The sequence below is a fragment of the Anomalospiza imberbis genome, chromosome 6, assembly GCF_031753505.1.
Source record: "Anomalospiza imberbis isolate Cuckoo-Finch-1a 21T00152 chromosome 6, ASM3175350v1, whole genome shotgun sequence".
Classification (NCBI taxonomy): domain Eukaryota; kingdom Metazoa; phylum Chordata; class Aves; order Passeriformes; family Viduidae; genus Anomalospiza; species Anomalospiza imberbis.
The window spans coordinates 46,133,371-46,188,711 of record NC_089686.1 but is presented as its reverse complement, the minus strand read 5'-3'; the positions used below and the strand labels follow the sequence as shown (position 1 = coordinate 46,188,711).

Sequence of the window (55,341 nt, the reverse complement as noted above, 5' to 3'; positions counted from 1 at the left end):
GCTGATAAACCTTGCATTACATCTGACTTTGATTTGAAGAGGGAGGGCTGGACAGACTTCAGAACAGTAAGGGTACAAGTAGCTCCACTGATAGTAAGAGGGAAAAAAACTGTTTGAAATAAAACCAGCAGTAGACAACAAATCTGCACTTTCCTTGTAGATCCTTTCCCTTTGGGGACCCTTGGCCACAAACTGCAGAAAGTCCTCTCAGTGTGAGAGTTGATATACATATCAATGCAGATTGTCTAACACAGCTGAAGTATCTGAGTCACATCCCAGATGACACAGAACCTTTTGGGAGAAAGGAACAAAATAACTTCTTGCTTCATGCAAAACACTCCGTTTGCTATTGTGTTTTATAGAAGCTTGAGGCTGACAAGATAGAGCAATGATCTTCTATGCAACTGCTCAATGAATCAAATGCACAGCTATGAAACTTCCTATGTAATTCTGAAAGCAGCTCTTTGTATTTCCTGGAGAGTAATATCGAAAATTCTTCAGAAAAGTGAAAGCCTATGAATTTAATTTAAAATATAAACACACACTCTGATTTAAAAAAATGTTTAAAATATGTATTTCACAACTTTAAAAAGTTGTATGTCAGTAATCAGAATTAAAGTCAGTAGCTTGCATCATTTAACAGAAGCAAGGCAATATAATCACAAGCACAAATACGCATTAAGATACATGATACAATGGATATTAAGAATGAAACAAAGAATAAATAACAAGACAGACATAGCCTCAAGGAATGCAAGCAGGGATAGAAGTATTCTTACAGTAAGGTGGAAAACAGGCTGTCCTTGTGTATGTTTTGTCATTTCCTTGTAAGCGACATGTTTGATCTTGACAGTTATTACTTTAGCAGCCAGGATACCTGAGTGCATTGGTATGACACATCAGAGTCTCAGCAGTGCCAGAACAGTTTGGCACTGTGGGGAGGAATACGTACAGCTTTGAGCCTTCCCTGTATTGTCCTGACTCAGCCTGTCATCTAAACTAACAGAATCCTCAGGTTTGCCTGAAGATCTTATGAACAGAGCAGGGACATGCTCCCAGCAGAGACCATGACAGCATCTGCAAGGACACAAGGGACCGTAAAAGCAGTCCCAATGCAACCTGGCAACCAGGGTACACCAGCAAAACTTGCTGATAAAAACAAAGGGGCTGGAAAAAGGACACACTTTCAAAAACCAGCTGGATACATTTTTCTCTTTCTTCTCTTTTAACCTTGTAAGAAGATAAGCCAGTACCAAATCCCAGTGACGTTAGAAACTTGACTTTATGGAGAATGGTGGAGCAGTTTGCTTTGTTCACTGTGTATAAATGCTATGTGTATAGCAGCTGTATAAATACTGTGTGGAGTGTGCTTTGCCACAGGGGATATAGGATGGAACAAGGGCATTGCTGTGCCCTGTCTGCAGGGGCTGAGAGGGGATGACCCCAGGGCTGCAGCAGGGCCAGGGCACCCCACCTGGGGCCTCAGGGGTGTTGGGGACCAGTTTGCCAGCAGCACTTTTCAACCATTTAACATGTAATGTAACCATTTCAACATGTAATCTTGAGCAGGAGTCAACAGGTTACTTCACTGAGGCAGATTAACCTGTACTTCACTAAATTATTTTGAGGTGGAAAACTTGTGATTTCATTTGCAGCGCCTGTTTGCAGTAGGGGATGGGCTTTTTCTAATCCAAATTCCTGTCTGGAAAAAAGAAGGAAGTAACTATTAAAAGAAAGGTAAAAACAAAGTCCCAGCCCTTTCAGGCACAAACTTGGTTGCTGTCCCAGTAGCAGAAAAGCAGCAGAGCTGCCAAGTCCTCTCAGAAGGGGTTTCCCAAAGAGTACCATGCTGCAGGTCCATACCTTGGTGTCCTTCCCCTGGTGGAGTGGGGATGCTAGTGAATTGCCATCCCTGGAGCAGCAGGTGCCCTGTGTGTGTGGCACAGGGTGGTGGCAGTCGCCCTCTGCACGGAGGGAAATCACACTTGGCAGCGCCTTTCTTTGGGAGCAAGACAACACCTCACATTGGAATTGACTCCATTATCCTTAGGGGCTTTGCCAGGAGCAAGGCTTCTCCTGCTACTGGTGCCCACATCCAGCAGGGCCCTGAGGGGTTAATAGGCTGTACCTGAAGGTCCCCTGGTGAAAGGGGTCCTCCTCCTTATGTATTTCTCAACATTTCTTGGGAGGACACTCCTGGAGCTTGGGCAGTTTTGGGTTAGGCCCTGGGAAGTCCTCCTCCTTCCTGGTCTCTCACAGCGCCTGTACTGCCAACGTTTTTCAGCATCTTCAACAGTTTGTCATAGCCACGGAAAAGCTCTCAGAAGAGTGGTTGTTCTCTTTCTTCCCTCCCAAAAAGCTCTTACAGCATGGATGAACTGGTTGTGGCACATTCAGATAAATTTGTTTCATCCTGTACTGATTACTCTGAGTCTTTGTAAAAGGAGCTTTCAAAGAGTTGTGTGGGGCACAATGTAGTTAGATTATTTATTATTTAATAGTATTTGTGAATAAACTGTGTATGAGAGATTATTTGTAATGTATTACATTAATTATATCTTTGATATAAGTTTTTAAAAACCATAGTTGACAGGATTGAAGCAATTTCCTACTGGGTGACTTTATTATGAGCATATTATTTCTGAATCCTTAGCTTGGCCACATCAACAGGTCAGATTAATCTCAATTAGCCTAAAGTGAATTGACAACTAAGAGAAATAAATAAACTTGACTTTAGAAAAATGGCTCCATCTTTATCTTCACTATCAAAAATGCAAGAAGAATTGTGGTTCTCGTTCTTTGTGTGTCATTTCCAGCATACAAAGGCGTGGTGATCTTGTCACATGTGCTGGAAAAATAATGTAAGAACACCAGCATGATCCTACCAGAATGAATGAAGCAAGGTAGGGTAAATTCTCTTTGTCTCTGGTAATTTTTAGCCATTGTATGTTCCTCAGGTGTGCTTCCTTAGTTGGGTAAGTGAGGTGTCCTTACTGGGATGCTCAGGGATCTTTTCAGCTGAGTGGATGAACTGTAAAAAAGAGTCTCTAAGCCATTTTTGTGGTTTCCTGAAAGTCTCAGAGATTAGTCACTGTGCATATTTATATTCATCTGTGAGGTAAATTGAGATCCTGCTAGTGTCATGTCCACTGTAGTTACCTCAGTGTAATGCTGGCAAGTTTTTCTGTGTGTCTTGGAGTGCCAGCCAGCCTTGATGGCCTTGTGGCTGTTTCTTGTGAAATTCTGCTTCAGAAGTGCTTCTTTGGTTCTAGAAAATGCTTCTTTGGTACTGAGGCAGAAGAGCTCATGAGCTTTGTGAAGTTTGCAGGAGTTGAGTGGACTCAAACTGCTCTTTGCCCTATCTCTGCAGTTTATTCTGAGCCTGGAGAGATAAGAAGTGGCAGAGGAGAACAGATCACGCAATCTTTTAATCAGCTGAAGCCTTCCTTGTGATGATTTAAATCTATTTTATACTGCAGTTATGTCACAGGAGAATACACCCCATACTGATTACTATGAAAAAACTCAATTCTAACCCAGCCAAAACCAGCACACCGTGACTAACAAACTTTATTTTACTTTGTAAAAATGCAAATAATACTGGAAATCTAAAAATTATTTAGGCTGAGAATTTACTTATGATGGAATCTCAGTTGGGATTGAAATACTGTTTATTGAAATACAGTTCAGTAAAATCCTGTGCAGTATTACTGAGGGACGGATAACATTGTTCTCATAGCTTCCTTGCTGAATGTAAAAATTAGATCAAGTGTACTGCGACAACTTCTTTATTATGAATGCTGTAAAACTACTCACCATGAAGTATGTGAGGTAATGTTTTGCATTATCTTCAGCTGACCAAATTTAGTGCAATTGCAATACTAATTTCCTGTAAAATAGCAGATATCTGAATAATGGACCTTAATTACCATTAAAATGAGGTCATAAAGCACAAAAGCATTGATAGTAGAGCAAATTAGAAAACTACATCAGGTAGAATAATCTCATTCTCCAGAATACAGAGCAACCAGCAATTCATGTGATTAATAAATTCAGTTCCGTTGTGGCAGGAGGTCATTTCATGAAGGTGTTTATGATGTCTTTTCTGCATATTTTCATGTTATAGCCGTGTTGCAGTTGGCAGCTGTGTGCTTCAGTAGCTGTGACACTGAGTAATGACAGAAAGCTCAGTTTTGGCCCCACACCTCTCTAGAGGCCACTTAAACTGGAATGAGAGTTTTTGACTGACTTCTCATTGAGTGAGGGAACAGATGCAGAGTGCACATCTGACATTCTCTGAAACAAAAGCCAGTTTCAAATTTGCCTTGGAATCACACTCCTCTCATGTAATTCTGGCTTTTTTTTCTTTTTTCTTGTTTTTTTTTTTTCTTTTTTTAAAGTCAGTGAATCCTTGTAACTAGACTGGAATACAGAAACAATGGTTTCGTTTCAGGACTGGCTACTAAGAATTTACACATTTTCATTTTGTGAGACTGTGTGTGTGACATATCCACAATTACTCTATTTAAGAGTTCCATTTTTGACTACCTGGACAGCCTTTGCTTTCTTAAAACAGAAGGAGGCATAAGTGGGATTTTATTTTTCTATGCATGGTCATAATAGGAGGAGAGTAGTTAGAGGCAGGCAGAATAGGTTTCTGTCTATTTAAGAAAACCCAAACCCAATTATTTTAATGGTGGAAACATTTGTTGGTTACTCATAATCAAATTGTAGTTATAAATAGGAGTTATACTGAATGCCAAAAGAAATCAGAGGCTCAAGAAGGAAGGTAATTTTTGAAGCTGTAAGGAGCAAAGGAAAATTTGACAGTCACGACCACTGCATCCTCTGCAAAAATGTACTTCCTGTGCATTTATAATTGTTTTCTTATTAAATTAATAATATTTGAATAGAACTAGTTTCCTGTTCTATTATAAAACTCTGTCTTAATTGGGCTTGTTACCAGAAAGTGGCTTTTTTTTTTTTTTTTTCAAAGGTTAGAACAAAACCTACCGAAGAGGGCTCCCATTTGCTCTTTCCCAGCATTGGGACTGCATCTGTGATAGAAATCCTTCCTTCTCCAAGGCAGGGTCTCCAGTACTTCCTCAGCCACAGCCTTGGTGTGCCTCCATGATTTACCTTGGCTTATGTTCCCCTTGTTCCTGTTTCCCTATGCCAGTACTGAAGCCTGTCACTGCCCTTGCTTCTATTTCTGTTTTTTTCTTTTCTTTTTATGCCACCAAACTGTGCTGTCCCTGCCATTATCACCTGTCAGTCCTCCCATGTGCCACGTCTCCCCTCATTCTCTTCCTCATTGTATTACTTTTTTCTCTTTCAGTGTATGAAATGGCTGGTGGTACAGACCTATTACACACAACGACCTGCAGGAAACAGGATATATTCTGGGATGCTGAAAGACAGGCTTTGTATGGGAAAACAACTCATGATCTTGAAACAACATACAGGCAATCTGCCATTTCAGTAGGTTAATGCTGGGCAAGGAGCTGTTGTGGACCAACAAAGCACATAATAATTAATTTTCTATTATAGACATTATTTCCCTTTTGCAGAATGAACAGGAGAATAATAATTTCCTAGCCTGTCTGGCAAGGCCAGAAGATCTGTAACACACCGAACGGTCAGGAATCCAGTAGTGGTGCTGCATGGGGAAGCCTGCAGGGTTCGCCGAGAAGGGAGGAACAGAGCAGTGTGCCACCTGCGGACCTCGCTGGGCAGCAGAAGAGCCCAAGGCATGGAAAAACTAACAAATGTCAACAGGAAGCTGGGACGGAGCTCGGGATTTCTGCCAGCAGGAAGTATGGTGGTGTTAGTGTTTCTCACGGAAATATCAGTGCTCGCCTCTGAAGGGGGAAGTATAGGGGTGGTTATTGTCCTGTAAATGAAAAACAGGGGTGAGAGCAGCCTAAGCTGCTGCAGGGCACCCTGTTTCTCCCTCTGTTGAGCCATCCAAACTGTAGGGTAGGAGAAAAGTTTAGTAGAAAAACTTCAGCTTTTTACTGTTCCATTTACAAATCCTAGAGCAGTTATACGTAGGATGTTGCTTGGCATTACACAAGGTACAGTCAGAGCTGTGGTGGCTGGCTCAAAGTACTCTGTTACTAAAGCTGAGTAGTTTAAGAAAAAAAAATCACAAATGCCAGAAGTTTATCTCCAAAAAGGAGACCGAGGAGTTCTGCAATTTTATTTGAATAAAGTGAGAAAGTCCCCCAGCGCAGACACCTGTGGCGTTTTCTCTCTCCAAGTTTCAGTGGGGGTTACCCTCCTTTTATCCTAAACTCCCGGCCCCATGTTGCCATCTCCCCTTCCCCAGTGGCTGAGGCACTAGGAAGGTTCAGCCTTCCCGAACTGCCTATCACATATCCCACTTTGAACCTACTATTTTACCCTAAAATGCAGAAACTCGGGCTGTGCAGAGCCTTGTCTGTTTCAGGAGCAGAACTGCTTGGGCTCTGCAGCAAGCCCACTGCCCAAAGTCAGTAGAGACACTGGTACCCATTTCAAAGACCTTAACACCCCACCTTCTCCTAGCAAATTGTAAAGACATGAGCTTTCCTCTCAGCTGCAGCCGCAGAGATTTACAACAGTGCCATTTCAGAGATTTATTTGTGTTGCAGTGGGCTCTAAAACATGAGACAGGCTGGTATGAAATACTTTGGCTAATTTAAACCAGTCAGGTAAAGAACGTTTCAGGGCTACAAAACATGTGCAGACTCAGAGAGGTGCTTAGCGGCTGAGGTGATGTGCTTGGAACACTTCCAAGTATTTGGTTGTGAGTGTTTTTCACTCAAAGCAGTATCAAAGCTCTATAGTGGGTTAGGTACCACAGCCTACATCGATTTTTGATCTGGAGCTATGTTTTATGGACCCAGCAACTCTCACGCAAGGGCTTCACTGAAAAGTCAAAGCAGATGTGCTGTAAAATGCTCAAAATTTATTGATCATAATTGCTTTTTTGTGTCTTAAAGAACAAAAATAAAATAATATTCAAAAACAAAAGAAAATATACCATACCCAGACAACATGACTGAGAGTAAGAAATGGGATATTAACATTAATTCTGAAAGAAATGACCCAATAAATCAGTTTTCAAAAAAAAAAAAAAAAAGTAATAAATAGTAGTGGTCCAACTTCTTGAAGCTTCCTAGGAAAGAATTTACAATTATTATTATTATTATTACTATTATTATACTTTTGTTTAAAAAAATCCTTCATATGCCTCTGTTGGCAAATATATATATATTTCTTCTGTAAACAGTTAACCACATAACAAAACGAAATTAAAAAATCCATATTTTCATACAGCTACTATGCTGATGGTGTTATGTAAACAAAAAGTAGTGTGCAGCAGCTTCTCACAATAGGATTTTTCCTTTTCCTCACAAAAACATGTAGGGAAATATGTCCATCATAAATTGTTCTGAACGTTGAAGTTTATAGTTTTGAAAAGATATGGCTTTCTGCCCTCTAAGTTTTCCTCAGAAAAAAAAAAAAAAAAAAATCAAAAAAACCCCAAACAAAAACCATATAGAAGCAGAGGGGTACAGTTTTCCTTGGGTTTGGTTTGTTTTCTGGATTTGTCTTTGGATTTTTCTTGGTCAACTGGAAAGAAAATGTTATTAAAAGTCCAGCACTTCTCAGAAGACAAATGAACAGAAGATGTCAAGATAAACTTACACCTCTCAAGGTGTAAAAGAAAAGACATAAAAACCAATGGGAGATATATTGATAATGAAAGCTGAAATTCTGAAGACAGACATACTGGGGGTTTATGCAGAAAAAATAATCTGTTCATCCAAAATTTTAGCTGCTCTTGACACTTTTGTATTTTTTGAAGTTTCTTTATTTAGTCTTATGCTCAGCCCTTGTTTGAGGACTCTCTCTAGTTCTAATTTTTGACATTTGCTTGCTCCTGAGAGGTCTTTATCTGCTGTGTCTCCTGTTGGGTGTTGCCTTGGGTAATGCACTCAGCACCCACACAGCTGCATTTCTCCACGTAGGTGTAGGAGTGATCCAGGGAGGTTCCATCACTGCACGTCAGAGTCACCTTTCTCTTGCTGGTCTTGATTTCCTGACAGCATGAGCATTTGTGCACCATTGTGTTTGTCATTTGAGAATATCTGATAGAAAAAACAATGAGAAAGATTCAGAATTTATGTGAGAAATAGTATTGCCTCTCCCACCCATTACAAAACATAACCAGAAGTTTTGTGCTTGCATGTGGGACTATTGCTCAATATTATCATTCTTACAGTATTGTGGTGTAAATTGCTCCTCATTGTAAAAATGTACGACTCTAAGTCTTCATTAAGGCACAGAAAAAGTAAAGAATTATTCCAGATCATGTAGTGAGCCAGTCCAGTGAGAGAATAATGAGAAACAAATAACCTCAGTTTTAAATGGGCAAAATCAAAATTTGGGTCTATTCACTATGATATTGAACAGGCTGGTAAACGCGAGGTAATCAAGCTAGTACAATGCCATGTTAATTAGCACAATGGAAACAGGTGATATCTGGGTGGATGTTGGACACATCAGAAAAACACTTGTGATTTGCTTGATGTAACTGGTGTAAAGAGTAGAAGACAAGAGGCCACAATTATCTTTTATGCCACTTACCGCGAGTAAGCGTCACAGCTGCCTTCACAGTATGTTATCTCAACAGGTGCAGGAGACACACAGCCATTATAGTTGATGACAGTAGTCATATTGTGCTTCATACAAACTGAGGTCATCACAAAGCAAAGGCAAACAGGTTAAAATACACGTGCATATAAATAGATAGCTGTGTATGAGACGAAAGTTTGTAGCTGAAAAGTAAGGTGGATGGAACTGAAATAGGAGACTAAGTCACAATGCATTTTTAATTGCTGAGGGATAAATGAAGACTTGCTGTTTGTGTTATCAGTGGATGAAACTTTCCCTTTTTCTTAGGCAACTTAATTCAGAATTCAGAAATTAAGAGCAGTACTGTGGCAACTGCTTGATGCACACCCATCTCTCAGAACTGGCTTCACTTTCCTCCTTAAAGAAAATGTATCTATGGAAATTGGAGGGTAGTCATAGTCCTCACCTTCCCAAAAAAAAAAAAGCCAGCTTTTAACAGAAGGGGATGGGAAAGTTCAGCATCTGTTTCACTAGGACCTAAAATGCATAGTGGAAATGTCCTGTTCCTTTCTTTTCCACTTGTTTCCTTTCTCACTCCAGTGAAGCAGTGAACCCAAACCTGGTCAGTTCATCTCTTCTGTCTACGCACCCATTGTGCAAAATGGGCTAATATACCTAATCAGGCACATATAATCAATACTTTTAACAAAATTATTATTACTTACGTTTTGGTACTCTTTGGCACACTAAACAGCAGCCATCGTCAGATAACCTGATATCCTCCTTAAGCAGGAAAAGATAAAAAGATAACTCAGGTTTCATATCTGCATACTAAAGCAGACTTTCCCTGCTTCCTAATTTTCTCTGGCTCCAGAACCTGTGTATATTTTTGTATTTTATGTATTGACAGGGAATCTAATTTCAAGCAAGGCTAAGTATTAAGGGCACATCACTACTTTAATATTAATAAGAGTTATTTCCTCCAGAAATGGAGGAAACCCCTCAGTTTAGTAGTATAATTTCAGCAAGCAATGAAGCTCCTAGCACATGTAAGCCAAAATATTGTGACCAAAGTCAGTAAAGGGGAAGGATTATAACAGAGAGGGTAACACAATGAGTGAAATAAGTGACTTGCCAGAGGCTGATTTTTGCTTCTAGGTCCCTTAACAATTTAAGGAATCCAAAATATTATGCTGTATCCTTTTTTTCTAATGTCTGATCCTCACTGAGGATTGAAATACCACTCATTTTAATTTTGAGTTGCTTTTCTGAGATAAAATTTGACTGGGACCAGGTTCAGAGAGGATAAAAAGAGAGTTACTTCCTGCATGATGTTTCTGCTAATTATTTTCATTGGGCACCGTGATCCTTCTATCACTGGTGTTAGGCACTGCAACCTTTCCAAAAATGAGAACAGGTAGAACAGTACTTACTGGATCACACTCATCATAGTTCAAGGCAGGACAGCTTGCCTCTTTGATGACTTGAATGAACTGGTCAGCATGTTTTTCACATGTGTAAACAGTGCAGTTATCACCAGGTGGATTCCAGTTTTCTCCTTCCTGAAAGTAGTCAAAAATGAATGCAAATTAAAATCTTCTTATATAAAAATGAAACAAAAGTCCCCAATGTCTTATTTTTGCTGTGTATAGTAGTTTGATCATTCCTAACAACTTCCTTGAATTTCAGCTGATAATTATTTGCCATATTATCATAATACTATTAAGTGGTTTTCATTAACTAAGTGAAGAGGCTCTATTTTTATCTGGATATAGATGTGCTTTTTGTGTGAGTAGGGTAAGTACATGGACTCATTTGGAAAGAATAATTTGCATTTCAATGGTTTTGTCATTAGAATTTATGGATGTGTCAAAATGCCTCCACAGATAAAATTATCCTTTGAGCAAAATGGGTGCTACAGTTTCAGAACTGGAGGCAAACAAAAGCCCTTTGCTTTCTCCTATGTATTTTCCTATGTAGATTTCTGAAAGCCATTGTTCACTATACAGTTGCTTCCAGAAGTCTGGTGTGGTGAAGTCTATCTGCTTCCACAAAACTGGTGTTTTGTGGTGTAAGGTATTGTTTAGGCTGTGTGGAGATTGTCCAGCCCCTGCCTGAGTAAGCATTTGTCTGAGAAAAGATGGAGGAAATAAATGTGACAAATACAAGGAGAGGAAGGAATGAAAAGACTATCAGAGTTCCCCAAAAGTGAACTAAACCAGAGGTAATTACATGGAGCACGTGTGTGACGTTGTCTCCCAGAGTCACTACACAAGCTGCTGCCTTGCACGTGCCACAGCACTGTCCAGGTTCCACTGTGTATTTATAGCCCTGTTTTGAAAGGAATAGAGAGACAATGGCATTAAGGCAGGTCACTGACCTGGGCTGGTGGTTACTGGAGCTGAGTGGGGTGGGAATTTCTGGCAGCAGAACAGCACTCACCAGTGGGCAGTATGTGTCACACATAACAGGCTGGCACACGACCCTGAGGTGGTGAGGCCTTGAGGGAGAGGATGCCGAGCAGGTGCATTCTTCACAGGGGCCCGATGGAATGGCAGCTCCAGGCTAGGGGAAGTTGGAAAAGCCCATTATTAGTCGGTTGAAACAGGTTGCTCTGTGTATGCACATCACAGAAAATACAAAGATGAACTATGCATAGGCTAAGCTATCCATAAATACAAATTGTTTTATTTCTGCAGAGTTTCTGGTTTGGTAATACTGATTTTGGGATCAAATTCTGCTAATGCAGAAAGGAGAGCAGAACATGATTTTGCTTGTACAGAGGATGTTAACCTCAGTGAAATAATGCATAATGTTTTATCTCAGGCCTTCCTACAAAATATAGACCATGAGAGGTGTCTCAAAAACATTACACTGTGAGCTACGCGAGGGTATATTTTTATAGTGAGTAACTCTGTGTACTTACTGCATAATAGGTTTCGTTAACTACACAGCCCTGTCCTGTAAAGAAAGAAGAAGGAGGTGTAAGTTTTAGGAGGCAGAAATGCATGAAAAAACTTCTGTTTTGTAGCTTTGTAGGCCCATTTCATAAGCCTGTGGCAGCAGCCTTAAAACACTCATTCACAACAAGGCCCAATATGATACCAGAGATAACTTGCATCTTTCTTATAAGGTTTTTGTAACTTAGAAAAATACGGGAGTAAATAGGACATGAGGAGGGTGCACAATACTTACTGCATTCAAAGATAGGACAGCAGTTTCCAGGTGGCATTATTGTGATTATTTCCTGCCCCTCTAAGCACTGGGGTGTGATGTCAGTGCAGAGGCTTGTGTTACAGTCTGTCTCATGTAAGAGAATAAAGAAAATAATCAGCTCAGAATTTTTGAATTAAAGCAATTTTGTTTTACATGAACTTCTGATGACTTCCCATGGGGTAGATACGGTGTTTACGAAAGATAGTTTAATGACTAATTCAGTCTATGTGCCACGGTGTTTTCAACGTGATTGGGCTTTCCCATAATCTTTGTAAAACAAAACACTGAGAAGAACAGAGTAGTAATTGCTGGAAAGAGATAATTTCAAAGAGAAATTTGTACCAATGGGGAAATCTGATGACTCTCTTTGATAACTGGTTCTAGAACTTTCCTGAGTAATTTTTAAATAGTCAGGACTATTTTTAAGTTAATTTTCTTAATGCTTGTCTTTGAAATTGAAAATGTTTTAAATGGATTTTGAATATTTTTTCAGAGAGTGGCAGAATTAAAGGCTTTCAATGTTAAATTATAGAAGATTTTCAGTTACTTTTCTATGTCTAACTATATAAAAATCTTTTATTCTTTACATTTATTATCTTCAGGCATTTACTGTATGCTCTGCAAGAAGGCTCTAAAAAGCGGGATGAGAGAGAAAAGCATTATAACATCAGTGCAAAGTATTAAAAAATGTGAAATGATTGCTGTAGTTCCCTAAAATTAATATAGCATATTGCCCATGATAAAGAACTAAGACAGTACTCACAGCACTCAGTCCTAGTACAGCATGGATCTTCTGGTATCGGAATCTGAACAGGCATGTAACCTGGTCCTTCACAAAATACTTGCTGTGTCAGAGAACATTCGTGCTTTGTACACTTCACCTTAAGAGTATTTTTGTCACAGACACATTCTCGGCAATCTTTTGTCCATTTTTCTCCTGGCTAAATAACAAAGAAAAACACAGACAATGGAAAGAAAAAAAGTAAATATAAAACAAACCAAAATAATTTTATTTGCTTCTAGTTAACATGTTCATATAGGCATGTAGTGATAACTGATTATATCTGCTTTTTCATATTTCAGATTTTATAGAAGACCCTCAAATTGTTTTTTGGGGAAGACATTGGAGGCCACTAAAGATTCTGAGTTTACAAGGCTCTTACTTTCTATTTGTTAATAGTGTTAGTATGAGGGTTACAGGAGTTCTAAAGGAGAAGTGATTGAGCCTTGCATCCATTTTTTAACAAAAAATTATCATATGACATACTTATTTTCACATTAGTTTGCTGATTTCTGTGCAGTTGAGGAACTAATAATGCAAGACATGAACATGATAAGCAACAGGTAAACATTGTTATCCATCTCTCCCTTCATTTCTAGTAATTTTAGCAAGCCAAATTTGTGGAAATAAAATAAGCATATATGTCTAACTTCCACTACTACCATCTCCCTCTTTCTCTCTTTTTTTTTTTAAGTTTTTTTTTTTTCCCTATGTGTGAGGTTATTGAAAGAATATTTTATCACTTATTGTTAAATTTCTTAGGGGTGCTCTAGTACTCATTATTTTTAGACTGAAAGTGAACAAACATTTGTGACAAAGTTTTTGACTAAATATCATCTTGTTTCACTTGTCTGTGCTCATTAAGCCATACTCATTGTGATACTCACCCTTCTGGACATTCCATTTGGTTCTCTGCAGACTAGAAAGAAATAGAAAAAGACAGACAAACAAATGAATGGGCATTTACACCAATGAAAACTGACAAAGGAGTACATACATGCAGTTTCAAATGAAAATACTGTGAAGATAAAGCTAACAAGAAAATTGATATACAGACTAATTTTGCTGAACTGTAAAGTTCTACCATCTTGGTGGGTCTCACATAAGAAAGGATGATGGGAAAAAAGGGTAATATTGACTATGATTCAATTTGTAATTGGGGATACTAAGGGAGGCTGATTTGCAATGATCTGACTGTGTAGAAGATGACTATAGAACTCAGGCCTCCTGACTAATAATTCCCATCTTTATTTATTCTCCAAACTAGCTACAGATGACTTACAACATTCAGAGACACAGATGTTGCTCTCTGCACGCAAGAGTGTCATTCCTTCAGGACAGAAACAGCCTTCAGTTACTCCATAGCCAGGATGCTCATAGCTGGAATGGGAAGAATATATGTGCTTGAGTAGAACACTTTTGTGGTGAGGCACAGGGCAGAGCAGTGTATCATGTCAGATACAAAAAAGACAAAAAATGTACACTTTCTGAAGGGCAACAGGAAGCACGTGTTCCTAGAGCTGATTGGTATTTATAAATCTTGAACAAGTTAGTGAAATTCACAACACATTTCATTGTGAAATAACTCAAATTGCTGATGAAAGTAGATAGATAAGAAAAATATAAGCAGGTGCTTCAGGGTGAGGTTTTTTTTTGTTTTCAAATACCTTTGTTCACAGGTAGCTGGATTAATGGGCCCACAAGGCTTGTATTCCATGCTTGCTGGACAGCTGAATGCTGTATGGAAAAAGACAAAAAAAAAAAAAAAAAAAAAAAAAAAAAAAAAAAAAAAAAATTAAAAATTGACAGCAGATGCATTTTTTCCTCCAGAAAAAAATTACTACAGCTTTGCCTTCTTCATCTGCAGTTTCTGTTATAAAGGACCCCACTGGATTTTTGTAGACAGTAACCAAGTATCAGATGTAAGATGTGTTTAGTGACTAAAACACTAATTTCTACCATTTATCACACACATTTTGAGTCCTGAAATACTTACAACATGTATTGTTGGTCATTCCTCTCCAGTCAATGCAGACACCTCTAGCAGCACACTCTGTAGCATATATCTCCAAACTGGAACACTGCATGGATTCATCGTCTATGCGACATCCATCAAAAACACAGCCTTTGAAAAATGGTTCTGGTGGTATCACTGTGTGACATTCTGCAAAAACCCTGCAGACAGTAAAGAAAGCAACCCCTTTCTATATCAACGAGCCATTATACAAAGTCTGTTCCTGTCAGACAACACTTTCCAGTTAATAGCATGTGACTCTGCTTCAGAAAGGAAGGCATTATGAGAAACAAAACCCTAGGAATGGCTAGTAGGCTGGGAGATAGATTCAGGAAAGATTAAGAAACCTGAAGTGCCATTTTTTTCTAAAGATGTTAACGGTCGTAGTATTTCTGTATGTGTACACAAACTTTTTGCTTTTTGAGACCAGAAATTTAGTGTAGAAGACAACTGCATCAGATTGAGAAAAAAAGAATGAAAAAAGTAGCAATAGAAAATTCACATATAAAGTAGCTCCAAACTTACTAGATACTACAGAAAGCATGTATAAGAGGGCTTTTATAAATAACCTTGTCAGCCTACACAGGTATAGGACACACTTCAGGAAACAAGCCTTTGTGCTTTTGGAGCTCCATATTTTAGGTAAAATGTACAAAGAATGAAGGACATTTCTCAGCTGTTTGCATCTGTTCTCTTCACCTGTATGGTAACTGGGTTCTCTATGATTTGTACTGAAGACCCACTTCAAATTTAGAGTTCAGTCTTTGCTTAATACTTAATGAACAAACTCTGGAAGTATTGCATCAGGGGAGTATTGATTTTAGTGCTTGCTGCATCCCTGATTTTCTGACTTTACCTCTCCTTGCTCAGTTATCTTTGGTATACAAATCATTAAGGCAGACTAGTTTCTTTTGCAAAGGCCTTTTACTATATGTATTCCGTCAGTAAGCTGACATTTTCAGCTATTATCACGTGCTAAAGCTTTAGCTGTTATTCTTATTTGAAGATACTGAGAAAGTTGTGTCTAGAAGAAATGAATTTGTTTTCTTACTCGCTCAAGATAAGCTTGCAGAGCGCAGGCGTTTGACATTGCGGCTTTGGTGGAGGTGTGGTTATAGCTGGTGGTATTGGTACTCCATGGCATGACTTGTTGTTGTCAACAATCCAGTGATGAGCCATTTGGGGACAGGAGGAAATGATCTTACCACTTGGCAAGCGGCATTCATCTTCTTTATTGTTTGTACACGTTCCTGGAAGAGACAAGCTGGGTAAGTCTCATAAGCCATGTCAGAGATGCACAATACATTCCTGGACTGATATGTTTAGGTGTGATGTGCTCATGAAATTCATATTTTGCCTTGCTTCATAGGGAGCACTCTCTCTAGTTATATGAACTTTAGGTTATGAAAAAATAAGCAGATGTAAAACCCCAGCCACAAAGAAATATTGAGCTTTTGACATCCTACAGAAGTTGAAGAGCAGAACTGTACTCATTTCCATTTACTGCTGTTTAAAAATCTCTGTCAATTATAACACTGCATAGCCAGAGTGGGTGAGCATAACCATGGTAGGGATGGGGAAAGAGGACCCCCTCCAATCTGTGCAGACTTCTTACCACATTGTCCTTCAGTGTTGTTGCCAAATTTGCTGTATGGGAGCTTGACAGAGAAAATCAGACCGCTAAAGGTGATGACAGCACCAATTTCTTCTATTTCAACAATCATATTGATGCCAAGAGTGGAGAAAGAAATGCCATCTTTTTTGAAGCCTGGTTCAACAATCTTTTTGTTGAAGTACATCTGTATGCAGGGTTAAAAAAAAACAACAAAACAAAACACCACGTCAGAATAAGCACTGCTTCTGCCTGATTGTTTTAAATAATATATTTGCTAATCTTCATAATTATGCATAACTCCATATTGTTGTTCATCACATCCAGTGCTAATTGGTATCCTAATGACAGCATATAACTGCTTTGATATCTTGTCTTGTATTGCTATATTGTAATCTAAGTGGCCTCTACATACTGTGTTTGTGCTGACTGTATGCTAATACAAAGTATTCTATGCATATAAATCCAAGTATTTTCATTGTATTCCTCATGATTATATGCCTTGGAAACATTTTTCTAATGAAAATGAGTGGTAGTTTTCTTTAGCTACAGAAACATCCCTGCCATTATTATGTAATAACTTTGCCAGATAATCACACCATCTCTATCTTACATAGTAATTGACATTGGAAGAGTTGTCTGAATTAAAAATGAAGTCAGACACCCTTAGTGCCAGTTTTATCTAGTAGTGTTTGTAGTAGTAGTATTTGTATCTAGTAGTAGTATTTGTTACACTTTTCAGTTTGTAGCCAGTATCTTATATGAGTTAATAAAGGTTAACTTATTTGCCTAACAGTTTTTTGTCAGAAGTTATTCTGCAACTCTCTTCTCACTGAATCAGGCTAAAGCATGAGTTAAAATTGTTAGTTACTGTTTTCTTTCACAGGGAACCAATGTATGTTTCTGACTGAGCATTTGACATGGCACTGTAAGGCGAGAGTGCCTATTCAGACAAACTTTTCTCCCTTTCTATAGATTCTCTAATCAACTAATAGATTCTCCAGTGTAAGAGTGGGACTGTATTTTTAGTTTCATTGGTTTGCCAACACTACTTTGGATCATGAAGGTGAGATGACAGTGTAAGTTACCCCTTTCTTTAGCTATACCTCTCTTTGCTGTAGGAAATTGAAGGGGGAATTGTGTCAGGGCTGTTTGGTGCCGGAAATTCCATATGGAGAGAAAGCAGTCATCCAACAGTTACATATCCATCTTTCCCCCGGGAGAAGACTCCTGCTTGCAATTTGCATTTGTATTTCTTCAAAGTGTGCATGTTTACATAAGCATATGGCACAATGTACCAGTTTTCATGAAATATGAATTTTGTTCTTAGCATCCAGTGCAATCCTTTTTTTCTCCCCCTAGTGATACTGTCTGCCCTGATCACCTCCATGATGTGATATTCTAACAGACCGTATCTCAAAAAAGCATCAGTAAGGCTTATGGACACTATTTCTTTTTTGCAAAAATAGAAAAAAAATATTTACCACATTGGTCATCACACCATTCATGAGTTGACGAGTCAGCACCACTTCTGCAGATTTGTAGAAAATAATAATGGATTTAGGGCAGGAGAGTCCATCTTTTGCATCGCAGTAATAATTGTCAATGTAAACACGGAAGTTGTCATATCTAGGGACAATCTGTTTCACCAGGACGTAAGTGCAGTTTTCAAGGAAGGTATAATAGGTTCCATCAAAAGTAATGTAATGAGGATCACCCCATCCACTACACACACCTGGTACAGAGAAAATATTTGGAAGATTAAGATGAGAATTTAGGTAGCAGAAAAATTTAAAACTGGAGATACTGCAATTTGTAGAGCAACCCTAAGAAATCAAAATGCCCATATAATATGTGTAAAGCTCAGTGTTTTTTTGTTGTTTTTTTTTTTTTTTTTTTTCCAAAAAATGTTATTCCTGAATCTATTGATACTTACATTGACACTCATATCGGTAACAGCATCCATTTTCATCAGGTACCAGCATTGGTGGATATTTGTTTGCACAGGTAATTTCCTTTACAGGTGGGCAGTACGTTGGTACTACATCTATACTGTTGTCTCCATTACAGATGACTTCTGTACAGTTGGATAATTTGAATCTTTCTCCAGGCTGCAAAATGAAGAAAAAGCTTTTTTCACAAAACCTTGTAAACGGGTATAAACTTTACTCCTCTTTTTAGATTTATGCTATGATGTTTCCAGTAATGGTGGTGTTAGAAAGGAAATTAGTATGTGTTACTTCTATTCAATTTGTGGTATTAATGATTTTTAATGACAACTAGAGGTATTTAAAACTCTGACCATGTTATGGGGGATAACTTTTCTTTTCTGAAACTAAAACAAAGACTAAAATGAAAATTTTCACTGGGAATAAAAAGTTGTCAATATTCTACAGGATTAACTTTTCTAATGCTGAAAGGAGGTGGAAACCTTAACTACATTTGTTTCTTCTGGAGCTAAGGGGACATGTATTAGATTACAGGAACTGATTTCCTCTCTTCTGTGTATAGCGTACTTCAAGGTCAGCAGAGAACATAACAGTAAAAACAGTTTAAAGGTGCATAGATAAAATGGCAGGAAAATGGAAACAGATACAAGCCTTTACTGTATCTTAAATATTTCCCTTTAGTGAAAAAATAACATACATAAGAAAAGTCCTTATACTATGTCAGTGAGAAGATACTTTACATATGCAATGCACCAAAAAGTTTTACTAAAGATAAAGTAATAAGAAAAAACTATTGTCACTTGCTTTAACAATATAAAAAACTGAAATTCAGAAAAAGGAAAAATTCAAATATTACGTCCTATATATTTCCCATCATTAGCAGAATAATTAAGACAATCAGCACATGTAAGGTATAAAGACTACAACCTCTTCCAATCAGGTACCAAACAGTAAATCATATTATTTCAACAGTCAAAGAATAACACAGAAATTACATACTTGTAATGGAGGGTAAATAGTGGAAACACAACCATGAAAAACAGCACTTGTAGCGGTGGGAGGCAGAGGAACTGCTGTTGTTGTTGTAGACCACTCAGACGAAGAGGTGGCTGGCAGAGTAGTGACAGGACAATGTACAGTATGTCGCTCAATATTACATGTTGGGCTACAGATAGCATAAAATCGACAGCCATCACTATCCACCCTGTTGTAAATCAAGTCACCTGTAGAAAAAGAAACAAATAAATATAAAAAAGAAAACAAAAAAAATTAAAAAATAAAAAGGAAAAAACAGAAAAAAGGTTAATAAACAAAAAAAAAGGGCAAAAAAAAAACATAAAGGGAAAAATTGAAAATAAACAAAACAGACAAAAAAATACTACACACTAACCAGGTGAAAAAATATCATCACCAATCTTGCAGAAACATGGGGTAGTTGAAATGTGAGGAGGAGACGTTGTAAAGAAGGGTTCACTAAGGGTACTAATGGTTGATGTGCTAGTGGTGGGCAAGACGGTGGAGAATGGGCAGTTGTAGTTGGGGGTGCAGCAGAGAACACGGATCTTGTAGTTGAGGCACATCTTGAATTTGCCCTTCTGGTCCTCGTTCTTGCACACCAGTCCAAAGTGGACGTCGCACTGCACGACCTGCCCCAGCTGCTGGATAGGAACCTCAGGGTAGTCCTCCGCCTGGCACTCGATCTGCTTTGGCTGCCGGCAGACTCGCTTGCCGGCGGCGCGGATGTGCTGGTAGGTTTCAAAGTCTCCCTGGTTGGGCCCCGAGGAGGGGAAGTCGACGTCGAACCACTCGCTCCAGGTGCACACTTCGGGTTCACAGGGGGTGGTGGAGGAAGTTGTCGTAGATGGCGTGGGGCTGGTGGTGCTGGTGGTGGTGCTGATTTCTGTGGAGGTGGGACTCGTGGTGGTGGAGATGTAGGGCGTGGAGGTGGAGGTGGTGACTGTGGTGGAGGACGGGATGGTTGTGGTCGTGGTGCTGGTGGTGGGGCTGGTTGTTATCACGGGGATTGGGATTGAGCAGTTGTAGTTGGGGGTGCAGCAGAGCACGCGAACCTTGTAGTTGAGGCACATCTTGAATTTGCCCTTCTGGTCCTCGTTCTTGCACACCAGTCCAAAGTGGACGTCGCACTGCACGACCTGCCCCAGCTGCTGGATAGGAACCTCAGGGTAGTCCTCCGCCTGGCACTCGATCTGCTTTGGCTGCCGGCAGACTCGCTTGCCGGCGGCGCGGATGTGCTGGTAGGTTTCAAAGTCTCCCTGGTTGGGCCCCGAGGAGGGGAAGTCGACGTCGAACCACTCGCTCCAGGTGCACACTTCGGGTTCACAGGGGGTGGTGGAGGAAGTTGTCGTAGACAGCGTGGGGCTGGTGGTGCTGGTGGTGGTGCTGATTTCTGTGGAGGTGGGACTCGTGGTGGTGGAGATGTAGGGCGTGGAGGTGGAGGTGGTGACTGTGGTGGAGGACGGGATGGTTGTGGTCGTGGTGCTGGTGGTGGGGCTGGTTGTTATCACGGGGATTGGGATTGAGCAGTTGTAGTTGGGGGTGCAGCAGAGCACGCGGATCTTGTAGTTGAGGCACATCTTGAATTTGCCCTTCTGGTCCTCGTTCTTGCACACCAGTCCAAAGTGGACGTCGCACTGCACGACCTGCCCCAGCTGCTGGATAGGAACCTCAGGGTAGTCCTCCGCCTGGCACTCGATCTGCTTTGGCTGCCGGCAGACTCGCTTGCCGGCGGCGCGGATGTGCTGGTAGGTTTCAAAGTCTCCCTGGTTGGGCCCCGAGGAGGGGAAGTCGACGTCGAACCACTCGCTCCAGGTGCACACTTCGGGTTCACAGGGGGTGGTGGAGGAAGTTGTCGTAGACGGCGTGGGGCTGGTGGTGCTGGTGGTGGTGCTGATTTCTGTGGAGGTGGGACTCGTGGTGGTGGAGATGTAGGGCGTGGAGGTGGAGGTGGTGACTGTGGTGGAGGACGGGATGGTTGTGGTCGTGGTGCTGGTGGTGGGGCTGGTTGTTATCACGGGGATTGGGATTGAGCAGTTGTAGTTGGGGGTGCAGCAGAGCACGCGGATCTTGTAGTTGAGGCACATCTTGAATTTGCCCTTCTGGTCCTCGTTCTTGCACACCAGTCCAAAGTGGACGTCGCACTGCACGACCTGCCCCAGCTGCTGGATAGGAACCTCAGGGTAGTCCTCCGCCTGGCACTCGATCTGCTTTGGCTGCCGGCAGACTCGCTTGCCGGCGGCGCGGATGTGCTGGTAGGTTTCAAAGTCTCCCTGGTTGGGCCCCGAGGAGGGGAAGTCGACGTCGAACCACTCGCTCCAGGTGCACACTTCGGGTTCACAGGGGGTGGTGGAGGAAGTTGTCGTAGACGGCGTGGGGCTGGTGGTGGTGCTGATTTCTGTGGAGGTGGGACTCGTGGTGGTGGAGATGTAGGGCGTGGAGGTGGAGGTGGTGACTGTGGTGGAGGACGGGATGGTTGTGGTCGTGGTGCTGGTGGTGGGGCTGGTTGTTATCACGGGGATTGGGATTGAGCAGTTGTAGTTGGGGGTGCAGCAGAGCACGCGGATCTTGTAGTTGAGGCACATCTTGAATTTGCCCTTCTGGTCCTCGTTCTTGCACACCAGTCCAAAGTGGACGTCGCACTGCACGACCTGCCCCAGCTGCTGGATAGGAACCTCAGGGTAGTCCTCCGCCTGGCACTCGATCTGCTTTGGCTGCCGGCAGACTCGCTTGCCGGCGGCGCGGATGTGCTGGTAGGTTTCAAAGTCTCCCTGGTTGGGCCCCGAGGAGGGGAAGTCGACGTCGAACCACTCGCTCCAGGTGCACACTTCGGGTTCACAGGGGGTGGTGGAGGAAGTTGTCGTAGACGGCGTGGGGCTGGTGGTGCTGGTGGTGGTGCTGATTTCTGTGGAGGTGGGACTCGTGGTGGTGGAGATGTAGGGCGTGGAGGTGGAGGTGGTGACTGTGGTGGAGGACGGGATGGTTGTGGTCGTGGTGCTGGTGGTGGGGCTGGTTGTTATCACGGGGATTGGGATTGAGCAGTTGTAGTTGGGGGTGCAGCAGAGCACGCGGATCTTGTAGTTGAGGCACATCTTGAATTTGCCCTTCTGGTCCTCGTTCTTGCACACCAGTCCAAAGTGGACGTCGCACTGCACGACCTGCCCCAGCTGCTGGATAGGAACCTCAGGGTAGTCCTCCGCCTGGCACTCGATCTGCTTTGGCTGCCGGCAGACTCGCTTGCCGGCGGCGCGGATGTGCTGGTAGGTTTCAAAGTCTCCCTGGTTGGGCCCCGAGGAGGGGAAGTCGACGTCGAACCACTCGCTCCAGGTGCACACTTCGGGTTCACAGGGGGTGGTGGAGGAAGTTGTCGTAGACGGCGTGGGGCTGGTGGTGCTGGTGGTGGTGCTGATTTCTGTGGAGGTGGGACTCGTGGTGGTGGAGATGTAGGGCGTGGAGGTGGAGGTGGTGACTGTGGTGGAGGACGGGATGGTTGTGGTCGTGGTGCTGGTGGTGGGGCTGGTTGTTATCACGGGGATTGGGATTGAGCAGTTGTAGTTGGGGGTGCAGCAGAGCACGCGGATCTTGTAGTTGAGGCACATCTTGAATTTGCCCTTCTGGTCCTCGTTCTTGCACACCAGTCCAAAGTGGACGTCGCACTGCACGACCTGCCCCAGCTGCTGGATAGGAACCTCAGGGTAGTCCTCCGCCTGGCACTCGATCTGCTTTGGCTGCCGGCAGACTCGCTTGCCGGCGGCGCGGATGTGCTGGTAGGTTTCAAAGTCTCCCTGGTTGGGCCCCGAGGAGGGGAAGTCGACGTCGAACCACTCGCTCCAGGTGCACACTTCGGGTTCACAGGGGGTGGTGGAGGAAGTTGTCGTAGACGGCGTGGGGCTGGTGGTGGTGCTGATTTCTGTGGAGGTGGGACTCGTGGTGGTGGAGATGTAGGGCGTGGAGGTGGAGGTGGTGACTGTGGTGGAGGACGGGATGGTTGTGGTCGTGGTGCTGGTGGTGGGGCTGGTTGTTATCACGGGGATTGGGATTGAGCAGTTGTAGTTGGGGGTGCAGCAGAGCACGCGGATCTTGTAGTTGAGGCACATCTTGAATTTGCCCTTCTGGTCCTCGTTCTTGCACACCAGTCCAAAGTGGACGTCGCACTGCACGACCTGCCCCAGCTGCTGGATAGGAACCTCAGGGTAGTCCTCCGCCTGGCACTCGATCTGCTTTGGCTGCCGGCAGACTCGCTTGCCGGCGGCGCGGATGTGCTGGTAGGTTTCAAAGTCTCCCTGGTGGGGCCCCGAGGAGGGGAAGTCGACGTCGAACCACTCGCTCCAGGTGCACACTTCGGGTTCACAGGGGGTGGTGGAGGAAGTTGTCGTAGACGGCGTGGGGCTGGTGGTGCTGGTGGTGGTGCTGATTTCTGTGGAGGTGGGACTCGTGGTGGTGGAGATGTAGGGCGTGGAGGTGGAGGTGGTGACTGTGGTGGAGGACGGGATGGTTGTGGTCGTGGTGCTGGTGGTGGGGCTGGTTGTTATCACGGGGATTGGGATTGAGCAGTTGTAGTTGGGGGTGCAGCAGAGCACGCGGATCTTGTAGTTGAGGCACATCTTGAATTTGCCCTTCTGGTCCTCGTTCTTGCACACCAGTCCAAAGTGGACGTCGCACTGCACGACCTGCCCCAGCTGCTGGATAGGAACCTCAGGGTAGTCCTCCGCCTGGCACTCGATCTGCTTTGGCTGCCGGCAGACTCGCTTGCCGGCGGCGCGGATGTGCTGGTAGGTTTCAAAGTCTCCCTGGTGGGGCCCCGAGGAGGGGAAGTCGACGTCGAACCACTCGCTCCAGGTGCACACTTCGGGTTCACAGGGGGTGGTGGAGGAAGTTGTCGTAGACGGCGTGGGGCTGGTGGTGCTGGTGGTGGTGCTGATTTCTGTGGAGGTGGGACTCGTGGTGGTGGAGATGTAGGGCGTGGAGGTGGAGGTGGTGACTGTGGTGGAGGACGGGATGGTTGTGGTCGTGGTGCTGGTGGTGGGGCTGGTTGTTATCACGGGGATTGGGATTGAGCAGTTGTAGTTGGGGGTGCAGCAGAGCACGCGGATCTTGTAGTTGAGGCACATCTTGAATTTGCCCTTCTGGTCCTCGTTCTTGCACACCAGTCCAAAGTGGACGTCGCACTGCACGACCTGCCCCAGCTGCTGGATAGGAACCTCAGGGTAGTCCTCCGCCTGGCACTCGATCTGCTTTGGCTGCCGGCAGACTCGCTTGCCGGCGGCGCGGATGTGCTGGTAGGTTTCAAAGTCTCCCTGGTTGGGCCCCGAGGAGGGGAAGTCGACGTCGAACCACTCGCTCCAGGTGCACACTTCGGGTTCACAGGGGGTGGTGGAGGAAGTTGTCGTAGACGGCGTGGGGCTGGTGGTGGTGCTGATTTCTGTGGAGGTGGGACTCGTGGTGGTGGAGATGTAGGGCGTGGAGGTGGAGGTGGTGACTGTGGTGGAGGACGGGATGGTTGTGGTCGTGGTGCTGGTGGTGGGGCTGGTTGTTATCACGGGGATTGGGATTGAGCAGTTGTAGTTGGGGGTGCAGCAGAGCACGCGGATCTTGTAGTTGAGGCACATCTTGAATTTGCCCTTCTGGTCCTCGTTCTTGCACACCAGTCCAAAGTGGACGTCGCACTGCACGACCTGCCCCAGCTGCTGGATAGGAACCTCAGGGTAGTCCTCCGCCTGGCACTCGATCTGCTTTGGCTGCCGGCAGACTCGCTTGCCGGCGGCGCGGATGTGCTGGTAGGTTTCAAAGTCTCCCTGGTTGGGCCCCGAGGAGGGGAAGTCGACGTCGAACCACTCGCTCCAGGTGCACACTTCGGGTTCACAGGGGGTGGTGGAGGAAGTTGTCGTAGACGGCGTGGGGCTGGTGGTGCTGGTGGTGGTGCTGATTTCTGTGGAGGTGGGACTCGTGGTGGTGGAGATGTAGGGCGTGGAGGTGGAGGTGGTGACTGTGGTGGAGGACGGGATGGTTGTGGTCGTGGTGCTGGTGGTGGGGCTGGTTGTTATCACGGGGATTGGGATTGAGCAGTTGTAGTTGGGGGTGCAGCAGAGCACGCGGATCTTGTAGTTGAGGCACATCTTGAATTTGCCCTTCTGGTCCTCGTTCTTGCACACCAGTCCAAAGTGGACGTCGCACTGCACGACCTGCCCCAGCTGCTGGATAGGAACCTCAGGGTAGTCCTCCGCCTGGCACTCGATCTGCTTTGGCTGCCGGCAGACTCGCTTGCCGGCGGCGCGGATGTGCTGGTAGGTTTCAAAGTCTCCCTGGTTGGGCCCCGAGGAGGGGAAGTCGACGTCGAACCACTCGCTCCAGGTGCACACTTCGGGTTCACAGGGGGTGGTGGAGGAAGTTGTCGTAGACGGCGTGGGGCTGGTGGTGCTGGTGGTGGTGCTGATTTCTGTGGAGGTGGGACTCGTGGTGGTGGAGATGTAGGGCGTGGAGGTGGAGGTGGTGACTGTGGTGGAGGACGGGATGGTTGTGGTCGTGGTGCTGGTGGTGGGGCTGGTTGTTATCACGGGGATTGGGATTGAGCAGTTGTAGTTGGGGGTGCAGCAGAGCACGCGGATCTTGTAGTTGAGGCACATCTTGAATTTGCCCTTCTGGTCCTCGTTCTTGCACACCAGTCCAAAGTGGACGTCGCACTGCACGACCTGCCCCAGCTGCTGGATAGGAACCTCAGGGTAGTCCTCCGCCTGGCACTCGATCTGCTTTGGCTGCCGGCAGACTCGCTTGCCGGCGGCGCGGATGTGCTGGTAGGTTTCAAAGTCTCCCTGGTGGGGCCCCGAGGAGGGGAAGTCGACGTCGAACCACTCGCTCCAGGTGCACACTTCGGGTTCACAGGGGGTGGTGGAGGAAGTTGTCGTAGACGGTGTGGGGCTGGTGGTGGTGCTGATTTCTGTGGAGGTGGGACTCGTGGTGGTGGAGATGTAGGGCGTGGAGGTGGAGGTGGTGACTGTGGTGGAGGACGGGATGGTTGTGGTCATGGTGCTGGTGGTGGGGCTGGTTGTTATCACGGGGATTGGGATTGAGCAGTTGTAGTTGGGGGTGCAGCAGAGCACGCGGATCTTGTAGTTGAGGCACATCTTGAATTTGCCCTTCTGGTCCTCGTTCTTGCACACCAGTCCAAAGTGGACGTCGCACTGCACGACCTGCCCCAGCTGCTGGATAGGAACCTCAGGGTAGTCCTCCGCCTGGCACTCGATCTGCTTTGGCTGCCGGCAGACTCGCTTGCCGGCGGCGCGGATGTGCTGGTAGGTTTCAAAGTCTCCCTGGTGGGGCCCCGAGGAGGGGAAGTCGACGTCGAACCACTCGCTCCAGGTGCACACTTCGGGTTCACAGGGGGTGGTGGAGGAAGTTGTCGTAGACGGCGTGGGGCTGGTGGTGCTGGTGGTGGTGCTGATTTCTGTGGAGGTGGGACTCGTGGTGGTGGAGATGTAGGGCGTGGAGGTGGAGGTGGTGACTGTGGTGGAGGACGGGATGGTTGTGGTCGTGGTGCTGGTGGTGGGGCTGGTTGTTATCACGGGGATTGGGATTGAGCAGTTGTAGTTGGGGGTGCAGCAGAGCACGCGGATCTTGTAGTTGAGGCACATCTTGAATTTGCCCTTCTGGTCCTCGTTCTTGCACACCAGTCCAAAGTGGACGTCGCACTGCACGACCTGCCCCAGCTGCTGGATAGGAACCTCAGGGTAGTCCTCCGCCTGGCACTCGATCTGCTTTGGCTGCCGGCAGACTCGCTTGCCGGCGGCGCGGATGTGCTGGTAGGTTTCAAAGTCTCCCTGGTTGGGCCCCGAGGAGGGGAAGTCGACGTCGAACCACTCGCTCCAGGTGCACACTTCGGGTTCACAGGGGGTGGTGGAGGAAGTTGTCGTAGACGGCGTGGGGCTGGTGGTGCTGATTTCTGTGGAGGTGGGACTCGTGGTGGTGGAGATGTAGGGCGTGGAGGTGGAGGTGGTGACTGTGGTGGAGGACGGGATGGTTGTGGTCGTGGTGCTGGTGGTGGGGCTGGTTGTTATCACGGGGATTGGGATTGAGCAGTTGTAGTTGGGGGTGCAGCAGAGCACGCGGATCTTGTAGTTGAGGCACATCTTGAATTTGCCCTTCTGGTCCTCGTTCTTGCACACCAGTCCAAAGTGGACGTCGCACTGCACGACCTGCCCCAGCTGCTGGATAGGAACCTCAGGGTAGTCCTCCGCCTGGCACTCGATCTGCTTTGGCTGCCGGCAGACTCGCTTGCCGGCGGCGCGGATGTGCTGGTAGGTTTCAAAGTCTCCCTGGTGGGGCCCCGAGGAGGGGAAGTCGACGTCGAACCACTCGCTCCAGGTGCACACTTCGGGTTCACAGGGGGTGGTGGAGGAAGTTGTCGTAGACGGCGTGGTGCTGGTGGTGGTGCTGATTTCTGTGGAGGTGGGACTCGTGGTGGTGGAGATGTAGGGCGTGGAGGTGGAGGTGGTGACTGTGGTGGAGGACGGGATGGTTGTGGTCGTGGTGCTGGTGGTGGGGCTGGTTGTTATCACGGGGATTGGGATTGAGCAGTTGTAGTTGGGGGTGCAGCAGAGCACGCGGATCTTGTAGTTGAGGCACATCTTGAATTTGCCCTTCTGGTCCTCGTTCTTGCACACCAGTCCAAAGTGGACGTCGCACTGCACGACCTGCCCCAGCTGCTGGATAGGAACCTCAGGGTAGTCCTCCGCCTGGCACTCGATCTGCTTTGGCTGCCGGCAGACTCGCTTGCCGGCGGCGCGGATGTGCTGGTAGGTTTCAAAGTCTCCCTGGTGGGGCCCCGAGGAGGGGAAGTCGACGTCGAACCACTCGCTCCAGGTGCACACTTCGGGTTCACAGGGGGTGGTGGAGGAAGTTGTCGTAGACGGCGTGGGGCTGGTGGTGCTGGTGGTGGTGCTGATTTCTGTGGAGGTGGGACTCGTGGTGGTGGAGATGTAGGGCGTGGAGGTGGAGGTGGTGACTGTGGTGGAGGACGGGATGGTTGTGGTCGTGGTGCTGGTGGTGGGGCTGGTTGTTATCACGGGGATTGGGATTGAGCAGTTGTAGTTGGGGGTGCAGCAGAGCACGCGGATCTTGTAGTTGAGGCACATCTTGAATTTGCCCTTCTGGTCCTCGTTCTTGCACACCAGTCCAAAGTGGACGTCGCACTGCACGACCTGCCCCAGCTGCTGGATAGGAACCTCAGGGTAGTCCTCCGCCTGGCACTCGATCTGCTTTGGCTGCCGGCAGACTCGCTTGCCGGCGGCGCGGATGTGCTGGTAGGTTTCAAAGTCTCCCTGGTTGGGCCCCGAGGAGGGGAAGTCGACGTCGAACCACTCGCTCCAGGTGCACACTTCGGGTTCACAGGGGGTGGTGGAGGAAGTTGTCGTAGACGGCGTGGGGCTGGTGGTGCTGGTGGTGGTGCTGATTTCTGTGGAGGTGGGACTCGTGGTGGTGGAGATGTAGGGCGTGGAGGTGGAGGTGGTGACTGTGGTGGAGGACGGGATGGTTGTGGTCGTGGTGCTGGTGGTGGGGCTGGTTGTTATCACGGGGATTGGGATTGAGCAGTTGTAGTTGGGGGTGCAGCAGAGCACGCGGATCTTGTAGTTGAGGCACATCTTGAATTTGCCCTTCTGGTCCTCGTTCTTGCACACCAGTCCAAAGTGGACGTCGCACTGCACGACCTGCCCCAGCTGCTGGATAGGAACCTCAGGGTAGTCCTCAGCCTGGCACTCGATCTGCTTTGGCTGCCGGCAGACTCGCTTGCCGGCGGCGCGGATGTGCTGGTAGGTTTCAAAGTCTCCCTGGTTGGGCCCCGAGGAGGGGAAGTCGACGTCGAACCACTCGCTCCAGGTGCACACTTCGGGTTCACAGGGGGTGGTGGAGGAAGTTGTCGTAGACGGCGTGGGGCTGGTGGTGCTGGTGGTGGTGCTGATTTCTGTGGAGGTGGGACTCGTGGTGGTGGAGATGTAGGGCGTGGAGGTGGAGGTGGTGACTGTGGTGGAGGACGGGATGGTTGTGGTCGTGGTGCTGGTGGTGGGGCTGGTTGTTATCACGGGGATTGGGATTGAGCAGTTGTAGTTGGGGGTGCAGCAGAGCACGCGGATCTTGTAGTTGAGGCACATCTTGAATTTGCCCTTCTGGTCCTCGTTCTTGCACACCAGTCCAAAGTGGACGTCGCACTGCACGACCTGCCCCAGCTGCTGGATAGGAACCTCAGGGTAGTCCTCCGCCTGGCACTCGATCTGCTTTGGCTGCCGGCAGACTCGCTTGCCGGCGGCGCGGATGTGCTGGTAGGTTTCAAAGTCTCCCTGGTTGGGCCCCGAGGAGGGGAAGTCGACGTCGAACCACTCGCTCCAGGTGCACACTTCGGGTTCACAGGGGGCATTCGTTGAATATGTTGTTGCTTTTGTTGTTGTGCTGCTTGTCACTGTTGTAGTTGTAGTTTGTTTTTGAGTTTGCGGTGTTGGTTTTGATGTTATTCTGGTGTGGATGTAATCTGTTTTTGCTTCACTTGTGTATTCAGTTGTTGTCTTGTGTTTTGTTTGTAAACTGAGCGTTGTTGGTTCTGGTGTGGACATTGTACTTGAATGCCTTGTAGTTGTTGGTGTTGTAGTTGGAATTTCAGGGGTTGTTTCACACGGCACTGTTATATGCATGCAGCATTTAAATCGCAATTCGTAATTATAGCAGATAGGTGGCAGTTGATCTTTATTGTAACATTTCAACCCTTCTTCTGTGTTACACGTTATGTGTTGCTCCAGTAGAGGATATGGTGTATTAGGGAACCGTACTGCTCTACATTCCACCTCCTTTCTGTTGTTGCAGACTTTGTATCCCTTATTTTTGATGTTCTCAATTGTATCAAAATCTCCATCATTGTAACCTGACCCTGGATAACTGACATCATACCATCTTGACCAGTAGCATTTTTCTTTGAAACAAAGAGGAGTTGTTGAAGGGGATGTGGTGACAGGTGTTGTTGTTTTAGTTGTTTCTTCAGTAGGTGAAGGTATGTATATTGTACTTTCGGTAGTAACTGAATATATTGTTTCAGTAGATGTTTCTGTCAGAGTTGGAGTTGTGACTGGGGTTGATGTGCTGGAAGACGTTGTGGAAGAGCATGGTACAAAAACACAGCAGAGGATCCTGATTTCGTAGTTGTTGCACATTGTTGAAATTTGATCCTTGTTGTAACATATAAGCCCTTGTGTTGTACTGCATTCTACTTTTTGGCCAAGGTCTTTCAGTGGTATATCAGGGAACTTCTCTGCTCTGCATTCAACAGCCTTTGGGGCTTTACAAACTTCATAACCTTTTGCTCGTAAATCATCAAAAGTTTCAAAATCTCCCCCATCATAGCCAGGGGTTTGTAGACTCCCATCATACCATTTTGACCACTCACAGACTTCATGAACACATACTGATGTAGTTGGTGACACTGAAGGAGAAAAAGAAAAAGAAGAGACCATGAAATTAGAATGAATTCCTGTAAATACTAATTTTTTTTGTTGTTATTTTAAATGGGATGACAATTTTTCTGATGTCATTTGTCTTGCATTATACTCCTGTAGTGCATCAGTTTATTTTAGTATGTTGTAGAACAGAAAATCTGTCACCCAGCAATTTCATGTAGTGACATGCTTCGAACTGTCACTTCCCAAGTGATTAGTGGTTATATGTTACAAGGTTCTTAAGTAAGGCTCAGGTCTAATCTATACACTCTAGAAACAAACCTAGTCTCACATGTTTTGCATTTGGTTCAGTGTATTTGCATTGGTTCTGTTTTGCTTCACCATATACTAGTCTCTCTGGAATATAGTGAAATCAGTGCAAAGAGTAGCTTTTTTCTTCCAAGTCAGTTGACTCCTCACTTAGAGCAGAGCAGTCTTTGTTCCTCCATTTCAAACATCCCTACACTTTGTATTTTAGCTCTGAGCTGAAGAAACCATTTATTGGTTGGAGAGCTTTTACAGATGAACTCTCATTATGAAAAAGATGGAAAATAGCTACTGAATTCCAGCAATGCTGATATTTTCTGTATTTTCAAGACTTATGTATTTTATACTGAATACTGATTTCATAAAACAACATATGCCTAGAATAACTTGCGATTCCCAACATGAATAATGCTGTACAGGAATTCTAAAAACCAAAATTTCATTATCTCAATGCCAATATCCAAGCAATCCACTTAGTACTGTAAAATATGTTTTTCTCACTAAACAATAAAATACAATCTTAGGGGCTACAAAGGACATACCTGTGGAAGTAGTGGTAGGTGGTGTAGAGCTGAAGTGAAATGTCGTTGCTGTTGTGGGTGATGTTGAGATTAAACATTCATGCATAAGCCTTTGAAGTGTTCCATTGGGACCACAGATTGCAACAAGACACCATCCTGTGCCATCTGTAGTGTTGTAGACCACATCTTTGTAGTTGTACTTCTGCCCCTCATAGATGCAGACACATTCTGTAGATTAAAACAGGATGTTATTCCTTGCTACCTGAAACACAGAGTACCCTAAATCATTCATATCTAAATGACTTCATCAACATACCATGTTCATCATATCTGCATTTTTTGCCATGAATTGTGCATTCACTAAAAAAGAGAAAAACAGATTATGAGTGTGGACATACTGGTTCGTGACATTTCCTTTGTTATAATTTTTCTTCTGTCAATCCTTTGCTATTCATTGTGTGTTTAAATGTAAAATGACCCTATCTTGTCTGAGTTAGATAGTCAGTTCTGCTCTACAAATTCAGGCTAGGTATTTATATTCAGGCTACAAGTTCTCTGGCAAGAAAGGTAGCTCTTTCTTTGAGCCAGCATATAAAACATACAGCATCCCTACCAGTGCTTTTGGGAACAGGAAAAAAGATGTGAGATGAACGATTTCAAATATTCTAATCTAACCAACAGGTCTATTTTTTACAGGGGAAAAGCACAGTATATATATAATTTGCATTTAAAAGGATATATATAAAGGATTACTACCGTGGATGTTGAGGTAATCTACACAGTGAATTTCCATTAGGCTTCCAAAATATGCAAGAAGAATTCTGGTTTGAAGGGAAATTTATCTGTTAAGAACTGAATCTTGACGTATTTATTTACAGGGACTAAGGACATCTATACACTGAATAAACAGAGATTTAGATATGTATTTAATGGATTAGGTTTAGTGCTGTTAATGGCCTAGAAGATATAGGCCAAGGCATCTATGAAGTGCAAACCTTGCAAAGGATGTTGGTTTAGCTCCAATGGGCTTTGGCTTAAGATTTTTCTATTCAGATTGCACTGCTTACCATATTTAAGTGTAGCTACTTTAAAGGTATCTTAAGACAACTGCTTCACAATTGCTTTTGCTAACTCTGTACTTAAGCCTTACAGAAGGCTTAGCAGCACTTGTCACCGGTAATGCGTGAGAATATGTGCTGACTGTTGCAGCTATGCAAGTACCAGTGCAATAACAAAAACAAGCTCAAAATAATGTAGAGGTGTTGGCTGCTCACTTCTAATGAATTTCATATTATGAGTTTAGGTATATTTTTTTTAAAATTCTCAGACTCTTCCCTAACTAAAATTATTTTATCTTGTTTTCACTTCATTTAATAATGATAATAACATTAAAGGACTTTAATAAGTATACAAAATAAGTAGTAAATTAATCTCTTGATGATAAAATGTTTCACTATGTTATCATTTAATTTCCTGGGAAAGGAAGAAAATTAGACATTGTTCATCAGCCTCTGACTGGCTTAGTTCCTGTTGGCAATTAACAAATTTAATGTGTGATGAATTATGTTCCACAATTTTAAAATCTATTTTTAAAATTCTTTTCTAATCCTACCATGATTCACAATTCTGCTTTGAAGGCATCTCCATTCCTGGTTTGTAATATTTTCCATCTTCATAACAACCACAGTAAGAAACACATGTCATGGTTTCCTCATCAAAATAGGGCTTATTCTTTGGACATTGTGGATAGCAACCTGCAATAGAAAAAAGTCAAGTTGACACTAGGCCTTTCATAAGTATAAGTAAGCCTACACTCATATCTGCTTTTCCCAAAGTGTCCCACATGGTAAGTGGAATGTCACATCCTTTTACTGCTATTCCTTTGATTGCACATCATGCTTTGGAGTATTTGGTCCCCATTTTCATTCCAAACAAGTACATAATCCATTAGGGAATACAATACTAATTAAAAAACTTTTTCTTATAGTTTCTAGTGTAAACATGTCATACACTGAGTAATAAAAATTTTGTTCACCATACTGTATTTTAACCTTTCAAATAGAATGAGATATGCATAATTATGTTTACCTTCCAAACCCCTCATCTCATGAAGACATTTCCCACTTGGATTATTGCAGGTCTTCATACAAGGTGCTCCACATGGCTTGTAGTGCCACTCACATTCCCCTTGTGGATTATAGTAATCACAGAAGAGAGCTAGAAGACGAAATGCCAGAAAAATATCTTTGATGTTTTAGTTCTATACTCTTTCAGTTTTTCTAGGTAAAAATCCAATGGGGTCAGCATAATCTCATAGGTGGGGAACAATATATCATCTTATTGCTAAGGCAATACAATTGTTGCATTTCTAAAACCTTTTAGCACCAATAAATATATACAAGATGGAGTTATACATTAAACATGAAAAATAAGTTGACTGAATCACTGATCTTAGCTAGCTTGCACTTATGGTTATTTATATGGAACCTGATGTAGACGTGTGGCAGTGTAATGAAATATATTTCATCAGTAGTGTATCATGATTGTCAAGCTAATTAGACACTAATCACACTACTTGTAAACTTATTGCCTGTGGTTTCATTTTACTAAGATAGATTGCCTTCCAGTGATTTAACCCAACTGCTTTGGTATTTTTTAAGGTTTTTTTGGGAGGGGTCGTTTGCTTTTTAAGCATACAGCTGTGCCTCTTAGAAGCACAATTTTATACTTCTTTTCTTGTTCTCCTTTGTTTCCTTTTTCCCCCCTTCTGTTTTCTTTCCCTCTGAACCCCTTAAAAAAGTAGTGGGTTGAAACTCACGACAAATGGATGGGGTTCTCCATGATATGCAGATGTCTAGCTCATTACATGCTTGAGCGTAGGCAGCTACTGCTGTGCAGAAACATTCACAGTCTCCTCCAGTGTCACAGGCACAAGCGTCATCCACACATGCTTGGTAATATTCATTTGGTTCAACCTGGTAGAGAAAACATTCAAGTTTTCATGCCCTTGTCCTCTTTGCACTGTCCTTAAATAGCTGAATAAGATATCTGAAAGTCATAGGTCTATATGAGAGAAAGCTAAGAAAGGAAGAAATCATGAGAATGCTTTGAAAAATCAAGAGGAAAATGTAGAATAAAGCTACTGCTAGTAAGCTGCAATATTAAGAACTGTTTGGTGCTGAAGACAGTTGCAAAACACTGGTAATTACTACAAGCTAGCACAGAGTCATACATATCAGATGGCTGATATTTATATTAGTAGAAAATTATGACATTAGACAATAAACATATACCAAGATATATCTACTGAGATATATCTACTGTTGCTCCTTCTATTAAAACAAACTAACTAACCAACCAAAGCAAAACAATCCATTTCTTTGGTGTACTTGCTCAAGACAAAAGCTGAGAAAGTGAAAGTGAAAATATTTCTATGCAGTCTCTCTATGCAGGAATGTGGTCTAACTCCACTTTTTAAAGCATGACAAAGTGTATTTTGGAGAATTTTTTAATCTATTCCACATAAAAATGAATGTAATCATTTTGTCAAGAATTTAAGACTAAATTTTGTCATACCTGTGAGTGACACTTTGCAAACACTTCACTGGTGATGATGCTGCATTGCTTCTGTGCCCAGGCTTTCCTGTATGGGTTTGCAGTGCACGGATCCTGTGTACGATTGGCATTCGGGCAATTAGAAGATACTTTCCAGCTGTTGGCAAACTCCAGCACATTTCCTACCACAGACTGGCTGCGGGTAGTGAAGTCATTATTTCCATTGCCATCATAGTTTCCACAAAGTCCACAGACCTGGCCCTGCATCAGGATAAAAAAACAAAATGACAAAGATCAGTAAGGTACAATTTCTTAGTAGCTGTGAGTAACAGAGCTCAGGATGACTCTTACGTAAGATTATTAATGCCTATTTAGTAACAGTGTTGGACATTTTCATAAAACGCTTCCCATGAAGAGAGGTCTCTAGCTTGTTATGAAGAAGGAGTGGACTGATGGGTTTTGTTCTAAGTAATGAGCTATTTAGTTTTTGCTGATCCTAAGTATGTCTCCTCAGTGAGGGTTTTTTCATGAAGAAAGCTACTGATAAAGTTGCTTTTATGCCATTGCTGAATAATGGAATTTAAGGATAACGCATAGTACACAATTTAAGTCAACACAACAAGGACAATATGTGATTTCTGCTCTTCTGGTTTACAGCCTAAATTTCCAGTCACTTTCTTTAAGAGATAATATGACTACGTTACAGAATTCATTTTATTCATTTTTTCACTTTTAAAGTATACCTGAAAGCTGGGACTAAGTTTGATGAATATACTGGTTTTCTTGTCCCACATGAGTATCAGACCAACAGTAGTATCAACCACCAAGTAGATGCCCATGGAACGAATTTGGAATGGCATTTTTCCTCCAGGTGTCCTCTGGATGACATCAGAGTGTCCATCACTGAGTACCAGCTCATAGTTCTAAGACAGGAGAAGAAAAAGTTAGAGGACAATTTAGAAAGTCACTATTTTGTAGTTTTATATATTGACAGTAACTTCTTGAAATAATAATATTATCATCAAGAAGATCCTATTCAACAACCTCGGGTTAAGAAATTTCTTTGTAGATTTCCCTCCTTTGCTTTCTAGAGCAGAGAGAAAAAAAAGTCTAGTGACCTTTCCATTATGTTAGAGGCCACTTCTTCTATGCAGCCTAGCTGGGACAGCTTGTTCCATCCTTCTGGCACAACTTAAAGAAAATACTTAAAGAAAATACTTACACCCAGGAAAACTTTAATGGACTTGGAGCAGGTAGTTCCTGTAGTGCCACATGGAATGTTCTCAGTGATGACTCTGAAGGTTCCCTGGTTCGTAGCTTGTTGACCACAGTAGTTCTGAAACAGGAGAATGATATTCACTGTTTGCTATATGTTACAGGTTCATAAGTAAAACGCAAGGTATTTTGAGCAAAAATCTAGGCAGGACTCTGTTACCTGGACCAGAACATATTCACAGTCTCCTTCAAAATCAAAGCGTTTGCCATCAAAGGTGGTATAATGCCCATCTCCATAAACAGAACATGTTTCCAGGCAGGGTTCCTCAGAGCATTGCCATTTTCTGTTTCTACATGTGCTACACAAGACAAAAAGCACTCCCAATGTAAAAACTGGACAAACACAATATAAATATAGGTACCTTTCTGTATTTTAGCATGTGTTAAGATTCTAATGAAAAAATAAGTTTTGCTTATTCTCAAAAATGCAACATAGCTCAAGACCTATTGGAATTTATCTAAAGACTGTGTTACTTAATGAATCATCTGCATCAGAAGACACCAATTGTTTCACATTTCCAGATCCTGTTGGATCTATTGAAATGGAAGTACTTCCTTAGGAGAAAGATTTTTTTTTTTTTTTTTTTTTACTTGAATGAATATGACAACATCAAAACCATGGTGTTTTTCTGACAACTTGCAATTTCTGGGCTATGCCATTGAGAAAAATAGACAGAGTTTGCTTTTTAGGTACCAAGTGGATTGTTTTATGCAGGATTCCTTCCTAGAAATCTTGATACTGCTAGAGTGAAATTATGTTATTTACTTAGATCTTAAACTGTTCTATTTCCAAAATATTTTTCAATAGGCTCTTACCAGTTGTTACAGCCAACTCTGATTGATTCTCCTGGACTGTAGGAATTCCCATTGTGAATACATGGACAGTCTTCTGGAGCAATACAGCCACCTTTGCCATCCAACACTTGATCATGAGGACATACACAGCCAGAGACACAGTGAGTTTTGTACTGTAAGGACCATAAAGAAAACCTGTCTTGAAACATTTCCCTGGTGGAAGAGTCAAGCTGTAGCTGGTAATTGTAAGAGATATCTTTATTGATATGCTTTCAACTAGGTATAAAGAGTCTGTACTTACACATTCCATATCTAGAGTCTGACAGCTCTTCTGGCATCCTGCTCCTACCACATTTGCAGTGACATTGTCACAGTCAACATAAACCATGGGAGGCATACAGACTGAAAGAGAGAAAAAAACATGAGAAATGTGAGACCAACTATGCATTTGTACCTTTGTGTTTCCAAGAAAAAATGGAAATACTCCTTTGTGAATTATGTGTACCTTAGTGTGATGCATGTAGCAAGAGAAAGAAACCAAATATTGTTTTGATTTCATATTCACATGGTTTTTGTGATTATGCTTGGACTACTCAAAATTAATTTTTATTTAGCTTCATGAAACACTTCCTTTCAGAAAAGCAGAACAAAAAATGGATAACAAATATCCTTATTTACTTGTTTGGCCTTTTTTTTTTTTTTTGGTTGCTTTGGGGGTTTTTTTGCTTTTACGTTTTAATTAAAACGAGAATAGTTTTCCTCGCACATTGAGTGAGGTGATCAAATATCCTTTTACCCTGGGTAACCCAGGGAGTTCTAAATTCAGCCACCTGAAAGGTAAGACAGTGTAACTTTATATTTTGAGAATGTCCTCTACATTACAGAAGACCTCAATTCATTTTCTTGATTGATTTCAGACTTGTACAATTTGCATCATTATGACAAGAGAAGAAAGAAATAACATGACTGAAAATGAAAGGGAGAATTAAAGAAAATCTTAAGTGATAAGTTACCTGGTTCTGGCTTCTCTCCAATGCAGCTCAGCTTTCCATAGGCGCAAGTGCTGTAAAAACAAGGGAATGGATATTTTTAGACTTCTTTTGTTAAGTTTCAGCCTATTTCCCAATGAACTTGAAAGAATGAAAAATTACTGTGTGATAAAATAAAATGTGTTCTTTATCAAATAGTTAGCATATTTAAAATATTAATATTCTATATTAGACAAGAACAAAATACAAGCAGATTCTATATAATATTTGCTCTGTCTATATCCCTGGTTTAAAGCTGTCCTTCAGAATAGTTCAGATTCCCATCAAAATGGGATAACAGAATTATCAGGCATCTTTCACCATGGAACAAGCTTTTTACAATCACACATAAGAAAAGTATGTGTGGAGGCAAGGGACAGGGTGGGAGTTTGGCTGTTAGCAAAGGCTGACCCACCACAGGACTGTTTGTTGTATTCCTGTGGTTGTTTATGTACAATTTTCCAAACATGGGTAGCCCTAAGAATTAAGAAGCTGTGATTTTTTTTAATTGAAAATTTTAGATATAGCAATTAATGTGATTTCATAACATTTATATGGTTTCATGATCACCTATATCTAATCTCTTCACATTTTTTTTTTTACAAATCTCTTACCAGACAACACCATTATCATGAACAACTTCACCAGAAGACAGAGGAGTTCCTTTGTAGTAACAAGGACAGCTAGAAGCAGGCACACATTTGCCACTGTCATCCATGTATGTTCCATTTATGCAGGTACAGCCATCAACTGGGACAAACTTGATGCTGCAGGTGACATCAGGCTCACTCAGAGAGCGGCAGGTGGGTTGACAGGAATCAACATTGTAGGTGTATTTCAAGGACTTCGGACACAAGGTGGTGTATTTTGCTTGAGAGTAAGAAGGTGAGTTACATTTGTTGTTCATTCAAAAATCAATATAGGTATAAAGTATTTGAGATAAAGTATGCATGATAAACGTGGCATTGTATGTACACATGCTTTAGTGATATACCCACTAGTGTAATTTTTTGTAGTACTAGAGCAACATTTTCCCTTATAAATGTGTCATATGTTTTGCCCAAGTTAAAAAAAAGAACAAAGTTCATTTATAATAAGACACAGTATGTTTCTTCCTCTATGCTATTTTTATACTTTTTGTCAAAGTAAGTTGAGAAACACCCTACTTATTTTATTCCTATTGCAAGGGTATTCTCTTCAGGTTTTTTTTCTGATGGTTCTGAGCAAGTAATCTAACAAAGCCCATTTTTAATATTTCTTCATGTTTGTTGTTTGTCTTTTATGGCATTCCTTTCCTACTCAGCTTCTTCAAAGTCAGTGCTATACTTCAACTCCAGTTAAACACAATTTACTGTGGAATCCCTGAGAGTTGTTGTGTGGGGCCTTCTAGGTGATAATTTTCAAAAGGCAAAGGGATGTAAAACTTACTGCAGGCTTTGCTCCTCCATCCAGTGAGAAGAACTCCTTTAGCAGCACATGCTCTGACATAGCTGGAAAGGACAGCACACATGCAGTCCTCACTCTTCTCACAGTTACATGTGTCAAACATGCAGGTCTAGGAACAGAGAATGATGTGATCATCAGAATGTCATTTCAAAGCCATGGAACTCTGCAGTTTTTTAGAGGGTTATGTTCATTAGAGGTTAAAATGAGTGTAATCCACATGTATAAGTAAATATATGTCTGATTTTCATTGAGCTCTTTCAAGAGTTTATGTGAAAAAAGAGCAATTAGAGGTGCACTATTTTGAACTATTTTTTCTTTTTATTTTTTTCACATGTTGGCAGTTTTCCAACTACTTCAAATTTGTTGCCATTGTGCCATATATATTTAGAATAAATGGAGATTCTTTGATGCCACCCAGCTTTTAGAATTTTTGCTTAAGAGCCTGGGCTCTCTGCAACAGAGGAACAAAGAATACAAGAGTTATTTGGTGTATTTCTATGCTGGGCAGGGATAATGCAATATTGTTAATTCCCGATGATGTTTACTGAGCATAATCTTACAAATTTCCAATAACAGGAAGGTTTTTTAATGTACCCAGGGACTCTGGTACAGAGTTTCATCACCTTGAATTTCTGGAACATTTTTGTTCACATCTTGTCTAATTCTCACTGTTGCTTTTTACGCACATTGCTTGTCTTGTCCTTGCATATGTGCAAAAGACTTCTGAAAGCAGTTCAGAGGAATTAATGCACCAGTTAAGATTCTGGCTAAAGCTTTCATTATGTCTCTCAGAAGGGACAATTTTTATCCTTTGACAGTGAATCCAAACGCCTAACTTAGTCTTTACATTTGCAGCTAAAAATAGGTGCAGGAGGAATACACCTGCATGTTTATCCTGCAGGGAATAGAAAGGAAGATAGTTTCACAAAGGAGCAAATTTCATATTGTGTAGATAAGAATGAACCCTTGCCTTGTAAAGAACTATCATGAATGGATCTCCTCACAACTGGCAAGTTGTTCTCTCAGGTGTTAGTATCAGAAATCTGAGTCTTTTTCCCCTATATTGGATGGATGGAATTGGAGCCAAATACCTTATGGTAAACTTCTGGATTCACTGTTGAGTGACATTCAGCAAAAGGTCCCGTGGTATCAGAGAGCAGTCCACACCAGTGCTGAGCATACTGGTCTGTGAATTGAAAACATGGTAAGGATTTCTATGCCTGTGCGTTTGCAAAACTCTTGTCTCAACGTAACTATACCTCCTCCAGGGAAATTATAGAAGCTTAACATTGCAATATAATTAAGCTCTGCATTTGCTGAGGCACACAGTCTTTCACTTCCTCTAGGCAGAAGTCTGAACTCTTTATAAACTGAATGTTCTCTAATTCATTTTAATTGTCATGGAATAAACAAAAAGTACCCCCAGATGAATTTTAAAAAGGAAGGTTTACACTGTAAAAAGATGAACTATGCTAGTTCATCTCAGAAAAAAGAAGATTAGCTTGTGAATACTCAAGAATTATATATTTTGTTGGCTGAAATGGAGCTTGAATGCTTTCAGTCTCTGAACTCTAAGTCTGGTTCTTAGTTTAACAGTGGAAGGGCCACAACCTTCTCAGGGGCTAGGCACAGCTGTGACAATCAGTCCTTTGCAGGAATGAATCACTAATATGCTGTATGGTTCCAGTTTCCCTTAAATAAGTTGACTTGCTGTCTTGATCCAAAGGAATATATCTGACGATCCAAAACATTTTGCTAGTTATTATTTATTAATTGAAGAATTCTAGTGTCAACTGAGGAAAATTGTCTGCATGTGCAAATAGTTCTGTTATTTTGGCTAAATGCTTGGTGGCTGATCAGCTTATTCCATCTTTGCATCTTAAAGGAGAATAGAAGAGATGGCTCAGCTTACCATTTTGTATGCTAACAGTACAGGGGTCCTCAAAGGTATTTTTGGCATCAGGACAATCAGCCCGAGTTTTCCAAGTATTGCCAAAGGCAGCTGAAGTGCCCTCTATCACACCACTGGTGGTTTTGAAATCATCTGTCTGTACATCATTGAAGTTTCCACAGAGACCTAGAAGGAAGCAGATGGTCTGTGCAAGCCTCCTACAGGATGGCAGGTACTGGTGAAGGCAGTTGTTAGGACAAGGTCACTCACCACAGGTCTGCCCTTTATGTGATGGATCCAAGTCTATAAAAACTTGCATTAAAGGCACGAGTTGAACCTGTAGCTGAAGACCAAAAGTTGTTTGCAGAATTATGAAGAAAGATGAAGGCCTGAAGATTGTGACGTTTGCTAGGGATATAAGAACAAAATAGTTATAATTTTATTTGAGATGAGCAGTTGAATTAATTGTTCATGAGAGGAACAATATAGTAGAAAAATAGTAGAGGAATTCCATAGCTGCATTTGATATGATCCTAATTTCTGAAGAACTGGGGGGGAAATGATCCTTACAGGATTTCAAATCCAGCACCACAACAGTCCAACCTAAACACCTAAGCAACAAATATATACAAAACCTCCACTTTCTGTCAGGTGTTTTAAAATGAGGGAAGAACACACACATCTGTTGTTATTTAAAAGGTTCTCTTTGTTTGATGAAAATGCTATAGCACTGTTTAGTTGAAGACTCCAATGGAGTCTGGACCTATTCTGTCCTTTCATGGTTTGATTTGTGTTCAGGTGCAGTAGTGTTTGAGAAGAAGTGGCATGTGAGAAACTTCAGTGATGAATGTGCTTTGCGAACAAGGACAGGGGGAACACAGGGAACTAATGACTTGAGAAATTGGAGTCCAGTTCCCTGTCAGAATTTTTCTTTCCTCTCTTTTGACAGTGTTTGGATCTGAAAGTGTGCAATAATACTATTTGCTTGAACTAATTAGATATTGCTAAATATAAACCATGATTTTTCTAAAGTTATTAGTGTTGAATAAGCAAATCCTATTACATAAAAATGGGAGATAGTGCTCTATGGCAGTGCTCTGGGTTTTCTGCAGTGTAACCAGAGTTTAGTTTAACTCATGTAATAACATTTTAAAATAAAAATGAGAAATAGAAGTTTTTCAAAGAACTTACCTGCTGAGAATGGTAATTGTGTATAGATCATATTCACAAATACACTCCCAGAAGGCTGGATCACAATGTTCTGTCCACAAGAAAAGACAATTATTATCAAGAAGATAAGTTAAATACTTTCCAAACCTTTCCTATCCAATACGACTCAAGATGAAGGGGGAAAAAATGGACGGAGACTATGATGATGTTCTGATTCCTCTACTATTTCTTTAAACTTTATTACTGTGTTCCACTGACTGTCCAAGAAAGCAAAAACCAGAAGTTATCTAAATAACAGAAAGCCACTATGATCTTCTCTTCTAATGTGCTTACTTTATTCTTAATTTTCCTTTTAATAATGTTCAAATTTGATAAAACAAAAAGGCAGTGCAAATTTATTGTCTGTGCTGTTAGGTGTCATTTGCCTTGTCTGTTAATCTTAAAGAACATCCCTGGATGATGTCAGGTGTGTACATCTGCTGCTCACCGTTTGTCCTCCGTTTAGGCTGATGGCTACACCCTTGAGGCATGTCTCAGTGTCAGTCAGGCCACACTTGTGGATATCCCCCAACACTGTGAATTCATTGCTGTCACAGAGCTTGGAGAAGAAAGCCAAAGATATTGTTAAAAGGACTTGCTACATTGAAATAGTTATCTCAAAAAAATTCACATGCAAATGGAATTCTTAGTAAAGTTAGGCTTTTAAAAATATTGTTTATTTAATTTCTTCTTGTTCTCATGGTCTAGCATATGTGTCTGGAATCACCAAGTAGAGTTGACATTCATGCAGTCCGCACACTGGAAGCTGTGCGTTGCTTCTGGCTTTCAGGGGTGAGTTAGACATACTAATCTGAACATTAAAACTTCCTCACGCTTTAATAAGATGAGTTCTTAATGTGTAGGTAATACCTCTTTAATATGCTAGAGCAGAAGGAGGTGTGCCTTTCTTGCCCACTGGTTAGGAAGTTTACCAGGGACAGAAAAGATTGTTTCCAATGTCTTCTGTACTGAATAGATTATTCAAGACCCTGGTGATTTGGACATTCTTTTAAGAGGTAGGAAATATGGATTTAAATATCCTCTCATAGAAAATGAAACTAAAATTATTATTCAGGAAGTTACTGCATAAAGGTTCAGATTTTGACTCAGTTCTGATTTTCATAGGACTATGTTCTGTGAGCCCTCAAAGTGTGCCTAATGGCCCAAACACAACAGGGAAAGACTCAAAGCAGGCTGTAATTCTGAATGTGGCTTATCACTTCTCTGGCATAGTGAAGACTAAATTGAGAACAGCTGAGTTGCAGAATTATAGCCATCTAGAAATTCAGTATTAAGTTCTGGGGCTTTTTGAATTTTTGTGTACAAATTTAGGAGTTTTCCTCTGCCTTCAGAGACCCTGAGAATCTAATTTTACATGTTGGTGCCAAAAGGAGGAGTTTAAGGTTTAAGTCTGACCTATGTTGCCATTGTGCATCAAGGCAGTGCTTGTGAATCTTATCCAAAAATTTCATTGATTTAAGTTAATCTATTTCTAAATCATCTCATTCTAGCTCTTTTCTAAGATTTTATGATACTTTTTCTTGGTAGCACTCAGATTGATCATGTCAAGAAGATTTTATTTAATATGAAGTCCTTATGAAAATAGTTTACCTTTAGTCATTCAGTAAAAATAAACAATGAATACACCTCGGGTTATGAAATCTAACATAAAAACTCAGTGCAAATACTAAAAAATTATCAAAGAACACAAAAATACTTGATATTATTTAGTATAACCCTAACAGAAAAGGCCCTGAAATCCATTTAGGGATGTTAACCCTATAACCATGTTAACCCTCAATGACTCAAAACTGATGTGATTGCCAGAAGTTTTCATCAAACAACATTATATATAATAAAAACATTTTCCTTTAGCAAGGATTGTGACTCATTTTTACCTTGGTTAGGACATAACTACAGTCTCCAAAGAAGGAATAGTATTTCTCATCAAATGTTGAAATGTGGGAACCTCCTTCAACACTGCAAGTCCCAGGGCACGACTGAGCGACACAAGACCATTCACCTCCAACACAGGTACTGAAATGAAGGAGGCATTCAGTAACATTGGGTAATGCAAGTGTAAACAAAATACTAAGGCAGTAAGGGCAGATGATGCCCTAATTTTCCTCTTGAAACACTGGTCATACTGCCAAAGGAACCAGTATTGCTTTGAAATCTCAGACAAATATGGGGCAGGCACATTTATATTAAGGTGATAACTTTCTATATATATTGTTGTTAATTTCCAGTCTTTGGACAGAATTCAGTCCTGGTGAACTCGTAATCCATGTCAAATATTTTAAGTATTTCTTGGAAAATAAATAAATAGGTAGGTACAGTTGCATACACTCATGCAGTAATACTTCATTAATTATAGGGATAATAATATATATATGTATTTGTCAAACATGCTTCTCAAATGTGATCTTCCACTCTAAATGTAACATGCCCCCAAATGTCATGTTTTCCATAGTATTTATATGAGACCTTAGCATTACACTGTAGAGCTGAAAAGGTATAACACTAATTCACATTTTTAAACACCTCTGGTATTTGACTTGGATTATCTTCCTTCATTGGTGTTTCGTGAAATTGAAGCAACTATTCAAAACCTCAAATTTTTGTTCCAAGTGTGAAGGGAAAACAGACATGAAAGTATCCTCTAAAGCAGTGTAATTAATGGAACTTCAGCTGGTAAGTAGTTGCTCATTTGTTTTTTAAGGGGAAAATCAGTAAATATTCAGCTAATGCACAAAACAACTCCAACCCAAAACCCCCAAAAAACCAAAAAGTGAGAAAATATGTTACCATGATCTGCATTTAGATGAGAAGGAGGCACCAGGAGCATAAGTTTCACCTTCATAGGTACAGTGACATTCTCTGCGGGGAATGCAGCCAGCACCATTAACATCATCAAATACCATTCCTAGGAAAAGAAAGGGTCTGTTACTTATTTTGTGCACTGCAGAACCTGCCTTTGAACACATATCTAGCAGATGCCTGAGACTATGTCCCCTTTCTTCTGTATTTTAAAATAATAGGATGCCAGCTATGTAGAGTTTGAAGGGCTATATTCCATTGAAGTCTACCTAAAAATCTTAGCATGATCAAAAGGGACCTCTAGGAAAATGCCTTTCTGTTATGTGTTTCATTAGAATGGAATTAGGATTAAAATCAATAGGTAATGAGCTGGAATAGATGAACCATTTGTAAGACTGCCCAGGAACATATCAGTACAGTAAATATTTCTATGCCCAGTGACAGAGGATTGCCTTAGAGACGTCAATGCTATGACACAAACAAGTGATGGTGAATTCTGTGAGACATGGGGATGGGCAGAGCAGCTGTTGTTATGATACAGTCATAACAACAGCAAAAATTTAGACCCAGAAGTATGCCCAGAGAGAGCACATCTATCTTGTACTGACACACAGTTCTTGTGTGCAATTCTCTGAAGCACCAGATCCAACACACTGCCTAGTGCTCTGTCAGCTCGTTGTTTAGACAGAAAACACCTGACAGGAAGGATTTGTTCATTTCTGGAACAAGATGCAGCTTTGCTAACAGCAAAGGAGTTATGATTGCATGCAAAATCTGCTTAAACACTTCATACTTTCAGTGAACCGAGTTTGAATGCTGAGAATAGAAGACCCTGCTGTTGTTAGGAGCAAATTATCTTATTCTCAGTTCAGTCATTTTATATACATACATAAAAAAATAGATCTATAAAAGCACATTTGTTGTTTAAAAGGCCATATTTAGTAATTTGAATAGAAATAGTGCATCCAGGGCAGAAATATAGCTATTACTTCAATGATAATAACACTGATGATGTAATGGGAATGATCCAGAGTAAGAAAATTGTTAAATGTGTACAGGTGAGTATTCTAGAGGGGTTGGCATGAGAAAAGGGCAGGAAATGAGCTTGCCTGGAGGACAAACGCAGCCATCTGTGCAGTGATCTTCACAAAGTGCAGATCGTTCTGGGTTGCTGCACGTGTCAGAGCAGGGAGAGCCACACTCATGGTATTGCATGTTGAACGGACATGATTTGGCTAAAAGTAGAAAGAGTATTATAAAGCTGACTTTTCATTTAAAAGTTGGAGAAAGCATTTTTTTGCAGTTTAAGTTGTTTTGTGTCAAGATATGACAGGGTATCCTGATCCAAGTGGAGGCTAAAACATTTTAGATTTTTTGATTCATACTGAAAATCCCCTAAACTTCCATATTCCCAAAGTCTTGTGTATTACCAGGTAAAAAGTGATTTAATTATAATTGTGTGCACTTTTGAACTAATGCCTTCTTCAGGAAAAAACCTCACATGTGTGAAGTTTGCTGGATGTGTGTAGTAAGCACAGGGGGAGGTCCCTTCCTGAGATACTCACGGCACAGGTCTGAGGTTCTCCAGTTCAGGGGCTGTCCACCTGCATGAGCACACTGCCGGGAGTACTCAGCAAAGGTGTTGCACATGCAGAAGTCAGCCATGGAGCTGTCACAGTGGCACAGGTCTTGTATGCAAGTTTCAATGTAGTCCTGGACATTCACAAGCATGTTACAACTCGTAAATGCTTTGCTGGTTAATACTGTCTCACAGATAGAAGCCTGGGAAAGAAAAGAGAGAAGGTAAACAAAGTGTTAAGAACATATGAAAAAATTATTTAAGGCATGGAGCAGAACAAATCAAAGATTGATCTGGTCCAGAAACCCTTCCAACCCTCCCTTCCCTATCCATAAGGTGATATTTAAGGAAAAATAACAATAGGGCAAAACCACACAGAACTCCTTTTAATAACTCTAGTAACTTCCATATCCTTAGTTGCTGTCACCCCAGGTCACTTTCCAAGCATTATATAATTTCTTTATATTAAGACATCCTCAGTAATTTTCTCTTTCAGGAGAATTTGCAGTCTTCTTGTAGAAGGGGAATGCAATTTTTTGGCATTCACTTTAGCAAAGAACACAACACAAAATTAAAAATATTTTTCTTTTGAGACCTACAGCTGAGTTATTTTCATGCTCTATTTTTCCCCCCTTTTAAAACTTTTCCAAAGACATAGAATGTATTCATGTTGAGAAAACAAATTTTGAGAGAGGGGTTCTTACAAATTCACTTGAGCAGTTCATCAGAGAAGTAGGAGGAATAGGATCATCACACTGCTCTGTGGGTCCATCCATCTTCTGCCTATTACCAAACTGTATGGGGGTCAGTTTTGTCTCTGCAAAAAACAGTTCAAATATTAGAATAATGCTTACTAAATTTTGCATGGAGTTATTTTCTTTTGTGACACTACCTGCTATGACGTGAACAGTGATTACCAAATAATGTCACTATAATATCAAGAGGAAAATATGAACAGTATATATAAAAAACTGGATCCTAACTATTGAAAACAAGTAGAAATTTTTATGTGGCAGGTCTTAAAATATCTAACAGTGATGGAAGCAGTCTAATACACCTCAAAGTCCTGACTTTGCACAACTGACATCACAGGAATACATGAAGAAGTACCCCCAGTTTTCCAGTTCATGCAACCCACAACCTATATTAAAATATATTCTAAGAAAAAAAAAAAAAGCACCAGTACTTAATAATGCTTTTTATTACTTACTCCCTGAAATAAATTCATTGCTGACTGGAATTCCATTGAAGTCCCCACAAAGTCCACAAGTTTGATTGGCATATTTCTTATCTAGTTCCACCTAAAAAAAAAAAAAAATGGAGGAAGGCGGTTTATGGAAATGGCAGTCTTGATGGTTAGGAGCACAGCCCATACCAGTACTGCTTGGGTACTCAAAAATTTGAAATATGTTTGTTGTGAAGACTGTGCTGTGTGATAACAAGGTAGGCACAATTGGAATGGTGGGGGATGACTAAGAAAAGCTCGTTCTTATCCTAGTCCTGGGTTGTGAACATAAATACTTTGCCAGGTCTGGAATCTCAGGAATACTTCATGGTGAGGTAGGAACATTATAATTTGGCATCTACTGTTTCTGAGCTGAGCTTGGTGGGGAAAAATAGGAAATTGAGAGAAGACTGGAAGACAAAACAATACACTAAAAATGGGCACAAATCCAAAAGTAACTAATGCCTGTCTGGCTGTAATACTGCAAAGGTGTAAAAAGACTATTTTCAAAATACACATTTTCTGCTGTGTTTTGGATGTTTTCTTACCAGGAGGGCATCTTGTCCGTTCCAAAGGAAGGTCAGTCCCAACTTGGCAGAAACTTTCAAATAATTGTTGCTTCTCTCTATGAAGACTCCCATATGGCTGTAGGGCATCTGGACTCTGAGGAAAGATCATCATAAGTCAGCAGGGGTAGGGACAGAACATCCATTGAATGTCCACAATGATATCCTTTCTCATTCTCTTTGAGAATTTTCAACATGTGTCTGAAAAAATTCGAGCAATAACTACTACAGACAGCACAAGTTTGTAATATTTTGTCCATTTCCTATGCAATTGCCTCTCATCATGCAAATGGATCAGCCTTGCTTTTCCTGTTGTTCCTTTTGGCTTTCTCCGTTAAGGGTGTTTTGCTGGGTAAAATGTTAACATATATCTGTGGTTGTATTGTTCAAGAAAGTGCTAGGAGGCTCTGTTTTGTAGCCAGTGTGCTTCAGGATATTGCTATTTACTCCTTGAAGCATTTGCTAATAAAGGGATAGACTCCAGGCTTTCTGTGACATGAGTGCCATTCAGGAAGCTGTACCTGAGATAACCTTTAGATTAATTCACTGTACAAAGCTGCCATAACAGACAACTCACTGTGGGATAGCTGCTCAAATATTTACCTGGCCTTTTGGGTAGGTTTCACACCCTATGCCAAAGTTAGTGCTACAATTGCTACATAGATAGCAAGTTTTCAGAACAGATAATTTTAAATTAATTCAGGTACAAGCTGAAGAGCAGTCACTGATTTACTACACACTGTTCAGTTCAAGGACAAAAGCTGTCAAAAATACCTTGCAGGGATTCTGCTGTGGTAAAATTAATGGAAACTAATAACTTCAAGTGTGTAAGGAATGCAGCTTATAGACTTAATTGCATACATACATACACACACTATTGTAGCAGTGGGACAGCGTATTGGATACAGCTCATCTGAACAAAACAGCCACAGGGATAATCCACACAAGTGGAGGTTACTCTCAAGCCCTCCTTTGTATTTGTTACAACTTCAGGAAGGACCTGAGCCCTACCACTGCTTGGGAACAATGATGAGATGAGGGAAAGGGGTACTTGCTCAAAGAGCCCACTGGAACAAGGTAGGAACATACAATTGGTTGTCGAGCAGGACAGAGCTGGGGGTCAGTTCGATCACTACTCCTTCCAGCTTCATGATGACATGAGTGATCACAGTAGCATTTTCCACCATTGCACGCCTAATCTGGATGTTGAAGTCCTCATAGGAAGACTTGCAGTTGGATGCAAAGATGTAATTGCAGACCCCAGGGAAGTAAAAGATGTCCCCATCAAAGGTCTTGAAGTGGAAGTTACCCCATGTGCTGCACACACGGCCATTGTGAGAGGGGTTGCCAGCTGTGGAGTCAAAAGAAGCAGTAAGAATTTTCTGTAGTTTTTTGTAGTACCCTCCCTGTAGAGGTTTTATCCCTCCTGCTTCTTTCAACAGCCTCTTTCCAAAAGCTCATCATCTTTTTTCTGTTTTGTCAAGCTATTTTTTGGTCATTATTTATTTATTTATTTCAGTTGCTTTTTGTGCTTAATCAGTTTTGCATAGGGATATAGGGCCTAGGATCAAAAGAGACCTCTGGGGTCACTAGATCCAATGCTCTAATTCTGATGACTTCCCTATCCCATATATCCTTTCCTAAATGTATGGAGTCAAAGTTTCACCATAAAACCATTTTAAAGCTAGTTTAAAACTAGCTGATACTCCTACTTGGGAAGGCCACTCATACCTACAGCTTCTAAATGGCTGGAAGACTTTTGTCAACGTCTTCCAAAGCATATTCCTGTCCCATGTATGCCTGGTGGTTCTTGTGCCAAAATTACACTTCACCTTGAAGTGTCCAGGGTCTTGAATAATCTCCCTATTCCTCCCCCAGCCCATTATAGAAAGCTATTCTTTCTTTTCAGTCTTCCTTTCCTTGCAAACATACTCTCCAAAATCCCTGATTATCTTCCCATTCCCTTTCCACATTTACACTCAGCCTGCTTGAATTGTACCCTATTGTCTAGATAAGGTGTCTCAACAGTTTTTAGCACACTAGTATTTTCGTCTCCTTACTGGAAATATATATAATACTGGGGAAAAACATGTACAATATGTATGCATGCTTAAATATATATATTAATTTTTTTTTCTTACAGCTGCATCCTAGAACAATGAGTCAAAAGCACTGGATTTACCTGATTAATTAATTCTCTGTTAATTTTTTTCTTTTATGATGCTAAAGGTTCTTACACAATTTATTGATTTTTTTTTTCAGTCACTCCATGCTCTTTCTCATTAAGAAGGGCACAGATATCTGAGCCATGACATTTGCTTAACTTACCCTTTACTTTCAGTGCATTTTGAAAAGGTGGAATGATTGTCACTCCTTGGGATTTGAAAGCTGGTAGAAAATAGAAAGGAGAAAAAATGGCCAGGTTTAATCTTTTCTGAAGTCCTAAACCATGGGTAGAGATTGCCTAGTCTTTTTAGTGAATAATATTTCCTACTACTAGTTACACTCTAGTGGAAAGTTTCCACAAGGTTTTATTGGTGGTTTTTACAAATTGCTTTGTGTTCTGTCTCTCTATAAATTTTACTAACAGCTAAATTGCACAGACTGTAGTACTTTCTTCCACCATTTGTTCAATACTCCCATCTGATGCTGGCCCTGATACGCTGAACTCAAAAGCAGCAATGTGATCCTCAGAGCACTGTATTGTAATACTGATTACAACAGCTATTTTTAAATAACCTGTGGCACACATTTTGCAGGGCAGACTTAATGATCAATTATTTCAGCCTGTCATCACTAGTACACCTTCCACCCTTATTTTGCACTGTCCAGTTATGTGTCATGCATGATCTTGTAGTACTTAATTATTCTAATGTTTAAGGTAGTTACAGCTTTCTTATTCTCTTGTGGCTGATGTAGTCATCTTGACACAGTGTAAAAAATGTGCCTTTTATTACCTACTATCAAGTACCTTGGTGATATATGTGTAAACACACACCTCTTCTGAAAATACACTTTTAGATATAAGTTATGTACCTTTCATGAAGTCAAAGATTAGATAACTGTATCATATCAGTAGAGCAGATCCACTGGGCCAGATCTCAGAGGAAGTTCTCAAGCTTAGAGCAGTCAGAGACTGTCTGAGAACTGGATATATTGTACAGATTTCTCTTTTAATGTGTGTGGTATATTCCTAGTATATATTACTAGGAATCAAAATATTCTAGTAATCTTACTATTTATCACCTTTATTTGGAGCAAAACCCTAGAAAGAGATCAGCATAAATATACCTACATTTTTGTCGCTGCAGGAGAGATGGAGAAACATACTCTGACTTTGTTGGTTGTTCATCACCCTGGGCTTGAACTGCATCAAGAAGAGTAGTAAAGGAAATGTGAATGTCTGATTTTCTTGAGTCCCCTCATAATGTCTCAATTTTATCTGTTTAAATGTGCAACACTCAGTATATCAAAAATCAAAGATCTGTTTATGTACAGGAGGCCAGAAATGCATCAAGACCCATGCTACATGCAACCATGATGGCCAAACACCACTCCTTCAGCCTTTCCCTTTTCAACTTTTTGGGTAATAAATTACTGCAGGGAAGCCATCAAAAACATGCTTGTGGTGATTTGAGCAGGTCCTTATTCTGTCACAGTATACCCCTGGATTCCCTTAGAAGCTTTTCAGATAAAGGACCTAGATTTCTTAGGTTTTATGATCACTCTGTGCTTTAAGCATCAGTGAAACCTTTTTTTCTAGCTAGATAGCTTTCAAATAAGTCCCTTTTGTACATGAAGAATTCACATTAGGGTTAGAGGACTGATCTTTGTCAAAGCTAAAGTTACTCTGTATTTTATAGTTTCAAGCATTCTTTATAATATGCCACAGAAGGAAAACAAATGCAAAAGCCACACCGCACAGAAGGAAATAGGTCTTTCCAATAGATACATTTGTGTCTGTTGATTTTACCCCAAAGCAAAGAAACCATTTTTCATTCCATTCCACTGCAGCATCAGAATTAGAATCCATGCATTATCCAGAGGGGCTTTCAGTGCACTGTTTAGTGAGAGTTCAGCAGGTTGAGGTGAAGACTGTTCTGGCCAGAGAAAACTGCAAGGGCAGGTTCCCTGCTGCACCTCACAAGAGCAGTCTGTGGACAGGACCACTAGAGGGGCTAAGGCTGAAAGCAGAGCTGTGGGGAACTCTGCAAGTCCCCTCCTGGGGAAAGAGCTGGGGTTAGAGGACGTGTCCCGTTTTAAGGTAGGAACCATTCAGTGCTTCTGGGCTCCTTCAGTGCCCAGCCTCAGAGAGGTTTTTGCTTCTCTCTCTGCGTACTGTGTGGCTCTGCTCTGTCTCATGCCACATGCACTGAAGATCCCTGCTGCCATTGCATGTTTTGCTAATGCTACAGCTAGTCCTGTCATAGGCTATTCTTTGACACGACCACTTCTTAACATAAGTTACTATGGAACTACCTAGGAGCAGGAAAAATATGAAATCATACAGTAGGATCTGCACTAGAGATCAAAATGCATTTAAAACTAACATTATTGTTACCTTAAACTTAAAAGGAAATTACTAGATGAAAAAAAGAAAAAAAAGAAAGGGGTTTCCATCCATCTGTGACTATTAAGTTCCCCCAGAATATTTATAGCAGTACCATTTGTTTTCAGCCCATTGCAAACCAACCTTGTGTGCTAAGCTTTTATGCAACCTCATAAGCAAGACTAAATTAGTTTCTAAAACCTATTGCCTGATGATTTTCAAGCAAAATCCTCCTTTTCTTCAATAATCCAATATAAGGTGATAAACGGAGTCTAATAATTCATGCAGACATACTCCTCAGCTGATTTGTTCCTTTCTAGAGGTACCTTTGCACTTTTTATTTTCTACATTTAGAAATGCTATACCACCTTAAAGTGGATATTAAAAGCTAAATGCAAATCTTGAGGCATTTTTGTAGACATATAAGTTCAGAGAAAATTCCACTCAATGCAGTGGAGCTGTTCCAGATTTCAACTGAAGAAAAACAGGATAACAGTTTCAAAAGAGTTAATTTTCTGCTCTTAGGAAAGAAAGTATTTTAAGCAGAAAATAAAATCTTGCATGAAGGTAACAGGTTCATTAACTTCACAAAGCCAAGAAAAAAAAAAGCTTCAAACTCCAAAGCAAGTTATAAATTCTTTAAAACAGTAAAAATGCCAAGCAAGTGATTCTTCCTACCTTTGATCTGTATGAAGACCAGGGCTAGTATTGATATCCATAGTGGTATTTGTGTCCCACCACCTTTACCCATCTTCTGGAGGTCCGGTAGAAACTACCGAACAACCTGCCTCTGAGGAAATACCTGTCTGTTCCCAAGTCTTATATAGTGAGAGAGTAGAATTTGGCTCAGTTCCCAGATTGTTTCACAAGGCTCTTAAAAGGTGGGGCTTCAGACATTTTCGTTTTCTTTTGCAGGTGCAGAGGTAAATAGAGGATGCTCTGACTTTCCCTCAGCTATTTACACTCTAGGAGGAGTCTTCTTTCCACATTTTTGATGAAATGTCATGAAGTGAGCAAGAAGAATTTTTGCTTAAGCTTAGTTTTCCCAAATTTTTGTTTCTTGTGGGATAAACACAATTTAAGAGACTTCTGGGTGACTTTTGAGCAGGGAGTTTGAGTGAATTACTTCACTTTTTTTTTTTCCCCTTCTTCTTAGGGCAAGTGATGATAATTAGCTTCTCAAAAACCTCCAAAGAAGTTTCACCTGATAAAAATTTTTTAAAATTAGTTTGCACCTGCCTATGTAGCTACTTTGCTTGTGAAAATGAAGAAATCAAATGCTATTTAAGGTCAGCAGTTATCCCACTCACCAAGTACAACACAGGTGTACACAATGAGAATTCTTCTGTGTTGGCAAGTCATTAATATGGCCCTTTCCTTGAGGGACTCCTCTTCTCATATGGGCAATTTTAGGGTTATTTCAGCTGTTTCCTTTCTGAGTAAACATGATTTCAGCATTAAAAATTAGTTGGATTCTACCTATGATTTAAAAAAAAAAATCCATGTGATTTCTAGCCCTAAAGATATTAAAGGACAGATATGCAAGAATATTTTCTGGAATATTCCTTATCTTAGGAGCAATGAGGGAGAAAAGAATGCTTTTTGAGTATGTTAAAATAGTTATTTACAGCTATAGTACTTTGGGAAATTAAACTTTTATAGTGTTTTACCCTGGGGTGTAGAGAAATACAGTCTTTCACTAAGAGATCAGATCCCATAATCCCACATGGGTTCAAACAGTTCCTGCAAGGAAGAATGTGCTGGTGTAGTCTCTGTATTCTTTGGAGTCGTAGCAATGTTCAAAATTGAATGGAGTTTAGCTGTTAAGGAGGGATGTAAGAGGTGCATTGAAAAGGTAGTGAAATACTCATTTAGGTTGCCTAGGAATACTGTCCAATTTCCATCACTAGATTAGCAAAACACCTACATGTGA

General features: G+C 41.7%; 1 protein-coding gene across 1 annotated transcript; it reads right to left on the bottom strand.

Annotated features, from left to right (window-relative positions):
* Positions 1-7,531: 7,531 nt before the first annotated feature.
* On the bottom strand, positions 7,532-54,516 carry MUC5AC (mucin 5AC, oligomeric mucus/gel-forming). Its single transcript, XM_068194954.1, is given in 53 exon segments — positions 7,532-8,138; positions 8,638-8,743; positions 9,351-9,408; positions 10,059-10,187; positions 10,858-10,956; positions 11,068-11,190; positions 11,552-11,586; positions 11,821-11,925; positions 12,605-12,782; positions 13,510-13,541; positions 13,905-14,002; positions 14,290-14,359; positions 14,619-14,797; positions 15,688-15,886; positions 16,252-16,435; positions 17,733-17,983; positions 18,185-18,359; positions 19,197-19,420; positions 19,588-21,871; positions 21,946-22,018; positions 22,056-25,258; positions 25,261-25,309; positions 25,362-30,669; positions 31,492-31,698; positions 31,787-31,830; positions 33,083-33,224; positions 33,559-33,687; positions 34,289-34,445; positions 35,047-35,286; positions 35,769-35,948; positions 36,248-36,361; positions 36,461-36,599; positions 37,117-37,268; positions 37,397-37,497; positions 38,109-38,158; positions 38,738-38,993; positions 39,552-39,678; positions 40,661-40,755; positions 41,482-41,646; positions 41,731-41,868; positions 42,652-42,721; positions 43,118-43,228; positions 44,568-44,706; positions 45,478-45,595; positions 46,599-46,724; positions 47,055-47,271; positions 47,773-47,885; positions 48,279-48,369; positions 48,842-48,956; positions 49,949-50,210; positions 51,188-51,247; positions 52,155-52,226; positions 54,087-54,516. Coding segments are annotated over 53 exon segments (17,397 nt in total). The 5' UTR covers positions 54,160-54,516; the 3' UTR covers positions 7,532-7,906.
* Positions 54,517-55,341: the final 825 nt, after the last annotated feature.